The sequence below is a fragment of the Rutilus rutilus genome, assembly GCF_951802725.1.
Source record: "Rutilus rutilus genome assembly, chromosome: 1".
Lineage (NCBI taxonomy): Eukaryota > Metazoa > Chordata > Actinopteri > Cypriniformes > Leuciscidae > Rutilus > Rutilus rutilus.
In genome coordinates, this window is record NC_140209.1 from 79,168,253 (window position 1) to 79,240,341 (window position 72,089).

The window sequence follows — 72,089 nt, forward strand, 5'->3', positions numbered from 1 at the left end:
CTCTCTACACACACGAACTCCTCATCTCATACGGACACACACACTCTCTCTACACACACGAACTCCTCATCTCATACGGACACACACTCTCTACACACACGAACTCCTCATCTCATACGGACACACACTCTCTCTACACACACGAACTCCTCATCTCATACGGACACACACACTCTCTCTACACACACGAACTCCTCATCTCATACGGACACATACACTCTCTCTACACACACGAACTCCTCATCTCATACGGACACACACACTCTCTCTACACACACGAACTCCTCATCTCATACGGACACACACACTCTCTACACACACGAACTCCTCATCTCATACGCACACACACTCTCTACACACACGAACTCCTCATCTCATACGGACACACACTCTACACACACGAACTCCTCATCTCATACGGACACACACACACTCTCTACACACACGAACTCCTCATCTCATACGGACACACACACTCTACACACACGAACTCCTCATCTCATACGGACACACTCTCTCTACACACACGAACTCCTCATCTCATACGGACACACACACTCTCTACACACACGAACTCCTCATCTCATACGGACACACTCTCTCTACACACACGAACTCCTCATCTCATACGGACACACTCTCTCTACACACACGAACTCCTCATCTCATACGGACACACTCTCTCTACACACACGAACTCCTCATCTCATACGGACACACTCTCTCTACACACACGAACTCCTCATCTCATACGGACACACTCTCTCTACACACACGAACTCCTCATCTCATACGGACACACACTCTCTCTACACACACAAACTCCTCATCTCATACGGACACACACACTCTCTCTACACACACGAACTCCTCATCTCATACGGACACACACTCTCTCTACACACACGAACTCCTCATCTCATACGGACACACACACTCTCTCTACACACACGAACTCCTCATCTCATACGGACACATACACTCTCTCTACACACACGAACTCCTCATCTCATACGGACACACACACTCTCTCTACACACACGAACTCCTCATCTCATACGGACACACACACTCTCTACACACACGAACTCCTCATCTCATACGCACACACACTCTCTACACACACGAACTCCTCATCTCATACGGACACACACTCTACACACACGAACTCCTCATCTCATACGGACACACACACACTCTCTACACACACGAACTCCTCATCTCATACGGACACACACACTCTACACACACGAACTCCTCATCTCATACGGACACACTCTCTCTACACACACGAACTCCTCATCTCATACGGACACACACACTCTCTACACACACGAACTCCTCATCTCATACGGACACACACACTCTCTACACACACGAACTCCTCATCTCATACGGACACACTCTCTCTACACACACGAACTCCTCATCTCATACGGACACACTCTCTCTACACACACGAACTCCTCATCTCATACGCACACACACTCTCTACACACACGAACTCCTCATCTCATACGGACACACACTCTCTACACACACGAACTCCTCATCTCATACGGACACACTCTCTCTACACACACGAACTCCTCATCTCATACGGACACACACTCTCTACACACACGAACTCCTCATCTCATACGGACACATACACTCTCTCTACACACACGAACTCCTCATCTCATACGGACACACACTCTCTACACACACGAACTCCTCATCTCATACGGACACATACACTCTCTCTACACACACGAACTCCTCATCTCATACGCACACACACTCTCTACACACACGAACTCCTCATCTCATACGGACACACACTCTACACACACGAACTCCTCATCTCATACGGACACACTCTCTCTACACACACGAACTCCTCATCTCATACGGACACACACACTCTCTCTACACACACGAACTCCTCATCTCATACGGACACACACACTCTCTACACACACGAACTCCTCATCTCATACGCACACACACTCTCTACACACACGAACTCCTCATCTCATACGGACACACACTCTACACACACGAACTCCTCATCTCATACGGACACACACACACTCTCTACACACACGAACTCCTCATCTCATACGGACACACTCTCTCTACACACACGAACTCCTCATCTCATACGCACACACACTCTCTACACACACGAACTCCTCATCTCATACGGACACACACTCTCTACACACACGAACTCCTCATCTCATACGCACACACACTCTCTACACACACGAACTCCTCATCTCATACGGACACACACTCTCTACACACACGAACTCCTCATCTCATACGGACACACACTCTACACACACGAACTCCTCATCTCATACGGACACACACACTCTACACACACGAACTCCTCATCTCATACGGACACACTCTCTACACACACGAACTCCTCATCTCATACGCACACACACTCTCTACACACACGAACTCCTCATCTCATACGGACACACACTCTCTACACACACGAACTCCTCATCTCATACGGACACACACTCTACACACACGAACTCCTCATCTCATACGCACACACACTCTCTACACACACGAACTCCTCATCTCATACGGACACACACACTCTCTCTACACACACGAACTCCTCATCTCATACGGACACACACACACTCTCTACACACACGAACTCCTCATCTCATACGGACACACTCTCTACACACACGAACTCCTCATCTCATACGCACACACACTCTCTACACACACGAACTCCTCATCTCATACGCACACACACTCTCTACACACACGAACTCCTCATCTCATACGGACACACACTCTCTACACACACGAACTCCTCATCTCATACGCACACACACTCTCTACACACACGAACTCCTCATCTCATACGGACACACACTCTCTACACACACGAACTCCTCATCTCATACGGACACACACTCTCTACACACACGAACTCCTCATCTCATACGCACACACACTCTCTACACACACGAACTCCTCATCTCATACGCACACACACTCTCTACACACACGAACTCCTCATCTCATACGGACACACACTCTCTACACACACGAACTCCTCATCTCATACGCACACACACTCTCTACACACACGAACTCCTCATCTCATACGGACACACACTCTCTACACACACGAACTCCTCATCTCATACGCACACACACTCTCTACACACACGAACTCCTCATCTCATACGGACACACACTCTCTACACACACGAACTCCTCATCTCATACGCACACACACTCTCTACACACACGAACTCCTCATCTCATACGGACACACACACACTCTCTACACACACGAACTCCTCATCTCATACGGACACACTCTCTACACACACGAACTCCTCATCTCATACGCACACACACTCTCTACACACACGAACTCCTCATCTCATACGCACACACACTCTCTACACACACGAACTCCTCATCTCATACGGACACACACTCTCTACACACACGAACTCCTCATCTCATACGCACACACACTCTCTACACACACGAACTCCTCATCTCATACGCACACACACTCTCTACACACACGAACTCCTCATCTCATACGCACACACACTCTCTACACACACGAACTCCTCATCTCATACGGACACACACTCTCTACACACACGAACTCCTCATCTCATACGCACACACACTCTCTACACACACGAACTCCTCATCTCATACGCACACACACTCTCTACACACACGAACTCCTCATCTCATACGGACACACACTCTCTACACACACGAACTCCTCATCTCATACGCACACACACTCTCTACACACACGAACTCCTCATCTCATACGCACACACACTCTCTACACACACGAACTCCTCATCTCATACGGACACACACTCTCTACACACACGAACTCCTCATCTCATACGCACACACTCTCTCTACACACACGAACTCCTCATCTCATACGGACACACTCTCTCTACACACACGAACTCCTCATCTCATACGGACACACTCTCTACACACACGAACTCCTCATCTCATACGGACACACACTCTCTACACACACGAACTCCTCATCTCATACGGACACACTCTCTCTACACACACGAACTCCTCATCTCATATGGACACACTCTCTCTACACACACGAACTCCTCATCTCATACGCACACACACTCTCTACACACACGAACTCCTCATCTCATACGGACACACACTCTCTACACACACGAACTCCTCATCTCATACGGACACACACTCTACACACACGAACTCCTCATCTCATACGGACACACACACTCTACACACACGAACTCCTCATCTCATACGGACACACACACTCTCTACACACACGAACTCCTCATCTCATACGGACACACACTCTCTACACACACGAACTCCTCATCTCATACGGACACACACTCTACACACACGAACTCCTCATCTCATACGGACACACACACTCTACACACACGAACTCCTCATCTCATACGGACACACACACTCTCTACACACACGAACTCCTCATCTCATACGGACACACACACTCTCTACACACACGAACTCCTCATCTCATACGGACACACTCTCTACACACACGAACTCCTCATCTCATACGCACACACACTCTCTACACACACGAACTCCTCATCTCATACGGACACACACTCTCTACACACACGAACTCCTCATCTCATACGGACACACACTCTACACACACGAACTCCTCATCTCATACGGACACACACACTCTACACACACGAACTCCTCATCTCATACGGACACACACACTCTCTACACACACGAACTCCTCATCTCATACGGACACACACTCTCTACACACACGAACTCCTCATCTCATACGGACACACACTCTACACACACGAACTCCTCATCTCATACGGACACACACACTCTACACACACGAACTCCTCATCTCATACGGACACACACACTCTCTACACACACGAACTCCTCATCTCATACGGACACACACACTCTCTACACACACGAACTCCTCATCTCATACGGACACACTCTCTACACACACGAACTCCTCATCTCATACGCACACACACTCTCTACACACACGAACTCCTCATCTCATACGGACACACACACTCTCTACACACACGAACTCCTCATCTCATACGGACACACACACTCTCTACACACACGAACTCCTCATCTCATACGGACACACACTCTACACACACGAACTCCTCATCTCATACGCACACACACTCTCTACACACACGAACTCCTCATCTCATACGGACACACACTCTCTACACACACGAACTCCTCATCTCATACGGACACACACTCTACACACACGAACTCCTCATCTCATACGGACACACACACTCTACACACACGAACTCCTCATCTCATACGGACACACACACTCTCTACACACACGAACTCCTCATCTCATACGGACACACACTCTCTACACACACGAACTCCTCATCTCATACGGACACACACTCTACACACACGAACTCCTCATCTCATACGGACACACACACTCTACACACACGAACTCCTCATCTCATACGGACACACACACTCTCTACACACACGAACTCCTCATCTCATACGGACACACACACTCTCTACACACACGAACTCCTCATCTCATACGGACACACTCTCTACACACACGAACTCCTCATCTCATACGCACACACACTCTCTACACACACGAACTCCTCATCTCATACGGACACACACTCTCTACACACACGAACTCCTCATCTCATACGGACACACACTCTACACACACGAACTCCTCATCTCATACGGACACACACACTCTACACACACGAACTCCTCATCTCATACGGACACACACACTCTCTACACACACGAACTCCTCATCTCATACGGACACACACACTCTCTACACACACGAACTCCTCATCTCATACGGACACACACTCTACACACACGAACTCCTCATCTCATACGCACACACACTCTCTACACACACGAACTCCTCATCTCATACGGACACACACTCTCTACACACACGAACTCCTCATCTCATACGGACACACACACTCTCTCTACACACACGAACTCCTCATCTCATACGGACACACACACTCTCTCTACACACACGAACTCCTCATCTCATACGGACACACTCTCTCTACACACACGAACTCCTCATCTCATACGCACACACACTCTCTCTACACACACGAACTCCTCATCTCATACGGACACACACTCTCTACACACACGAACTCCTCATCTCATACGGACACACACACTCTACACACACGAACTCCTCATCTCATACGGACACACACTCTACACACACGAACTCCTCATCTCATACGCACACACACTCTCTCTACACACACGAACTCCTCATCTCATACGGACACACACTCTCTACACACACGAACTCCTCATCTCATACGGACACACACACTCTACACACACGAACTCCTCATCTCATACGGACACACTCTCTACACACACGAACTCCTCATCTCATATGGACACACACTCTCTACACACACGAACACACACGAACTCCTCATCTCATACGGACACACACTCTCTACACACACGAACTCCTCATCTCATACGGACACACACTCTCTACACACACGAACTCCTCATCTCATACGGACACACACTCTCTACACACACGAACTCCTCATCTCATACGGACACACACTCTCTACACACACGAACTCCTCATCTCATACGGACACACACTCTCTACACACACGAACTCCTCATCTCATACGGACACACACTCTCTACACACACGAACTCCTCATCTCATACGGACACACACTCTCTACACACACGAACTCCTCATCTCATACGGACACACACTCTCTACACACACGAACTCCTCATCTCATACGGACACACACTCTCTACACACACGAACTCCTCATCTCATACGCACACACACTCTCTCTACACACACGAACTCCTCATCTCATACGGACACACACTCTCTACACACACGAACTCCTCATCTCATACGGACACACACACTCTACACACACGAACTCCTCATCTCATACGGACACACTCTCTACACACACGAACTCCTCATCTCATATGGACACACACTCTCTACACACACGAACACACACGAACTCCTCATCTCATACGGACACACACTCTCTACACACACGAACTCCTCATCTCATACGGACACACACTCTCTACACACACGAACACACACGAACTCCTCATCTCATACGGACACACACTCTCTACACACACGAACTCCTCATCTCATACGGACACACACACTCTCTACACACACGAACTCCTCATCTCATACGGACACACACTCTCTCTACACACACGAACTCCTCATCTCATACGGACACACACTCTCTCTACACACACGGACACACACGCTCTACACACACGGACACACACGCTCTACACACACTCTCTACACACACGAACTCCTCATCTCATACGGACACACACTCTCTACACACACAAACTCCTCATCTCATACGGACACACTCTCTACACACACGAACTCCTCATCTCATACGGACACACACTCTACACACACGAACTCCTCATCTCATACGGACACACACTCTCTCTACACACACGAACTCCTCATCTCATACGGACACACACACTCTCTCTACACACACGAACTCCTCATCTCATACGGACACACACTCTCTCTACACACACGAACTCCTCATCTCATACGGACACACACTCTCTACACACACAAACTCCTCATCTCATACGGACACACTCTCTCTACACACACAAACTCCTCATCTCATACGGACACACTCTCTCTACACACACGAACTCCTCATCTCATACGGACACACACTCTCTACACACACGAACTCCTCATCTCATACGGACACACACTCTCTCTACACACACGAACTCCTCATCTCATACGGACACACACACTCTCTCTACACACACGAACTCCTCATCTCATACGGACACACTCTCTCTACACACACGAACTCCTCATCTCATACGGACACACACTCTCTACACACACAAACTCCTCATCTCATACGGACACACACTCTCTACACACACAAACTCCTCATCTCATACGGACACACTCTCTCTACACACACGAACTCCTCATCTCATACGGACACACACTCTCTACACACACAAACTCCTCATCTCATACGGACACACACACTCTACACACACGAACTCCTCATCTCATACGGACACACACTCTCTCTACACACACGAACTCCTCATCTCATACGGACACACACACTCTCTACACACACGAACTCCTCATCTCATACGGACACACACACTCTCTCTACACACACGAACTCCTCATCTCCTTTCTTCCTCACACTGCCGTAACTCCTCCAAGTGCCGATGTGTATGCGTAATACACACACTCTCTATATGCATTACACACATCATGCAACAGTAGTTAAAACATGTCTCAAACTATTTTTAAAAACATGAATACAACTCTTGCTTTACAAAAACTGCTATTACACTAAAACAAGACACAAAAAATGTATATTTCATTTACCCCTACAGTTTTTCCCAGTTGGGCATATAGTTATTTCTTTTTTATTCTCTATTTACAGACCTAAAATCATGATGCTTCAAAGTATGGATTAGAAGTAAATTACCAAAGACACACACGATTTTGAACATTAATACATTAGTGTGTTGCAAAAGCAGAAGTCTTTCTTCTTTAAATGAAGATTCACCTTTATTCATGCTTTAGTTTCTTTAAAACAGGCTGATGACCAGCATTATTTCTGTGGGTAATTGATTAGTGATGTTGCGAGAGGTTTCCTCACACGAGTAAAGACGCTTTAGATGTGTTTGTGATAAAACATTGTATTCACTTTGACCGATTCTTTTTTCTTTTGACCAACTTACATTTCATATGAATTACCATATCTAATATTGGTGTAATCTGCGCGAGCTCTCACCCACAAACGCTACACTGGTGTTGGGATGATCCAGATAATGAATATCATGGTGCCATGTTGCTTTAAAGTTTGTTTGTTATTAACTAATACCTTTTTTAACTAACACTTCAACATCCTGCATACATTAAAGAGACGTATGAGCTAAGGATGTTCTCTGACCCACATAAACAGATAAGTGTTCACAACCTATACAGTTAGATATTCTCCTGCTTAGTGTGTGTGTGTGTGTGTGTGTGTGTGTGTGTGTGTGTGTGTGTGTGTGTGTGTGTGTGTGTGTGTGTGTGAATAGTTGTGCTTAAATCTGTGGGTGTATTTCTACACGACAGCATGTTTTGTCACACGGTAGCGATGCACAGCTCCACACTCTTGTAAAGCCTATGGACTAACTTTAAACATCATCTTTATAAGGGAATCACACGTGTCCAAAACATACGTGTAAGATTCAAAAGACCACATCACTAAGAAAAGAGGGTTGAAAAGCGCTAAAAACTTTAAACTTTAACTGGTTAAAAAGTAATTACAACATGAGCTAATACAGAAAGCCACTTGTGAGCAGTTTTGAATGTTTGTAATTGACATTTTACTCACTAGCCGATTACGCCATTTACATCGTTTCTTTTTGTTTTTGTACAGTTTGCAATAACGATATAGTCTCCGAGCGTGGTCTAACATGCTCTTATGGGAATTTATGATTAACACTAACAAATATTGCATAAAGAGAATTAAATGACAGTCCTTCTACATGAGAGTGTTTAAGACTAAACTAATCATATTTCTGCTATGTCTACGAAACATCGACATGAAAGATGAGTATTGCTGTTTTTCTGTTAACTATTAAACTATTACACTTCAAACTCATCTAACGATCACACTTAAAGATGTGCATTTCACAGCAGTCACAGATACACAGTTACTGTGTGTGTCATTTACACTGTTTAGGACGTCATGACGGCTACACCCCTACACACCCCCTCCAGCGGGCTGTGTGTCCAGCCTGATAATCTCACAGAGATACACAGCTGACCTCTGACCTCTGACCTCAGCGGCCGGCGTGGACACCTGTGCTACTGCAGCATCTCCTCCATCACAGGCTGAAGGATCATGGTCTGGCTGACATGGATCACCTTCAGCATTCCTGTGTGCCTGAGCATGACACACACTTTTTACAATACCCAGTTCTGATGCTCTGACCACCACATTTGTTTAAACCCAATCTTTGATTGAACACCTAAATTATAAAGGGGAAAAACATATGCATGTGTGAATTGTTCATAATAGATCCATTACACTCATTTAGAAAGTAGATAGGAAGGAATTTCTTGTTGTGCAGACTTTAAGTTAACTTTTACCAAAGATTAAAATGCTGAAGTTCAGTCCCTGAAGCGTTTATTAAATTGTCTTGAGTAAAATTGAAACGCAATGTACCTATTGTATATAGGCCTGACCCTAAACATCCACTTTTAAACAGTAATCTACATTATGAATTACCATAACGCCCGGTTTCGTGAGGTTGTGTGCAAATCCGGCAGGAAGAGGGATCCGCCATTTCATGGGATTTGCCATAGGAATACATCATTTTGGCACCTTTTTAACAGTTATAGCGCCACCAAGTGGCCAGTCGCCGCATCATTTTTCACGTGCATCATGGGAAATGAGCAATAACACTAGTTTCAGCACTGAGTGCCTGAACCCCTAAATATCAGAACGTGTGCAGAATCAGAGCCTGTTAAAGCTCGCGCAGGAGGAGACAGCTCCACACGACTGCAGATTCAGGAGGTCAGATGGACAGATATAGAGCGTGTAACTGTTGACTTTAACAATTAATTATTTCAACAATTAATTATATCAAATAGATTTATTTAAGACAATAATGTAAGTTGTACCCTGATAGGACAGTCTCTGACAGGGGAATCTGTTTTCTGAGGAACGTTTTACTTCAATAATGTATTAACATTTCAAAAAGAAAACAATAACAAAACAACAACAAAAAAACTAAAACAAAAACATTTCCAAGTAAAAAATAAAATAAGCACCTGGACTGTTAGAGGCCTTTTCTCCACTGCTTGACAGGATAGTTCTCTCTCTTTATAGGTAAATATTAATGTCACAAGAAATGTTATCAATGAATATGAATTAATTTTATCAATCTTATGTATTTATTTATTTAAAGTCAGTGATAACATTTATTGTGAAGTAAAAAATTTACCTAAAAAATGAACTGTCCTGTCAGGCACTGAGAACAAGTCCTCTTGGGGGGGGATCCTGTCAGATGACTTTTTCTCAGTAGCTGGCACAACAGTTCTCTTACGAGAGATTCTCTCGTATTGCACAAGTAAGCTTATGCTATGGGTAAAGTAATCTTTTCTCGAGATATGAAGCCAAAAAATTATCCTTAATTTTGTATTTATTGTCAATGCAGTGCAGCAGCTAGCAGAGCTAGAGCGGGCTATCTTGCGCGCTCATTGGTTGCTGCACGGCAACTGCTTTAGCCTACCAGTGAGCCAGGCGTGATGTCACGCGTCACAGCCCGCCCCAATGGGAGGTGTCAGAGCGTATATAAGGAGGGCTCGGAGGCTAAATCTCTGATTTCCGTCTCTTCAGAGAAGCTCTTCGCATCGCTGCACTCTGAGAGAAGCTACCGCCGTTGAATCCAGCGCCAGCAAGCTTAGGACAGCCTGAGGAAGCCGGACGTCAGCCTGCCATGCCTGCTTCGCTATCCGGCGACCATATCCTTTCATTGCTTCTTTGTGTGTTTGTGTGTGTTCGCTTCACGACACTTACTAAAAGAGCAGAGGCGTTTGTTGCAAAATGCCTCGTGTTTCCTGCGGCTCATGCCACTCTCATCTCAGCGACAGGGACCGCCACGTGATCTGCGCTCTCTGCCTGGGACGTGACCATGCAGCCACTGCCTTGTCTTCGGGCGGCTGCGAATTCTGCGAGGAACTGCCGATGTCGACCCTGCGGGCTCGACTCGCCTTGTTCAACATAGACACCACTCCTTCTGTCTCTGGGCCGCGAAAGAAGAAACGCCGCTCGCAGAAACCACCGGAGCCCGAGACACAAGCCAGGTTTTCGCCGGAGCCTCTCCCACGAACCTCGCTCTCTCCCTCTCCGTCACCGCTTCCCGACGCGATGCTGTCGCCTCAGGGGATGAAGCAGATGAGGACGCCATCCTCATGGGCAGGACCCACGCCAGTGTGGACGGCGAGCTTCTCCGCCTCCTCACCATGGCTGTCGAACACCTGGGCCTCGAATGATGCCCGCACCGAATAGGCTCGACAGGTTTTTTCTGCCCAGCCGCCGTCAAACGCCAGCGTCCAGGTTCGTTTATGGTGTGAACATGAACCGACCCAATTGCAGAAAACAGCACCTTTTTATTTGACTGCTCTTATGAGGATACTGAACAAAACGGACATTTTGGCATAATGGTGTCAGTGCGGGCGGGCTTTTATCTATACCATAGTTTTTTTCATATTGCGTTTGTAGAGAATAACACCAAATCAGTAAAATAACAAATATTACATTACGAAATATCTCCATGCTGAGCCTGTTTGTGCTTCTCCCTGCTTGAGAATTCCTGTCCAATGAATGGACGACCTTAGCACACGCGTGTGAAAGCGAACCGGACCAAACAAAAAAAAATCAACATTCTATTTGGTCCGGACCAAAGCAAGTGAACTATCGGACTTTCCTGGTGTGAATACACCCTTAAAGATGGCATTACGAAGCTCAAATGGGGCCAGAGTAGTTGGAAATGTTGCAGAATATACTGACTTCATTTTCAGATTCAGAAGTCAGGTCTTTGTTGTATTTTCTGATCAGTCTTTGACTTGCTTCAGTTATCTGAGCTTCACTCATACTGTCAGCTTCAGAATGGGAGCAAACGCTTCACATATTTCTGCTGTGATCTGAAACCTCAGTTCACTAATGATGCGGTCAAGTGCAACGAAGAAAACTGTACTCTGTACTCTGAAAACTGTAGTCTCTGCACTGTCTTCGCTTGCATCATCTGCCATGTGTTTTCTTCTTCTTTCACGTCTGTCTGCCTTGTGGAACTGAACGGTAATCTCCAATGCTTGTGCAACCAGGGAGGCTTCAGCCAGCAAGCAGTGCTTTGACATTCGCTGCCTCGATATCGAGAGTAATATCTCCTGCTTGAAGGATGATGTTTCTTTGCTCAATGCACTGTAGTATCTTCACCCACACACTGAGAAGGACAACAGAATCAAACGTTTTGAAGTACTTCTTGAGCCCATTTGCTTCAGACCTGGCTTCACTGGTTAAATTACATGTGGTCAAGGCAGACGTTACTGCCTCAATGACAGAGGGCAAGTGGGATGCCACCACACGAACTCCATCGAGTGTCATGGTGCGTTCAAGTCATCTCGTATAGATCGTATTTACGAGTTGAACACACTTGAACGCACCACAATGTCGTAAATACCAGTGGGGAGCTCGGGATTTTCTCTAAGCTCCGATCTTTACGAGTTGGGGGCGTGTCAGTGATTAACATGGCGGAATCAAGCGGCAACATTCTGATCTGTAAAATGAAGCCTACCCGGAAGTGCGAAAAACTGCAATACATCGATAATCCGCTAGGGGAAGGTCCCAAAAGGGAGCAAATGTCCATAGACCATCATGTTAAAATGTCCGTTTTCACAGCATAAATTCATGCTTTTACAGGTTGGTCCCATGGACTTTTATTGTATTTTTCGATAGCTTCCGAGTGCCTGACAACGGTGAGGGGGGTGAATTTTTTTCTGACTCGTTAGTTTAGATCATATTTAGATATAAAATGTATGACAATAAGGGCGTGGTTAACTTTGATTGACAGCTTGATTGACAGCTGACAAGGCAGCGCCACGGAGAATGACAACATAAGAAGCACCATTTTTAATATACAGTTGAAATATAATACTACTGTTTCTGTATCATGAAATGTAGTTTTAAGAGTTTTTCAGGCGAGAATGTAGTTGTTTAAAGCTCAAATCTGTGGTTTATTTATAAAGATTTATGAAAACTGTATCCAGGTTGTGAGATCCAGCGATGATGACCGGGCGCTCGGCGCTCATGTACCCCGCCTGGAACAGCCTTTCCTCGGCTAGTCGTTCTGACGTTTGCCGCGGACTCTGGCGTCTCTGTAGTGGTTAAACATGAGATATAATTCTTCTTGTCTATATCTAACGGGCGATTTTTGGTCTCGTGAATCTATAATTTGTTCCCTGGGCAATCGGTTTGGCTGAGGGGAAGTTTCATAACTTTATAAGCTATTTAACTTTACCGTTGTATGGTATAGACTAGAGCGCTGATGTTTGACTGAATTGTTTGCTTTATTTGTATAGCTTCTTGTAACTTTACCTTTTACTTTTATAATGGCTAATATTGATAAAACTGAAATTTAACAAAAAGAGACTGGGTTGAGTTTTGTCATTTTAAATTTTAATACAACGAATATGATCTGTAATGTTGTTTACTGCAACATCTGTTGTTTAGTACAAATGCACATATTGCCTGGACCATATTAAAATGTTTAATATTTTTATATTATATTTAAAACGAAAAGAGGCAGGTTTGTGTTTTATATATATATATATTTTATATATTTAGCAAATCGCCAACACAGAATATGATAGTATTATAATATAACAATGCAACACGTAACGATGTGTTGGCAGTGGCTTCATAAATTAATTAAAAACATAAAAATAAAAAGTACAGAGCTAATCTCATCTACGGTTGCCCAGTGCTTTTATGCAGTTATATACAGTATGTATAAAATGAGTATGTCATTGTTGAACAGTATATTAAGCTCTTTTGCTTTCCCTTATAAAAGCTGATGCTAGGATGGACAGTCCTGGATTCTGAGCACAGTATTGCACATATTCAACAATGGAAAATGAAACTAAACATATAATCAGTATGGTCAACATCGACAAGAGGGAGACACCGAGTCCTATTGTAATGGAGAAAGAGGGCTTTCAACAGACCTTCGAGGCACTCCGTCAAGAAATAAACTTGACTGAAATTTGTACCGATGCTCATTCCCAAATATCAGCTCTCTTCAGTAATTATCTTTACTATAGTCTTTATGGTTTTTGTAAAGCACTCAACATTTCTGCACTCATTACAGACAAAATACATCACTCTGATTATGACATGATATTGTTTTGGGTTATTTTGGGTAAGTATGCATTAAATTCCTAGCTTTTGTCCTCCAGACAAAGGGAAATACAGAGACAGCGGAGTCCATCACACTCTGGACGTCTGGCACGGGTCCATAAACTTGAGCAAAAAAAAATGCATGCAGTAAGTATAATAAATCCCCATCAGTAATCACATTTCATCTGATCACAATAAAAACTTGCATAACAGCACTCTTCCATACCTTTTTATTTATTCTTTAAATATATAATTGTATTTTTAATCCTGTTGACATAATCATAGTTTACCTAACACAAAAGAATAATTGTTTATACATCCAGGCAGGGCTGTGCCATTCTCCAGATGTGGAATAAAGACATCTGCAACCACTTCTGCTACTGCTGTAAGACGGCAGATACCTATGAAGAGTTTATTGTGAGTATTTTCTTTTTTGATATATTTTTTTCAGTTTCAATATTTAGAAACAGCATCTCTTTACATAAACTAAACTAACTTATGTAATCACCCGTTTTGGTTTATAGGTTTAAAAATGAAATAACTGATATACTGGGTGTTTATTGTACAAATGCTGTGACATATTATGTGTATTTGTTATAACTTTTGGCATTAAATTACATATATAATGCTTTAGTCCATCACTTTTTAAATCTAAAAATAAAAAAATGTTATGTTGTTTGTGTAAAATCGTGTTGTGACTTGTTTATGCAATTAGAATTTGAAATCAGTTTGTAAATGTTTTACCACAGGACATGTGGGTGGGAATCCTGCACCGTCACAGGAGAACACACGTGGGCTCTTGGTGAGTGTAAACATGGCCCCTTGCTGGACAACAGAGATAAAGAATTGATTGAGAGTGGTTCAGTGGCACATGAGTGTCACAGTGTCTGGTTTGTGTTTCCCTGGGTGTCCACTAGAGGTCTCTCTGCCTTACTGTCACATTCGTCCTGGAACTACATTTCCCACAATCCTTTGTCTGTTCTCATCACTCATCATTGCACGCAGCTGTTTCCCATTACATTGTTTAGTTTCTGTGTATAAATACCCTGTCTGTTTTAGTCCTTGTCACGGAGTCATTGTTAATTGTCACTACACTTCTGGTCTGCGTTCTTGCCTGTTTCTTGTTTTGTTTATTTGTATTTGTATTTGTATTTGTATTTGTATTTGTATTTTGGATTGCTAACATGGACTTTGAACCTTGCCTGGATGACTACGAGATGGATTACACTTTAATAAACACCTACTGTCATACTGCATTTGGATCTACCTATTTCCCTGTGTGTCCCCCGTGACAATGAGGGGCTGGCTGAAATTATTCTCGATGAACGCTGGCTGAAGGTCGTCCCCAAGTATCTGAATTTCAGGTACATAAGCTACTTTATATAGTTCTATATTGTAAATGGTCAAATCAACTATGTGAAAGACATTTTACTGTAATTGCCGTTGATCTTACATGAACAACATTATTATAAAGAAAATATCTTGTATGTATTTTTATCTAATGTGCACTCAGGTCAACTGCAGATTTGGAGTCGTTTCACAACCACATACTGATGTATGCCAGCAAGCGCTTCAGCTTTTCCCCACCAGTGTATGCTGGCCGGCCTAGATTACAACCATCATCTCCATAGACCAGCCAGGAGAAAAGCTGATGGCACAGTTCAGTAAGTTTTGAATTATTTTTAAAAGTGAATATTAAATTGTAAACTTTTCACTAAGCTGATACACCTTTCTATATTGTCAGGTATGGCAAGGTGTACAACAAAAAGTCCAGGAAGTGGAGGTTGTACTCATTAAAGGTGGAGAAGGACTACAGCTACATCTCTGACCTACAGCGTGCCATCCTCCTTCGACGGATATCAGCTAATAAGGGGATGCCTAGAAGCAGAACCAGGAGACCTGATGATCCCTGTCAACGTGGCGTACTGTCTGGTGCACCTGCTCCATCAACACAGGAGCTATTGCAGATTCAAGTCAGCAGAGGGTTAGGTGAGTTCTTTAAACACTGGTACCTCTAGTAGTACCAGCTATTTGATGAGCTATATGGATTTATTGAGAAAAAATTCTAATGTGAATTTAAATTTCAACAATACATATAACACAATTTTAACTGTACCATATCAAACTCAGAAACCGTTATTAGAATCTAAAGTTATATAAAAGTCATGATACAATCCAAATATCCTGTGGGTGACTTTATCATCCAAGACAAACGTAGTAGTAAATATGATTTCGGCAAACTAAGAAAAAAATAATTGTGTATAATAACGATCATTTCTGGCCAAGATAAACACACAATCAAATAAAACTCTTCTCCCATAATAGATTAGATATATAACGTTATAATATTTATATATATATATAATGTTTGTTTTTGAAATGTGGTAATCATGTCAGAGAGATAATTATTATATTCTTTGTATAGGTCGATCGCTGCCGAAACCATGAATAATCTCCACAGGACCACAGCTGATGTCATGCTATGTCCCAAGTCTGACCAGTCTACCAGTCAAGATACCTCTGGAAACACAATGTCTTTATTCATTTATATTGTTGTTTTTGATTGTGCTAGTGTTTTTTATATTTGTGATATAGTTTCTAGCTTTAGTAATACAGAAATAAAAAAGTGACATTCTACATTTGGTTGTCGTTATTGCAGAAATAATACGTAAATTTAGTTTTGTAATCAAATGTGGTTTCTATTGCAAGTGTAAAGAATTCATTTATCATTTTCAGTAAAAAAAAAATATTTAAAAATAAAGGAAAATAGTGTACCAAACAAAAATTTTTTTTTTTTTATATTGTAGAATGTAAAACACAGAAACTATGTACATGTATTAATCCACACAATAGATGGACACTCTAGACTCTTAGACTCTACTAGGGATAAAACCTCTGTACTGTTGCAGTGGATCAGGATAACGGTCGCGTATCTTCCAGACACAGCAGCTCGGTATCACGACTCTGTGACCCTGTCCCAATGCTCCATACTGCCACACTACAAATTGCCTGTATGCTGCATGACGAAACTGTCTATTACTCTGTCCTGGTTCTGGATTATCAGTCAATGCACGAATGTCATTCCAGATGCGTCTGGCAAGGCGCAGAACACCCTCTTCCAAAATGTAGGCTTCCATGTGTGGCAGTATGGAAATACAATAATCGGGATGTTGTCCACAGAACTTTTGTTCTACAAATGTGGCTATTCCTCTGCACCGCTGGCAGACACACCAAGGGGGTTGCCCTGACACAAGAGGGCCTGGTGGAGGACATCCTTTCCAGAACATCAAACATCAGACTTGGGTCACGCGTCAGGCAGAGCTCCAGGGCTTGATGTGCTTGTTCCAGGCTCAGTCCTCGAATTCTGGCCTGCAATGGAATATATAATCACAAAATATATCAAAAAATGTAAATGTTGGTGTAATTACACAGAACATTTGTCAACATGATTCAATTATTATTTTATTTTTTTATATAGCTTTATTGTTCTCTGAGATGACTTGTGTGCACATTACACTCCAGATCATATATACCTGTTCACATGCCCTTGTTTGAGCTTGAAGATGCAAAACTCGACGCAGGTCCTCTTGTCCAAGACTAAGGCCCCGTTCACACTGCAGGCAAAAGTGGCCCAAATCTGATTTTTTTGGGGTCAAGTGACCAGGTCAGACTTCTTCATAGGTAGTGTGAACACTCAAATCTAGCCCAGATCTGATTTTTTCAAATCAGATTTAGACCACATACATATGTGGTACTGAATCAGAACCATATCTGATTTTTTTCAATGCGACTGCAGTGTGAACAACCAAGGCGGATTTGATGCGACTTTTACGTCAATCTACGTCGACATTTGTCACAATTATGCGCCTGCGAAGCCTTAGACACAACAGACACTAATATGGAGAACAACGATGGAGCGAGTCAATGGAGGGAGAGTGAGGTGTTAGACCTAATAAGTATATGGGGAGATACTTCAATTCAAGCTAAACTAGAAGGATCCTACCGTAACAGCCATAAACCCGCAAAAGGCAAAAATTGCCAATTTTGCTCTCTTTCTCTTTCTTCTCCTCCTCAGCACCTGCTCATTAATGTTACGGCTTCCATTACACAAACATTTTGAAATAAATGCGAATATGCTTACTTCCTCCATAATCTCCCGAACTTTAGTGCAACCGCGTGCTGCGTCTGACGTCATTGTTATTGTTCTTTTGCGCATGCGTGTTAGTTTGAAACCTCAAACAGTTCACACTGCAATCAGATATAGGTCACATTGTAAAAGGTAATGTGAACAGCCAATCAAAAAATCGGATCTGAGCAAAAAATCAGAATTAAGCATCAAGACTTGCGGTGTGAACGGGGCCTTAGTGCTCCTTGCCCTGCACTTCGACCACCCCGTCCTCGGCCTCTACTTCCTCGGACCCTAGTTACACGACCTCCTCTGCTTCGCCCTCGACCCCGGACCTGTCCTCGAGCTGACGATGCGGTACTTGTCTCTGGAGTGTAGTCCTCATCAGAGTCAACAGTGCTTTCATCATGGAAACTCTTACATGCAGAACACCATATGTGTTATGAATCTTACACGAAATTCATTCTGCTTAGTGTTATTACTACCTACTGTAGTTTATTCTTTCATTTGATTAAATGCTTAAACACTGAATATAGTAATTTCTTTCATGCATTATCATAATAAAAAACTTTTACAATACAAGTTGCAGTGTTTTTCTTATACAACACTCTCTCTTACAAGGTTACAATTGTGGTTAATATCATATTAGCTTATATATATGAGGCATTATAAGAGAATAAATGGCATGTTTACTTAACAATATATATATATATTATTATAATAATAATTATTGACAGAACAAAACATGCAACAGTATACGGAGAAGTACAGAAAGAAGACATACAGAACATCCAAAAAGTGTATGGGTGATTCTTAGACTATGGGCACTTTTATGTACTTTGGTCATATTTTTTAAAATACATATAATTTTGGACAAATTCCTCTTTCTTTTTCAAACTAACAATAAAACCTCCTTAAAACCTTTATATTACCTTTCTATTATGATTTTTCCATACTTTTAAACCTCCTAATAGGTGTCAAAATCACTGTTTTCTCTTTGTCGCACACCCAGGCTTTTTAACTTCAACAATGAAAATACAGTTTAAAAGTATGACTTATCTGGTAACTATTAATATACTTAAATTAAGCACTAGTAAAATAATTAAAATACATTATAGTATTTAATGTGAGACCACCATCAATATTACTTTTTATACAAAATATAGCTGTCGCACAGTATTGGTGTTATTTCTCCTTTGTTATTATTATGTTTTTTATTCAAATTGAGCTTAATTTATCAAATGAAAGTTTAGGCTACTACGTAGTTTGTTTTAAATGTGTAGGCTATTGCATTATCTAGGCCTATATTGCAGATGATAATCTGAGCATTTTATCTTTCTCTGAAGAAGAAAGTGAACCAAGGACAGGTGAGCAGTGTTTCTGTTTGTTTAAAACATTTTTAAAGCAACTAATTGAGGACTGTAACTTGTTAGTTTGCTGTTCTTAGCTTGGTCTTCCCACTTTTGACCAGTTTAGGATTCTGTCATTTCGTACTTGTCCAAACAAAGAAAGTTATAGAGATTGTATTAATTGTTGGGTGAAGTATTCCTTTAAGACCAGCAAACCACCTGGTTAAAGTTTTTCTGTCTCTCGGTCTCTCTCAGCTGAACAGACAACATGTCCCAAACTTGTTTCCTTTTAATTGCAAAGATAAATATAACAATAACAAAGCAATTTCTGTGGAGAATTTACACATTTTTTTAAAGAACCATAAAATAAGATAACTACAAAAAAATGTTGACTTCATGTAATAGAAGTGTTAAAATGAATAGATCTGGGTACAAAGACAGAACAATTACAAAAGAAACAGAACCTGCTCAAAAAATCATGGAACTGTTAAAACAGAAATAAAGTGAATAATTTAGATTAACTACAATAGAACAACAATATAGACTGTTCTCTTATTGATTATGAAAATTAACTAATTTCTGCAGAGACCAGTCCAAGAAATTCATTAATCAAAGGTTTTAGTCCTCCTTTGTGAACAACATGACATGGTTTTTGCTGAGACTGTTGTGACATGCTCACACAGGTCATCATATTTTTCCCAGGCAAAAGAGTTTCTTCTGCAGTAAGCCACGTAATGTCCAAGAGATTCCCTTGTTGGTCCTGGAATGAATGCAACAACCCCTCGCAAAGTGAACAGCTGATTGTCCAGCTCCATGTGGACAGGGATTTCAGACAGTGGATGGTTAGTATCCACACTTGTTTCAATACACAGTAGTTGTCCAGGTATGCATCTGTGTGTGACAGAGCCATTGCAGAGGAATTTCATTGATGGATCATCCTTAATTTTCCAGTTATCTGGACACTCTTGGGGTGATTTCAGTGGCTTCAGACACTTGGACCTGTTGAGGTGTAGCCCATCTTCCAGTGCTGCTTGGAGGCTTTTCAGTCCACCAGTTTGTAGAATATCTACGTTGACTGGTAGGAGATAGATGGTCCTTGAAGATTTTGTATTTCGGCTGCAGTATGGAGAAGAGCACTCAGCTGTAAGTGTTGCACTTGGCATTTGTTTCATTGTTGATGTGATAATGTTAGCAACATTGCAATCCGCATTGACCTGCCTCACACCTGATTTTAGGTGAACACACTGAAATGTATCCAACAGCATTTTTGCCCTCTTTGCATAAGCATCTTTTCCAACTCCTTTTGTGACTATGGTCTTCACCAAATCAAACATTTTAGTTTTTGTGTGCTCTTTGTTGAGATAATGACAGAATGATCCACTGTCACAGAATGCAGAGCAAAGGCACTGGCAAAAGGAATCAAAGGCACAGGTATTACTTACACTTACAAGCATTTTGTCAACCGCAATGGGCTTTTTAGCCTGGTAGTTGCCATTTTTCAAGACATTAATTTTTGTCTTTTTTCTTTTCAGGTTTATGTCTGCATGCAACCACTCAGAGCAATTTGACGTCCTCTCTACGCATTTCCCCCGGTCGCCTTGTTACCACAGGTTATCAAGCGAATCAGGGAGTGCAAATGCTCAAAAATACTGATAGCCCAGCTCTGGGAGAATCAAGTGTGGTTCCCAGAGCTGATGGAGCTGGAGAGCACAGCTCCATGGCCGATTCCGCTGAGGAAGGACCTACTGTCCCAGGCCGGGGGCACAGTTTGGCACCCTTACCCCGAAATGTGGGCCCTACATGTGTGGGCGATCAATTATTGCCATTTCACCTCCCGGAGGGAGTTATGAACACAATCACACAGGCTAAAGCTCCATCTACTAGACGGCTCTACGCGTCTAAATGGTCAGTGTTTGCTGAGTGGTGTTCAGCTCATGAATTGGACCCGCTAAAGTGTGAGGTAACGGAGGTGCTTTCTTTCTTGCAAGAGCTGTTGGACCGCGGGAGAACCCCATTCATGCTCAAGGTGTATGTGGCGGCCATAGCGACATTTACAAAGCCTGTAAATGGCCAGTCACTGGGAAAGAATGACCTCATAATCCGTTTCTTCAGGCGAGCTAGGAGGATGAATCCTCCTCGGCCCCCTTCGGTTCCAGTTTGGGACCTTTCTACGGTCTTAGAGACCATGAAAGGCGGCCCATTTGTACCATTACATGCGGTGGAGCTGAAATACCTTTCCTTCAAAAGCACTTTTCTGCTGCCATTAGCCTCAGTAAAACGGGTGGGCGACCTTCACGCGCTCTCAGTGAGCGCTACGTGTCTGGAATTTGGGCCTAATGACTCTAAAGTCATCCTCAAACCAAGACATGGATACGTCCCGAAGGTGCTTGTGACTCCGTTTAGAGTGCAAGTCATTTCCCTGTCAGCCCTCCCTGTGTCTGACAGCGAGGTTGGGGTTAATTTTCTCTTCCCAGTAAGGGATTTGAGGATTTATGTGGAACGTTCTGCTGCCTTCTGCAGCTTTTTGTTTCCTTTGGTGGCTGCGTTAAAGGGCTAGCCATCTTGAAGCAGACCCTGTCCAGATGGAAAGTTGATGCTATTGCGTTGGCTAATGCATCCAACGGCTTGGATTGCCCTTTGGGTGTTAGCGCCCACTCAACTAGAGACATGGCCTCGTCGTGGGCTTGGACAAGTGGGGTCTCACTTCAAGATATTTGTATGGTGGCAGGCTGGGCCTCCCCATCTACATTTGTAAGGTTCTATAACTTAGAAGTGCCTGCCCTACAGGCTAGGCTGTTCTCAGTCTAATTATGCTACATTAACACGCCTGACCAACCTAGTTTGTTCAGACCGTTGATATGTTGCAGCGTCCTGTGGGCCTATGCAGTTTCAAGGTTTATATATTGCCTTAACTGTATATAAGTGTAAAGCACCTATCTTTATATACCGTCCCTCCCCGTTCTGCCGCTTACGCGTCTATTCCACTTATACATGAGCCCCGGGTATACTGCCCTTGGGACATTAGTATTGGAATTTCACACACACAGCGTTTTACATGGGTTCCCGTAGCGTAAGCTAAACTTACGCAACACGAGAGTACTCTCGTAAGAGAACGACACTCAGTTACTAACGTAACCTCGGTTCTCTCTAGAGAGGGAACGAGTGTTGCGTAACCTGCCGTGCTTGTGCTGCATTATGGTTTCCCTTCCAGTCGACTGAAATCATAGTGCAACCTGGGCAATGGGTATTTATAGGCTTAGGCCACACCCATTCTGGCAGGTCATGACGTAGCGCAGGGAATGCTTCCCATTGGCGCTGGAGTCATGCCAGATGCACTGATAGGTTGCAGCAGTTGCTGCAGAGCAGCCAATGGTCACGCGAGCTGCCTCGCCTATGTCTGTCTGCTGTAGAAAATGCGTTTTAATGGCACAATATGTATCTTTTTTGCTTTAAAAATAGCATGTTATATATTTTTTTAAATTGTGTACTTACATTATCCCGACTGTTTCCAACAACTTTCAAACCAGAATAATGTTTATGCATGGTTATTGAAAAAACTAAAAATTAAAGTTTCTGAAATAAGGCCACAAAACACATACTAAATATGTGTCAATAAGACTTTTGACTAATGGATGTCCTCGCCTAGATTTTTTTCTTCAAAATGATGTGAAAATCATCCTGCCTAATCATTCACATAAAACGATACATTGATTTAAGTTTTGTGAAACACTTCTAGTTTGGAAAGCCAATATGCGGATGGGGCGTAAACGATCATGCATATTTAGTAGTTCACACCTGATGTGCTGAAGGGCCGCTGTGCCTTGGTGAAACAGTGTTTGTACGTGAAGAGCTCTTTTCCAAAACGCCATAAACCTATAAAGCTGCCTCAAAGATCCACCAAAAGTAATGATTATGAATATGTAAAATATTGCAATAAAATTAACTTCTGGCAAAGATGAAGTTGACGATAGGCTATTGACTCGCGATCTTCGCAGTAGGCTAGTGAACGCACCGGAGAAATGCACATTTATTAGGCTACATAGTTTTTTGTTTTGGATGGTTTTGTTTAGAACCAGCTTTCTGTAAATATATTTCACATTTTTAGACATGTGAGGCGAGTAGGCTACGGGTTAATGATGATCTCCAGTTCAAGCACCTTATGTTGTGATTGCTAGCCTATATTTACTTTAAATCCAGGAAATTTGTTAATGAAATAATTATTAAAATTAAGATACAATTGATATAAAACGAAATTAGTTTCAAAGAAAGGATTAGTACTTTCTGTTTTGAGGTCTCTGTGAATGTTTGAAAGTCTTTTAGTGCCGCTTTCAGAGCGCTCGCGTCCATAATGGAGAACTGTCACGTAATATTGTTTTTTCCTCATAAATGCGAACACGAAAAATAAAAGACAAAAGACTTTTATGTAAAACTTACTCCGAAATTGTGTCCTCGGCGGAATTCGCTCTTCAATATGCTGCCGTTCGTCGTCTGAGTTACAGTCTTCCTCTGAGGAAAAGGTGCATTCTTCCTCACTGTCCAGAATCATCTGAAGGGCGTCTTTATTACCGGAGAAGCGTGCCATACTCAAAACGCGATGAACTATCAGTAATTCTGATAGAAACTGTATTTTTATGGCATTGATCGGGGGGCGTATGTGATGCATACTAGATCACCTAAACTATTTACATGTGAATCGCGCCGGGGGCGGGGCGCCCGCAGCTGATTATAGAGATAATGAAGGGAGAAGGAAAAACGGTACCTCTCCTTGCTTTCCAACGGATTACATGAGTTGAAAACATTTGTTTTTATATAAATTACTTCATTTAAAAGAAGAGATTTCAAGCTTCATAAAGACATATATCACGTGTCTGTGTGAGAAGTATTCGCTGAGTTATGATTCATTTTCGGACGCGTTTCAGAATGGACTACACGGACAGAGAGAAGGCAGAACTCGCTTCGTGTTTATTTTTCTTTATTTGGCAAAAAGCACAACACTTTGTTTTTATTGTGAGTATACACAAAAATAATACACATTTAACAGAATCGATTGATGTATGAAACTCCTATGGAAAATCAAAGTCAACAGAGTATTTATGAGTTTCTTTTACACTGATAAAACACGGCGATACCGCCGACCTCTGGGGGTTAAATGATAAAAAATTATTATTTTTTGCTTCGGTATTCTCGAGAAAAGGAGTTTTCCCGTAGCGTAAGCTAAACTTACGCAACACTCGTTCCCGCTCTAGAGAGAACCGAGGTGACGTTAGTAACCGAGTGTCGATTCATAATTCCTGATTGTGATGTGTTTTATCTCCATCAGATTCCCGTCAGCTCACTCCGGATCCGAACACAGTGAATAAACGCCTCCTTCTATCTGAGGGGAACAGAGTGATTACTAACACTGACACAGAGCTTCAGCCCTATCCTGATCATCCAGACAGATTTGATGATGTGTCTCAGGTGTTGTGTAGAGAGAGTGTGACAGGACGCTCATACTGGGAGATTGAGTGGAGGAGTGGTGAATATGGTGTGTTAATAGGAGTGTCATATAAGAGCATCAGCAGGAAGGGATCGGGTTATGTCTGTATGTTTGGAGGTAATGATCAGTCCTGGAGTTTGGAGGTTTCTTACTCCAATTACTCATTCTGGCACAATAAGACAGAGACTCAGGTCCCTTTAGTGTCCAGTCGTAGAGTAGGAGTGTATGTGGATCACAGTGCAGGAACTCTGTCCTTCTACAGCGTCAGCGGAGACACTATGAGCCTCCTCCACACAGTCCAGACCACATTCACTGAACCGCTCTATCCGGGGTTTTTGGTTTATTCTGAATCATCAATGAAACTGTTGATGAATGAGAATAGACAGTAGAGAGATTCTACCCATAATGCTTTGAGATTCATGATAAATCAGTAACAGTGAGATGATGCTCTAGAGTCTCTTATTTCCTCTTCATCACATTAATAACAGCTGAACTTCTGTTACTGAAATATGTCAGAATAACTGTGTAATAAATCCTCATATAGACATCAGTGTGTGTGACGGTGTGTGTCTTCCTCATATAGACATCAGTGTGTGTGACGGTGTGTGTCTTCCTCATATAGTCATCAGTGTGTGTGACGGTGTGTGTCTTCCTCATATAGACATCAGTGTGTGTGACGGTGTGTGTCTTCCTCATATAGTCATCAGTGTGTGTGACGGTGTGTGTCTTCCTCATATAGACATCAGTGTGTGTGACGGTGTGTCTCTTCCTCATATAGTCATCAGTGTGTGTGACGGTGTGTGTCTTCCTCATATAGACATCAGTGTGTGTGACGGTGTGTGTCTTCCTCATATAGACATCAGTGTGTGTGACGGTGTGTATCTTCCTCATATAGACATCAGTGTGTGTGACGGTGTGTATCTTCCTCATATAGTCATCAGTGTGTGTGACGGTGTGTATCTTCCTCATATAGACATCAGTGTGTGTGACGGTGTGTGTCTTCCTCATATAGACATCTGTGTGTGTGTGTGTGTGTGTGTGTGTGTGTGTGTTAGGGGTGTAAGAAAAAATCGATACACATGAGTATCGCGATATTTTATTTTGCAATACTGTATCGATTTTCAAAAACGCAATATCGATTTTTTTTTATTTTATTTTTTTACGTCCAAAAATATTCATGGTAAGACGGTGGTTCACGTTTATGTTGTTTAAAAGGCTCGCCGAACGGTGCGTGTCCACTGGCACAGAGCGAGCGGAGCAAGCGTTTCCAATTCATTCCATGGAAGTCGAGCTTCACGCTCAGCAGTGCATTTTGGGATTGACAGCGGACCGGAGAAAGCGTTGAGAGCGACTGAGAGCGTCAAAAGGTTGGGCAGTTCTCGACTTTATACAAATATCAAGCGAAAAACGCGGTCGGCAGTTTATGATGGATTTAGTGCGTAAATCATTTTGTTTACAAATTAGACGCTTTGCAGTTGTTTATATATGTTAAAGATTTTATTTTGGATGTGTTTATTGTTATTATATTGGCTGGGTTTATAAAATTGAAAGGATCTTTGCTTGGTGCATTTGGAAACAAAGCTTGTCTATTTCTAAATGTAATCGCGTGCATGATGATTATACTGTCCGTGTGTTGAAAAAAACAAACACACTCGTAACAGACACACCCCAAAGCGGAGACGTCACCGAGCGTAGTTTTGCCGCTGTAGTGGACGCGCACCGTGAAGCTGCGTTCACACCAAACGCGAATAGAGTGTCTGGCGCGAGTGATTTCAATGTTAAGTTAATGCAAAGACGCGTTTATGCGCGTCTGGAGGTCCTGTCGCGCGAATGAGGCGTTTAGCGCGGCAGACGTTAATTTGCCTCATTCGCGCGTCCAGTTCTTTTAAAATCTTTTATCACATAAAAACTTGATTTCAATAGGCCTATATGACACATTCATTTTGTTCACTTTCATTCATTTTCGTCCAGTTCACGTTGTTGTTTTGTATTGTGACAGGGGCTATGTATTTTCTTTTATTATGGCCTACTTGAGAAATATAAAAATTTGTTCACTAAGAACCTGTGAACCACAATACCAAACTGGCAGTCTGATTTTCTGTGAACTGAATTGTTAACCTAAAGTAAACTTCTTTGACTTTTATGCACATCATGTCTTTTTTTAAATATTATTTTTTCTAAAATTATAGTCCTACTTTAAAAAAATCCCAATATATCGCCTTATGCACAGTATCGAAATATATTGCCATATATTGAATCGTGACCCATGTATCGTGATGCGTATCGTATCGCCAGATTCTTGCCAATACACAGCCCTAGTGTGTGTGTGTGTGCATATATTTGCAGTGTTTTATCAGTTATTATTTTCCTGCTCTAAACATGTCTGGGCGTCAGAGACTGTAAGTTATAAAGATCTCAAGCTTGGAAATAAAAGAAACTTCTCGACCGTTTGATCCAATTCACTCGAAACTCATGACAAAACGTCATCAAAAAACCCGACACATCAAAACACTGAAGATATTAAATGATAATTTGTATGTGTTGATCTGCATCTGCTGAACGTCACGAATCTCACGATCAAACCCAACGAATCCTGATGTTCATCTTCTCTGGGTCACATGATAACACACTCTTTAAATATCACTCACACAATTCAACAAACATGGTCGTCAGCAGCCAATCAAATCACAGCAGCTAATAAGGTCAATTCATAATGTCTGACTCTTATGATAATTAACGTATGTGTCAAAATGAGGCTGTGTATCAAATCTTGTGAGATTCAGCCACATGGTGACGCTATAATAAGCAACATTACGTTTTTGCTAATAACTGTTATAGAAGATATCCACAGCGCATTCATTTTAAAAGAGGAACAAAGAGCCGCGACATTTTGTTGGTTGAAAATATGAATGAAGAACATGCGTCATTTACTCCGTTGCTCTGATTGGTTGTAGGTCTATCCAATTAAGTGCAGAGTTTTTTTTTCCTGGTTCGGTTAAGACACACCCCATAATTAAAGCCCTATGGAGCAGGACCAGACTCACATTCTGACTAGAATATGAGTATGACAAAGTCAGGCTAGATTTTCCCAGTTAAGGGTTAAAAACCACAGAAGATCCTGATGATGCTCCTTTGGACGAGATGAGAGGCGTCATGATGTCACACACACACACACTCGCACACTCACGCACACTCACTCACACACACACACACACACACATTTTTTTAGTGGATATGGACAATTCTATTGGATTGAAAACTGATATTATATTCAATTTTTAATAATTTTGACATGTTATTCTAATGAAAATAATAAGAGTAAAGAAGTTCCATACACAAGAAGAAATGGTCAGGGTCTGAGCTATATACATATCACACCACACACAAATTAAATACAGTATTTACAATAGCATACTCACACACACACATATATGTGAGTGTGAGTATGCTATTGTAAATACTGTATTTAATTTCATTAATTCTACAGCACGTGTTTGGAGAACATTGTCAATAAAAAAGCAAAACAGACTTTTTAATTAATATACGAGCATTTCTTCAACTAGGGGCACTTTTAGGCTTGTGAAGTTGAATAAAAAAAACTTTTTCAAAAGTCACGTAACACAGTCTCATAAGTTTAAATAATTTGTCTAGTTTTAAGGTCTGTAAGAGGACAAACTTAGATTACAAGAGAAATTGTTAATATTTTACATTTTTTCAGACCTGCAATGAACAAATGTAATTTCCACCACATCTCAATATAAATGGATCTAGAATTGTGTCTTTATTACATGCGAGAAAATAAATGATCTGAGAGAAAAAAAAGTTTGAGAGAAAAAGTTTTCATACCAATAGCAAAAAATAATAATATTTGAGACTAAAAAAAGTTTTGAGAGAAAGTATTTTCTCATAGAACATAAAAAAATATAAATTAGATTTTTTTTTTCTGAGAAAAAAATCTATCTCAAAATATTTTGAAAAAAACTCTCAAATATATATTTTTTGCTATCAGTGTGAAAACATTTTCTCAAAAAAAAAGTTTCTCTCAAAACGCTTTTCTTTGCTCTCGTGTCAGGATTTTGCTTTTGCTGTGAAAATGGTGTCATGGGCGGGGCCACGTTCCTATTGGCCAGTCGGGTGAGCATCATCTTGTCTTGGGAGTCGAACTGAATCATTACACCATTGTTCGGTTCACCGGTATAGATGCCGCCTCTGCCTTAGTTGAGCATATAATACACAATATAATACACATTCATTCATGAATATGAGTGCTATTTTTCTTCAGTGATGCTGAACTTGCTCAGCCAGCTACCCATCGAGTTGTGTGTGTCATCATCTTACCCATAGCCTACGCGTGTTTCAGTCCGTTGCGGATACTCCATCTTCGTTCTGGTGAAATCACAAAACGTAATGCGGGACACATTTTTAAAGGTCGTTGCGGGAGCGGGCGGGACGATGAAGGTGCACTTGCGGGTGCGGGCGGGGGGGGGGGGGGGATACGCTGCACTCCCGCAAATTAAATATGAGTGTAAAGTAAAATATATAAATGATTAAAGTAGCGTACATAATTTGTAGTTGTGAGGGAGATTCTGTTTGGCAGCAATAAAAATGTTTTAAGCAGCCTAAACTTGTGGATGTTGTCGTTTGGGGTAGGGCGGGGCCTAATCTCACGCACACTTGTTAAGTGTACTTGCTGAAAGCAGCACACTTATTGTTCTTCTTAAGTTTTCTTCTTATTATTATTATTATTAGGACGTGCATGATCCTTGGACCAAGCCTCACAAAAGTTACTAGAAGGATTTTTGATTTTCGGAAGCGTTTGCCCGTCACAGCCAAACGAAAACGGCTGCGTAGTCGCCAAAACAGGAAGTAGTTCAGGAACGCTGTCACGTATCAACACCAAACTTTGTACATTAACTCGAGACTCCAATGTGAGGATGTACAAGATATATAAAAAAAAACATTCCAGAATTTTACATAATTTGGCAAAACTAAAATTGTATTTTATTTTTTATTTCAGGCTAAATGACAAACCCATTTACCTATGTCTATGCAAAAGACCTCAGACTTTTAATGTTAATGCATTTAGACAGTAGGTGGCACTGTTGTATTACATTTCACAGAGCTGCCAAGTCAGTGTATATACTGCATTCGTTTTTACTAGGTTTGTCTTAATAAATGCAGGCATGAATGTAGTTTTTTGCATCGGTCTAATTTAATCATCTTCATTTATACAGATTTGTATGCATGAATTGTGCATTTCCAGTTCTCAAAACAGTTAATAAAAAATAATAAAAAAGCTTTATACAAAATACATCATGCTCTTCTTCGCTAACCGAACAAACAATTCATTGTCTGTGGTTGTGTTTGTGCGCACGGGAAATATGCTGCGCGAAACAATATGCTGGGCGAACTTCCGGCGCGACACTGTGGCGACGAGTGCCTACAGCACGTCTGAAATGTTAGTTTGTTTTATGGTTTATATGTAAGCGTTTTTCATCACATAAACCTCGAACTACACGCTTTGAAAGTTTGGTTGCTAAGTCAGAAGCGAGCCAACAAAGTCAAGATGCGTTTTGTTACGCAGTTTTTGTCTATCGTCCTGGCGATTCACCTGTTGCTGTTAACAGTCCTTTCACCGAGTCGGGGAAGCTATGCATCGGCCGCCGCCACAACATATGGGATTTTACATTATATCCGGGATCAACTCTGGCAACTAAGGGATCTGCATAGCGGAAACTTTCCTGTCGATCTGCCAGATGAGTGTACAGGCTTAAAATGAAAGTAATTCAGAAGGAGATTAGACAGATAACAAATGACTGTAAACAGAAATATAAACGGCAGATTGAGGTGAAAATGAGGGGGAATAACCTGAAACATGCATGGCAAGGGATGTATACAATGATAGGGAAGGAAGAGAAGAAAAGGCACATAGATACAAATGGAGATGATCAAGCATTTGCAAATGAACTGAATGGTTTTTATGCACGGTTCGAAACATCAGACTTTCTCCTGGAGCGTGATGCCATTAGACAGCAGATACAGTATGGAACTCCTCCAACTATTACAGCAGATGATGGACGTAGAGTTTTTAATAAAATTGATTCTAAAAAAGCACCAGGCCCAGATCAAATAAGTGGTAGGGTTTTGCAAATGTGTAGTGAACAACTTAGCCTCATTTTCTGCCAGCTTTTTCAAAAGTCATTAGATACACATTACATTCCTAAAGCCTGGAAGTCCTCGCTCATAGTACCAGTACCTAAGGTAGCAAGACCAGCTGATTTAAATGATTATCGTCCAGTCGCCCTAACATCAATCGTGGTGAAGAGCCTAGAGAGAATTGTTCTGAGACATATTCTAAGTGATGTGCAATGTAATATCGACCCTTTACAGTTTGCCTATAGAAACAAGCGGAGCACAGATGCTCCATAATATCTATTGCCATCTGGAGAAGCCCAAACGATATGTCCGGGTTCTCTTTATAGATTTTTCCTCCGCCTTCAACATCGTTAGGCCCCACATTATGATGGAGAGGCTGGGGCAGTTAGGGGTAAATCCTAACATAATAAGGTGGGTTGAGTCCTTTCTGACGGAGAGAACACAGTGTGTTAGGGTAAATAACAGTGTCATCTCACCAGTATTGTTCACTCTTTACACTAATGAGTGTAGAAGTAATACACCTGAGCATCTTACAATAAAATTTGCAGATGATACAGCAATAGTGGGGTTAATACAGAATAGTGATGAGACCAACTACAGGGCCTGGGTGGATCAATTCGCAGACTGGTGTAGGTCCAGCTATCTTCATCTAAATATAAAGAAAACAAAGGACATAATAATAGATTACAGAATTGGGAGCCAGCCCCATAAGTGTTTGGTTATAAATGAAGAGGATGTTGCGATTGTAGCCGAGTACAAGTACTTAGGCACAATAATAGATAATAAGTTGCAATGGAACAGTAATACTGACACGTCTATAAAAAGGGTCTGCAGAGGCTGCATTTTATGCGGAGACCAAGGCAATTTAGAGTGGATAGTGATATGATGTTACTTTTTTTATCACTCATTTGTGGAGAACATTTTACTTTTTTGTTGTGTTGCCTGGTATTTCTCTTTGTCAGTGACCAATAAAAACAGACTGAGCAAGATAGTTAACTTGGCTAGCAAGGTTGCGGGGAAAAAACTAGACAGTATGACTATTACCTGTGAAAGAAGGGTGTTGAAGAAAGGTCAAGCAATGAATATGTCACACCCCCTACACCAGGCATATGAGGTGTTGCCATCAGGGAGGAGGTTTAGGCTACCCTCTTTCAAAACTAATCGAGCCAGTAAGTCATTCATTCCAACTAGCATTACATTTATGAATAAGAACTTACCTGCAGGACAGCACTTTAAATAGCATCATGCACTTTCTTTCAAGCTTGACTGTTACAGTATGCACAACTGCACTTTATTATCCTAGTTATGTGTAGTGGGGTTTGAGTCTTCTGTCCTGATGTTGTGTATGTGTGGGGGTGTTTGGGGAGAGGGACATTTTTCAACTGTCTTGTTGTCTTATGTATAAATGTATCAGACGTACTGTATGGTGTAGAACAAATTTCCGAAAGGATAAATAAATCTCTCTCTCAATAGAAAACAAGGAGAAATGCGCAGTCACATGCTCAAACAATCAACAACGTCGCTCTAGAGGTGCGTTGTGGACTGCGAAGTGGACTTCACAGGGTTTTCCGCCATCTTAAGTGAGATTCCAATCCGAAGGGAGCGAACATGTTCAGTTCGAAGGGCACTGCACACGGCATAGGGAATAAGGGAACATCAATACATCACTTCACAGGAAGGGGAGATGATCACCCAACTGTCATTTCGCGCACCACGTCATCACCAGTCAGAACGGTCATAACTAACGATGGAGGAGTTTATGTATGTGTGTAAGTATTCATACATTTCGCCATTGTTATACAAATGACAGTATTTTAACGGTTATTGTTGTGAATATTACATATACTACTTTTGATGATTATAATTTACCTCAGTGAATGCAGCCAGCTTAGCTAGTTTGTGAGGTAAAGTGATTTTATTTTAGGTAGATGAAAATAGTGCAATATAATTGTAAATATATAATATAATAATAAAAATTTAAATATGAATGTAGTCCTATATATATTTATGTTATATAATAATCTGCGCGACCCCGTCGTTGACTTTCTTTGATGACGTTTGCAGGGTATTGTCAGTGAAGTCCACTTCAGCTGTTATCCCGTGCTCAGGGGAGTAGGGGAGCAGTGAACACTGCGTATGGACCCTGTCGAATGGAACGCACATTAGATGTGTAAAAACAAGTGGAAAGCGCGAGCGCGCCGCTGTCTCCTTTCCACAAGCGCTTGCACAAAAAAAAGTACTATTGTTGAAATTCTCAGATCAAGCAAACTTCAACACACCCTTATCCACTATCTGCTAACGTTAGTGAACCGCACCCGAGCAAGCAGTTCCCCTGGAAATGCATTTTTCTAGTTTAGAGACAATTCCTAACCACTGCTCCGTGTTCCAATTCGAAAGCTTCAAGTTCAAAATAGACAGCATGGACGAGGAACAGAGCACCTCTAGTGCTTCAGATATAGGCCTAAGCGCTTCAGATGTAAGTACTTCTCTAAAGAAAAGCACATTTACTACAAAATAATCACAAATCCTCAAATCAGACATTTGGCAGTCTTTTTCGGTTGTGCATGATGGAGAGGGGAATCAACTACCTTTTTTGCCTGCTGCGATAAATGCCAAAAGGTGTTAACATACAACGGACACAAAGCGCATTTTTTTCCCCAAGACCTTTCGTGAGACAAAAAGTGAACATCCATCCTGCCTGCCATCTTGCGGGCATTTGCGGGCGGGGAGCGGGACATAATATCACAGATGCTTCTTTTGCAGCGATTTTTGTGTGAGCATATCAGTGAACACCCCTGACCACTCGGTGAGTTTCACGTCTTTGTAATCGAAAGTTTAATGCGTTTTTTGAAGGATTGTTCCAGTGCACATAGGCTGCCATTGTGTAGGTGGGGGGGGGGGGAGCGAAATAAACCTAAAATTCTCGGGACAGCAGCATGTGTCCACATTTTAATCTTAACCGTTCTATTTCTTCAGAAACGATCTGACCCTACCAATAGCCTGAGGGCGCTACATGCACAATAATAGTCCATATATGGAACATGAAGAAGAGCCATGACCATGTGACATTCCAGGACGTCACTGATACCTGACTGATACACACAAAGCTAACAACAGATCGCGCTGTAACATGCAGATACAGATGTTTTGAAGACAATAAACATGATTGCACTGATATTTGAGTTACCTGTGTTTTTCAAGCCATGCCAGGTATTTTCATAATAATAGATAATATTTATAATGTAATGCTAATCTATATAGACTATCATTGTGCAGAACACTATCCAATAGTATATTTTCTGTCTGATTTTTTTATCTGAAGCCAAATTAGATCACAGAAGATTATTTAAAACACTTGTCTTGCGTTATGAAGTAAGTTTGGAGCACAAACATGGTTTTAATCTCATAAATTGTCGTGTATTGATGGTGTGCTAGGCTAACATGCTAGCTAGCCCTAGGTGCACCTGCCACGTCTAGCAGTTATACTTTTATGATTTTTTGAATGCTACCTGAATTGTTTCTCTATTCAAGAAATGCATTTGATACAGTTTAAAATGTGAGGTGAACTTTGAGAAAAGAAATTAGGGACTGAAACCCAATGAATAGCCTGTAAATAGCCAGTCGTTAGTAGCTATAATGCAGACAAAAGAAATGCATATTTCGAGCCATAACCAGGCTGGAGAGGTGTGAATGTGTGCAGGGGGAGACTGAGACTGAATGGGGATCGTCTGCACCACAAAACAATAGAGACAATATACTGGATAGATGGTTAGAAGATGACAATAAACATCAGTAGCATTTTAGCGTCAAATCAAAATAAAGTCATTTGACATGGTCTTGAAAAACATTTAACTAAATACAGAGTTTTGGACTTATTATCTTCAGATTTTAAACATAAAATGTTTAGACATGTGGCTTTAGCTGTAGTGCATTTCTAGATTGCTCCAGTGCCAACTTCAATTTTATTTTCATGAGGATGTTTCATACAAAATAATTTCTAATAACTTTACAAAACTTTGAAGCTATTTATAACAATTTTTGTCATTACGACAATAATTAATTTTACATTTACAATAAACTGCCAGGTGTCAGCTTTCAAACGAGATCATACTTGTGCTTTTAGTGCAAAGGGTTCATGAACTGTATCTGTTTCAGTTTGGGTATGTCATTTCTGGGGATTTTTCAAAAGTGGGGTTGCAGCTTAACAGGTTAAGATTGGTCTGATTTTTTCAAGCGTTCGCTGTTTTTTTTACTATGCGTATCTTCAAGCGTTTACTATGGTAACGGTTAGCGCGCATAGTCTTTTGCATCACAAACAGAAGGCATTCAAACAAGAATGCGATTTAAATTATTTTATTTTTAAGTCTTTAATGCTGACAGAATCATCCGGCGCTGCCGTCTCCCAACGGTAAACTCCTCCTCTGTTGGTAACCACTCCTCTAGCCCGAGCTGGCCCGCTTTGGCCCAAGGTATTCGACGGGCCAGAAATCCTGGCCGTTGACCCCGAGTAAGCCCCGATCAAGCCCCGGAAGTGACAGTGGAAACGCGACTGGCCCTGGCACGCACTAGCACGGCCCAGCCCTGGCCCGACAGTGGAAACGCGGCTAATGGGGCTGTAATCGTTAGGCGATAGGGCTAAGTAGAGCTGTGTGTCGTCTGCATAGCTGTGGTAAGCAATTTGGTTCTTTCTCATTATTTGGCTCATTGGGAGCATATACAGGTTGAACAGGAGTGGCGCAAGAATTGAGCCTTGAGGGACTCCGCATGTCATGGATGTCCACTCAGACTTATGGTCTCCTATACTCACATAATAACCTCTCCCATCTAAGTATGACCTGAACCATTTTAGGACTATCCCAGAAAGCCCCACCCAGTTTTCCAGCCTGTCAAGAAGTATGTTATGATCGACAGTGTCAAATGCAGCACTGAGGTCGAGTAGTACCAGCACCGATAATTTGCCTGAATCAGTATTTAAGCGAATATCGTTTATTATCTTTATGAGCGCTGTCTCTGTGCTGTGGTGCGGTCGGAAACCAGATTGAAAATGGTCAAAGGATCCATTCGAGCATAAGAATTTGTTCAGCTGATTGAAGACAACTTTTTCAATGATCTTGCCTATGAAAGGAAGATTTGAGATCGGTCTATAGTTGCTTAATATGGTCTTATCCAGATTGCTCTTTTTCAGGAGGGGCTTGACAACTGCAGTTTTTAGGGAGTTTGGAAAGCTCCCAGAGAGAAGTGAGGCATTTACCACTTCTAGAAGATCTGCTTCTAGACTGTTTAACACACTTTTGAAAAAAGATGTGGGAAGTGTGTCAAGAGCGCAGGTGTATGTTTTAAGGTGCTGTACGGTTTCTTCCAAAATTTTGCCATCAATTTCTTTGAAATCAGACAAAGTTTCTACTTTCTCAGGTGGTCTGATCTGTCTGACCCCAGTGCAACTCAAGGATGTGCTGATCACCTTTCTGATATTATTGATTTTCTCAGAGAAGAAAGAAGCAAACTCACTGCACTTGCTGTCTGAGAGCATTTCACTGGGAATCTGGCTTGGGGGGTTTGTCAGTCTCTCTACAGTAGCAAAAAGAGTGCGTGTGTTGTTTAAATTACTGTTTATAATATTTGAGAAGAAAGTCTGTCTAGCTTTGCCCAGTTCCATATTGAAAGCATGAAGGCTGTCTTTGTAGATGTTATAATGGACTACAAGTTTTGTCTTCCGCCACATGCGCTCTGCTTTTCTGCATTGTCTTTTCATATTTTGCACTGCTGTTGAGTTTCTCCAAGGTGCCTTTTGTCTGCCACTCTTCTTCCTGACTTTCACAGGAGCAATATCATCAAATACACTTTTAACTTTTGAGTTAAAAGAATCAAGGAGAAAATCAACAGAGTCAGCAGATATGCTTGGTGTTAAGGATATAGCCTTCATAAATAGTACACTAGTGTTCTCATTTAAGCATCTCTTCTTGACAGACACAGATCTAGCTTCAATGGCAGGAGAGATCAATATATCAAAGAAAATACAGAAATGATCAGACAGTGCTACATCCTTAATAACAATCGATGAAATGTTTAGACCCTTACTGATAAGTAAATCTAAAGTGTGTCCACGATTGTGTGTGGGTCCATGTACATGCTGAGTCAGATCAAAAGTTTTTAAAACAGTTTTGATTTCTTTTGCCATATTGTTTTCTGCATTATCTATATGGATGTTAAAATCTCCAGCAATGGCAAAACAGTCAAACTCTGAGGTAATTGTTGATAACAGTTCTGTAAAGTCCTCAGCGAAGGCTGGAGAGTATTTTGGAGGCCTGTAAATAATGAAAAGTAAAATGCGTGGAGCACCTTTTAACACAATACCCAGATATTCGAAAGAAGGGTAATTCCCAAATGATATTTGCTTGCATTGATAGATATCTTTAAAAAGAGCAGCTAGACCTCCACCTCTCTTAACAGCTCTGCAGACACTCATAAAAGTAAAGTTAGGAGGGGCTGCTTCATTGAGGATTGTTGCACTGCAGCTGTCTTCTAGCCAGGTTTCATTTAGAAGCATAAAATTCAGGTTGTTTGTGGTTATTAAGTCGTTGACTAGGAGTGATTTATTTTTAAGTGAGCGGATGTTAAAGAGTGCTAACTTAACAGACTTACTTTTCCCCACAGCAATATTAGTTTCACATGTAATAGGCACCAGATTAGTTAGGTTTGCTGTACGGCTATTGAAGGCCTTAGACTTTCTATCTTGTATTAGAACAGCAATAGAGGAAGATACAGGCACACTGGGTTCCCGCTTGTTCTGTAAACATTTGAGAAAGTTACTGTTATCAAAACGGGGACCCGACACATATCACTGAGAGCTGGTATCAGTTGTTTTCGGTTCACCTCGAGCAGATGGAGGAGGGTGTGGGCCCTGGCGTTGTGTTAGAGACCGAAGAGCTCTCACAGGAGGGGGAGGGCGAGCTGGGCCCGCAGGCTTTGGTGGTAATGGTGCCTGTCTTTTTTTGGTTGTTATCTGGGGGCTTGCAGCAAAAGAGTGGGATAGGTTGGTTCCAGCATACACCAGTTCTTCCATTTTCTGTGAGAAGCACAGATGTGGCGATGCTGGAGAGAGAGATAGCGTGTCTGGTGAAAGGGGCTGTTGCTCTGGTGTCTTCGGAGGCTGTGATATGCTGTCCTGGCTTCCCTGGCTGTTTTCCAGGAAGTCGTCCTTGGGTGCTGAATCTTGGAGCAGTTCTAATATGTCACAGTCTGTCTGTGGTGAGCTCTGTGGGCACGGTTCAGCTGAGATTGAGTCCGTGAGCAGAGGTTGTTGTGGCGGAGTGGTGTTATCATTGTCCATTTTGCTGTAGTGAAGTCCCGTGGTCATTCATACTGTGTCCAGGTGTGTGTGTGCCGTTCAGATTGAGTGGATTGGCACAAACTGCAGAAGGATGATTGAGGGAGAAGTAGAAATTGTCCTTTAACACTCTTGAACCAAGTTTGTTTGGGTGATGGCCATCCCGATGAAAAAGTTGTCTCTGACTCCAGAAAAGATTGAAATTGTCAATGAAGTTTACTCCTTTTATATTGCAGGTTTTTTGCAGCCATGTATTTAGCCCAAGCAACCGTGAAAACCTGTTTGTTCCTCTTACTGGGAGTGGTCCACTGATGAATGTTTGAACTTTCAGTCTTTTAAGTGTTTCAAAAAGTTCATTGAAATCCTTCTTAAGGAGTTCTGACTGCTCTTTATGAATATCATTCTTCCCCACATGAATGATGAGTCGATTAGCAGTCTTATGTTTCATCAGAATGTTCTGAAGTTCCCTGTTTATATCAGAAGTTGTTGCTTGTGGAAGGCAGCACGTAGTTGTATCCCTGCCGCTAATGTTTCTGATTATGGAGTCCCCCACTATCAGAGTCCTGGGCTCGGCTGTACATTGTACATTTATTTGAATTCATATTTTTAATTACATTCATTTAACTGGTTGTATAAGTCACAATTGAAACGGTTGATGATTGTTAAAATATATTTACATATTGTAAATGTTAAAAGGTAGTGTTAATTCAATGAAATAACTAAATACAATTATCAATAAAAAAAATGGCAACAAGATCATTCTTTGTGTGATATATATGTAATGAAATGCCCTTTGAGGTCTGTATCTGACAGCAGGCCACAACTGTAATTTTCATATTGTTTAATTTCCTCTTATTTAAGTGATCATTTTTATGGTGTAAACGTATATCATGCTAACAATGAGTAGTGTGATGGCCATGGTTGCCAACCTTGATTACCTGGTTGAAGTTTGACTTTCTTGATGGCTGAATATATCACACACGTTTGCTAGTATTCTCTTTAAATTGTAACAGCTCAACCTAATCAGAGCCTAACATGCAAAAGAATCATCAGGAATAAACAAATATTCTCCGAAAACATTGGACACCACAATATTTTAAGTATTATATACAGTACTTTAATGTAGGCCTACAATTTCACCTGAATAGACTGAATCGATCTCTTGTGCTCCTAAAAGCTTCTGTCGACTAAGTAGTAGCAGCAGGTAAATACATATACAATTAAAAAACAAACATAACTTAAAGGGACTGTGTGTAGCTTTTTAGGTATTTTATTATCTAAAATCAATATTTTTATTAATAAATATGCCCTCAATGATGTACAAATACCTATGCCAATGATCAGACTAATCCTCGTAAACGAAGAATTTATTATCTTTATATACATGGGACGGGTGGGTCCACGGAGGCTTCCATGTAGTTCCACCATCTTGAAAAACTATAATAGCAGAGAGGGACAAAAAGTACTAGGCCAACGCGTTTCCACAACGCGTTTTCGTTCAGAGCCAGCGTCATGTGACTGAAGTCAGCAGAAGCGGAGAAGCAGAGCAGAGAGAGGCGCTTGTCACGGCCGCGGCAAGTTTAAAAGGCTGCACTGCACGGTTATTTATACACCGTTCATTCATACATACATATGAGTAACAGGATAAGGAGTCCTCGTCGTCGAAAAAGTCCAAAATAGACCGTAAAAGGAAACGTGACCGGAGATTACAAAAACAAGGGTTAATGTCGGGATAGCTAATGCAGGAGAAATCTTTCAAAAGAGATGCTGAAGTTGCCTGCTTTCTTCTCGACAGGTAAGTCAATGTTACGGTCTTAATTACAAGCTTATTTTCCATTGCTTGGTTGTGTACTTTATTATATAGACAGAAGAACATTTATAGTAAAAGTTAAACAGGCTCTTTGATGAATAGCAGCTATTGAGTAAAGTAACATTAGAGAAGTTTTTTATTATATCGACAGAAAAATAATAATATAATATTTATATAATAAAAAACTATATAAGTTTTTTATTATATAGAGAAGTACTTTATTATATAGACAGAAGAACATTTATAGTAAAAGTTAAACAGGCTCTTTGATGATGAATAGCAGCTATTGAGTAAAGTAACATTAGAGAAGGCTCTGATGATGATGATGATATCTAACAATGCACGTAGCCTAATTCAAAAAATATAACGAGTAAAGAAGGATTTATTACTACCTTAGTTAATGTTTTTCACAGTCAGTAATTCATACTGTAACATTTTTTTTTCCGTTGTTTCAAGTTTCAGTTTGTTTTAAATAACAAACCTGTTCACCCGAAGAAAAACTCGAAGTGCTATTATAAGGCATCCTGTCATAGGTTTTTGGTACATAAGGGCTACCGTAGATGCAACGCGCATTTGAAAAAGTGAGGCGCTGGAGAGCATTATTCGTTTTAATGCAAAATACAATTTCACCACTAGATGGGAGAAATTCCTACACACAGTCCCTTTAATATCACTAAAATGAAATAGAAAGCTGCGATTACAGACGCTCACATAAACACACCACTGACGTCTTCACTTCAAGGTGAAGAAGCTGTCAATCAAAACCTCAGTAGCCAATGAGAACACACCGCCCCCATGAGAGAAATGTGTCAGAACGGCGAATGAAAACTCAGGCAGCGTAAACGAAAATTCAAGAAGCGTAACAAAACCTCCAGAAGCGTAAATGAAAACTCTGGAAGTGCATTTGTAAGTTCAGATCAGCGATTGAAATATGAGAAATAGTTAGCAAAACATGCAGTGAATTAAAAACAAAGTAAAAAAACTTTTTCAGTTTCAAAGATATTTTATTTAGTTTCAATTTATATTTTCATTAGTTTCTTGAAAAGTTACGTTCATTATTATTGGCACAAGAATAATTCCATAGTGTCCAGTACAAATATCTAAAAATTCTTGAATCCAGAATCATTTACTTAAAACAGTAAAATGCCATTAGATATTATGTCTTGTTTTGTGGGGGAAAAAATCTAGATGAAGTGAGTTTTTGCTTAAAACAAGAAAAATTATCTGCCAATGGGGTAAGAAAGAAAAAATCTTGTTTCCGTTTGAATTAAGATATTTTTTCTCAGCCAATTGGCAGATAATTTTGCTTTTTTAAAAGCAACAACTCACTTAATTTTGATTTATTTCCCCAGAGAACAAGACATAATATCTTATGCGCTTTTACTACTTTAGTTAATGTATTTCGTCTGTATTTATAATTAACTTTTGTCATGTCTTTAGTTATGTCCATAATCATGAGTCAGAGTTAATGCAATTTGAAAAAAACAAAATCAGTTTTTGGGAAAAAGGCAAGTACCGTACATAACATATAATAATAAGAATTAGAAAATTAATATGAAACCTAGCAGGCAGTGGTGATTAAAAAAAATTGGGCTGATATAATTGTATGTCTTAGTTTTATTAAGCACTCTAGCTGCTTTTTAAAAAATTACCAATTTACTTTCAATATTATTTTAGTTCTACGCTTAATCTGACTCCAATTTATAAATATTAATTATATTAATAAATATTAAATATAAATATTAATAAATAAAAAAATAAATATTGATTATGATTTAAAGTCCTCGTGAACCGGAAGTTGCAAACGACTTTTCTCCAGTGCTGTGACGTATTTCCCAGTGAAAAGGAATATTGAACAGAGGGCAGGGTTTTACTCTAGTGCTCCTCCTCTCCATCTCTCGCTCATTACAGACTAACGGTTTGAGGGGAGTGGTTAAGCGTTTCTCAACCCAAGCCGTCAAACCTACGTCATCAGGGAAGGTCATCCGGGAAGGTCCTCCAAGGCAGAGAGGAGGGGCATTTTCAGATTTTGATTAAAGATTACGAAGCCAAAACTTTTTTTTCCGTGTTTTAACTTGCACGGATTAATTGTTCACCACAAGACTAGTAATATGTGACCAGTCACGGAAAGTAGGGACACAAGTCGGTTCTGGGGCATTTTGAGTTATTCACAGATTCTGAAAGTGTAGTCTCCAAGCTTTCCAACGATGTGTAACACATGGAAATCTGATAATATTTGGAGAAGTTATGGTCATTTAAAGGTAGGCACTCACAAACGCACAAAGGGGAGAAAACAGCGTCTAAAGATTCTCACCTCTCTCCTGCTGGGAGTGACAATAGGGCTCATTTACATCTCATTTAGATAAGCCATACCCCCCTGTAAAGCTGTAAGCACGGGGTGAGCAGAAAGGCCAGGAAAATGTGCCATCAAATAAAAAATAAAGTTTGCAGGTAATATATAAATAAATGTCTCTTAGCATCTACCGATAAAACTGTATAGGCAACTCTTGTGTACACTGAATAAAAAATAAGATAAACTCTAGACAATGTTCAAAAACAGTATGTGATATACATATATAGTATGAGTAGGCTATTATTAGGCTATAGAATTCATTTCGTTCGTTTTTTAAATAAGATACTAGCTGAAATGTGTTTTTTTTTTAAATCAAGTGATCAAAGTGCTCGTTGCCGCGGCGATCAGTGGCGCAGATGCAGTGTTTTCTCGTGTGGCTCGCGCACACACCCCATTGTCTTCACTCGACGCGCGCTTCAATCCGTTGCGGTTCTGTTTAATATCACAAAGCATAATGCAAACGTTTGTGTGTCCCTGCTTGATATACAACCACTGCTGAACATAATCGTTTTGATGAGAGAAAAAAACTATACAAAAAAAAAAAAAAAAAATCTATACGTGGGCGGGTTCGAACTCAGACCCTCTGATACGGCTGGCGAAAGCTCTACCACTGGACTATGACGATACATGTTAGATAACTTGGCGGATCTATATATTGGCACTGACAACATGCATTAGGCTACATCTCACTAAACGACAAATTAAACCCCATGTAACCTACTATTTAAATCGATTGCTGGACATTGTAATGTTATTGGCTTCTTCGTGATCTCAACTAACAGATTCTGCAAAAAAACGAAAATCACAAATTTTGAAAAAAAAAGCTTCTTTCTCACTTTGCTCGAAAGTTGTGCTGCCGACTTGTGTCCCTGGTTTCCGTGACGGGTCACATATGCGCTAACATAGTAAATAGGGTCCATTTTGATTTCAGTTGGACTTTAATTCATATTTTGGATTCTGGGTATCAAGTATTTTAAATGATTCATTCATTAAGGACCCGGTATTGCTTTGAAAAGTCACGTCGTGAATGTGCGCTCACGATCACAACCGTAGCCAGTTCTGAAATGGTCCGAGGATGCAGTGCAAACTATTTTACCCTTAAAGGACAATTCCAGTGAAAAATGAACCTAGAGGTAATTAACACATGGTTACCGAGTCAATCGTTCTCTGGTATGCGTTTTCATGATAATCGAATGTAAAGAGTTTTATCTCTAAAAACAGATTAGGTTATAACGCTAGTATATGGGGCATAGAGTAAGTTAAAGTAAATTGCTAGTTTATATCACTAACAAGGCTCAAAATAGCCTCACTAACTGTTGTGTTCACGTAATACATAAAGTATACACATAGCTATACAGTTCTAGTTCTGTAATTCAAGATGCCTGTTTTACGTTGCACATTCTGACACTGTGAGGCCACCGTAGGTGTGCGCTGTTGTTTTGGTTCCGGAAAATAACCGAGTGAGTTTGATGCATTGAAAGTGAAACTAGTCGTTATTTTTAGCAACATAACACTAACACGGTAACATAATGAGGGTCCCTACATGCAAACCGAAGCACTGAGAACTTTGTAAGTGTACAGACCGTTTAATAAGAAGATACTTTATAAAGAAAGTACAATACACATATACAGACAGGAGCCATCTTGGAAAACAGTCTTGACTAATCCAGTCACGAACGCCGTGCTAAGTGAGCTGGTCTATAGGGATTACGTTTGTGAAATCTAATTACAATGACTGTAATGCAATTAAGACCGTTTTACCAATCACACTGAGACATTTAAAATGATACCAAACATGAGATAAGTTTGGACAAGACAATGTCCTGTGCTCTTTCTTTGTGATCTTCTGTCCAGGGTGCACTTTATTGCTTTATTGCAGGGTGATTTTTATCTCTGCTTTTGTCTTAGCAGGAAAATCAGTTCTTACAAAGTCATTGTTTCATCAAAGTTAAACGAGTCACCAGAAGGACATTTCAAAACCTGTCCCTTATCTAGACCTTGCCTTTCATCTGTATTTATAATTAACTTTTGTAATAACATAGTTATGTTCATAATCATGTGTCAGAGTTAATGTAATTAAAAAAAAAAAAAACTTAACATAACATCAATCATATAATAATAAGAATTTGAAAATATAAAATTTTTAAATGAAACCTGACAGGCAGCCATTGAAGTGGTGATTAAAAAAATGGGCTGATATAATTGTATGTCTTAGTTTTAGTAAGCATTTTGAACTAACTTGAGTTTATTATTGAGCCTGTATTAGGAAAATACAGTTGCCAAATCTTGAGGACTAGTCTGGAAAAAGTCTGTTCTGCAAACACTGGAAATATATTAGTCAAACGGATCAGACCCAACACATCGCTTTACTCTATTTGCACTTGTATTTACTAGTCCTTTTAGCAATGATGCAATAAAGGCTTCTTATTTTTACTTTATCTTAAATGCTTTGATTATAAATCTTGAATCATGAAATCAGTTATTTCTTATCCAAAGATCCCCAGGAGATATAGACTTCATGAGCTAAGGGCAAAAACATGAAAAAGATACTAGCATCAGTTAAATTAACTGTTGTACATGTCAATCATTAGCTGATTTTTATGTTTACTCCTCCTTTAACTAGCTAAATAAATGTTGGGCAGACTCAGTCTCATGTAAACCTTTTCAACAAGACAAGACTCTACATGAGTATCCAGGTAAGTCAGAATATTTCACCTGCTTTTTTTTTTGTACACTATAAAAAAAAATACAGTGCTATGCATAAGTTTAGACACCCATGCTAAAGTTGACTAAAAAGAGGAATAAAAAATCAGGAAAAAATTAGGAAAAATCCAACCTTTAAGGACACCAATTTTCTTTGTGAATGAATAATGTATTGTAAATAAATAAATGTTCTTCCTAAAAATACAGGGTGCATAAGTTTGGACACCCCTATGTTAAATTCCCATAGAGGCAGGCAGATTTTTATTTTTAAAGGCCAGTTACTTCATGGATCCAGGATACTATGCATCCTGATATAGTTCCCTTGGCCTTTGGAATTAAAATAGCCCCACATCATCACATAGCCTTCACCTAGAGATTGGCATGGTTTTATTTCAGTTAGCCTAATAGCTAGTTTGATTTGCATTGAGAGATGATCTTATGGAAAGTACCCCATGCCAATCTCTAGGTATGGTGAAGGCTATGTGATGATGTGGGGCTATTTTAATTCCAAAGGCCAAGGGAACTATATCAGGATGCATAGTATCCTGGATCCATGAAGTAACTGGCCTTTAAAAATAAAAATCTGCCTGCCTCTATGGGAATTTAACATAGGGGTGTCCAGACTTATGCACCCTGTATTTTAAGGAAGAACATTTATTTATTTATGATACATTATTCATTCACAAAGAAAATTGGTGTCCTTAAAGGTTGGATTTTTCCTACTTTTTTTTAATTAAGGCATTAAGTTCAATTTCCAAAAGATGATTTTTTATTCCTCTTTTTAGTCAACTTTAGCATGGGTGTCTAAACTTATGCATAGCACTGTATATTCTTCCTCAGTATTTTGTGGTCTTGTTTTCCAGTACAAATATACATAAAAAATCTTAAATTAAGATACATTTACTTGAGAAGCAATATTACTTTTAAGAAGTAATGTTTTCTGAAAAAATTACTTAAATTATTTTAAAACAAGTGTGTGTTTTAAAACAAGATAAAATGTATCTGTCAATGGGGTCATAAAAATAACTTAATTCAAAGGGAAAATAAGAATATTTTTCTGGCGACAATGGCAGAAAATTTCTGATCTTATAGGTGCAGTATGTAATATTTAGCAGCATCTAGTGGTGAGGTTATGAATTGCAATCAACAGAAGTTAGGAAGTGATGCCGTCGTCTGACGTAGAGAGTAGCCAGTTAAGCAATGAGGTTTCTGTACAAAGATAAATTAAGAAATTAGGTTTACTTAATTATTCAGTAAAACAATATGTTATTGCAAATATTATTGTTACTTGTTCATTCATCATTGTGTCAGTGTTTTATTCGCTGACTTTAGCTCGCTTCTTTGCACAGAGAACAACAGTGAGGAAACGTGTTTGTCCGTTCAGGGCCACCGTAGAAACATGTCGATGTAAGCGGACCCGCGGTGTGTGTGTAGAGAGAAATTACTTATTATAAGGTAATAAAAACATAACGGTTCATTAAGTAAGGACTTTATACACCACTGAAAACATATTTATGTTTATGATATTGCATTTCTGTCAACAGATCCTCCTAAATATTACACAATGCACCTTTAAGACTACGTTCACACTATCAGTCCAAATCCGTTTATTTGTGTGTCCGACTGGAATCTGATTTAAAATGATTGATGTCCACACTGTGTGTCGGAACTGTTCAGATGTCGTGAGAAAGTCACATAAACCACACAGTCAGACTGAAATGGGTTTCCAGAAATGCAATTTGAATGGGATTTAAAGATTAGATATTTGTTCTGGAAAACAACACAACAATACTGAAGAAGAAAATATTTTTTGTAGCAGTCCACACATTCTTTTTTCTCCTTTATTGACAAAGAGTGACGGGTCTCCAGCTCTCCCTGCTACGGAGACTCATCTAGAGAACTCTGTCCACCTGGTCTTCCTTTTCTAAAAAGAGTTGCTTTGTTAGTGTTGCTGGAGAGAGAGCTAGATAGGTTCTTTGTTTGAGATTTGGTTTATATTGTTTTCTATGCTTTAAAGGTGCTGTATGTAGTTTTTAGTGGCCTCTAGCGGTGATGTTTCAGATTGCAACCAATAAGTTTACAAGCGCGTGCTCGAATTTATGAGCGAGCACTGTGGGTACCGGCCAGACTGAGACGCAACCTATGGACGCAACACACAAAGCATCCAGGGTTGCCAACCGTTCCGTATAATACGGAATCGTTCCGTATTTGACACATAAAAGTCTTGTTCCGTATTGAACTGATACGGAACGCACTTGTTCCGTATTTTTGAGAATCAATTCAGTGCAGTGAAAAAAAACCCCGACGGTGCGGTAGATAGGCTACTAATTTCTCCCCCGGATTGTCTATGATCAGCGTAGCGTTTTTAACATCTTGGAACATCATCAGAGAATGCCCTTTTAATTGGTCGTTTCAGTCATTGTGAGTCACGTATCGTAGCAACGATGACGACAAGTGACAACAGCGGGAAATGTAAAAATTACTTCCTCCGAGCAGCCGGCGAAAAAGAAAAGAGCACAAAAATATAGAATTGAATGGGAAAATGACTACCCGTGGCTGGAATGCGTGAGGGACAATGAATACACGGCCGAGCGATGTCACGGTTCCTTGTCCGTCAGACGTCTCCAGCTGATATGGTAGGCTATGTAATTTTAAGACTCAAATTAGTTCATAAGAAAGTGATTATATTAAAAGAGATATTACAAGTTTAGCCTAACATTGTAAAGAAATCAAAAAAGTACACATGGAAAAAATAGCTGCACAATGTGCTTAGTCTGGAGGTTTATTTATTTCTGTGAGATTGTCCATGTGCATACATACAGGTGTTGTATTGCTTGAATGCAGTATTTGAGTGCAATATTTTAGATTTTCTTTATTAGCTTTTTTTATTTATGTTTTTATATTATTGTTTTGCACTGGAAAGAAAGTTAACTATAATGGAAGTATAATTATATAAATATATTTGCACTACACCTCCTTAAAATGTTGTCTAATTAAATTAAAAATATATTTTTTTGCACTGGAAAGAACATTCTAGAAGTCTAATTCTATTGAATAAGTTTGCACAAGGCTACAGAAGTTTTGAATGTTAGATGTTGTATTTGTTTAAGTTAAAAATAAAATGTAATATAAACTAAATAAATCCATGGTTCATTGTTGGCAAAATGATCATGATAGGCTTTATATTTCACATCTAACTTATGTGGTTCAGTCTTGTATATTGATTAGGCCTACTTTGCTATTCTATAGGCCTATAAGTTGTATTATAATATGCTACAATGTATTAAATATATTTATCTAAATATATCAATTAGTTTCCACAATATTCACCAGAAGTCATCATTTCAGGAGTTATTTTTTTTTAAATTATTCCTTGGGGGGCGTGTCTGGGGGCGTGTCACGTGGGCGTGTCATGGGGGGCGTGTCACCCCGTTCCTTATTTTCATTTCAGAGAGTTGGCAACCCTAAAAGCATCCCACAACATGCTGGAAACTCAGGTAAACTCCCACTGCAACGTTACAATAATAGGCTACTTTTATCAGCTTGACGTTGAACTAATGCTCCATGCTCGTACCATGATAAGTATGGAACCCTATCAACCGTGCCGAATTTTGCCTCTGCAAGCACCACTTCACATTTTCTTCAGGAAATGTACATTCTATGTTTGTAGATGAGGTTTCTCCATGATTCAAATGCCCTGCCGATGTTGAGCCGTGTTTTTTACCCGAAGGTCATCCGATTCACGTCTGGCCTTACGAGCTTCAGCAGAATTTTTTATTTTTTTATTTTTTAATCAATATGTGGAGTTTGTGTTGGAGTCTGTGTTGTGCTGGGCGCAGGTCGTTTCTTAGTGTTATCAGACATGTCATAAGTTGCATAAGTCATAAGTCCATGTCATAAGTTGCAGTGTCGTCGCTGTTGAGTGCAAAGTCAGTAGGCTAGACGAGGCGAGAGGCTCGGGAGCGCGCATGCAGGTCACGTCACTGGCGGTAAATCCGACCCGGCACCTTCACATAAAAATAAGAATACTTGCTTTCAGAGGTAATAGCAAAACCGGCAAAGTGGATAATTTTAATGTGAGATTACAACCCCTTCACACACAGGCAATAAAAAAAGGATTCGTTTTGGTAGAAAATCTACATACAGCACCTTTAAACACCATCACTCAAGCCTCTTACCCAGATAACCTTTGTTGTTTTACAGATTTTTTCTATTTATGTTAATCAATAAATATTTTTAATTCATGCAACCGCACTGACTTCACTATGTCCTCTATTTGTCAGTCGTAACAAAAGTCAATGTGTGAACAAACATTGTAAAATGTAAATACGACAACATCTCTAATGCAAACCCCTCCATGTTGCGGTTGTTGCTGTTTTTGGTGTATTCCTACCAACACAACCACATTGCCATAGAAACCAATGCAGATATTCCAGAAAATGAAACACACACAAATTGGATCTGAACAGTTCCGATACACAGTGTGGACATAAATCAATTTAGATCAGATTTCTTTTTACTTATTTACTGTTGGTTATTGTTATTTTATTGGTTTATGCAGTAGTTATTTGTGCAATAATAGTGCCTTTATAGCTGTGCAATAAGACATCTGATATATCTGTCTACATGTGCAGATCCCTTGTATGGACTGTTTATGTGAGAGAGGTATTTATTTATTATGTGATTCGAGAACGCAGCATACATTAAAGGTACCGAATCTCTGTTTGGTACCTAATGAATGAACTAGGCTAAGCTAAGTGCTAACAAAGTGTCACCGCGCGCTAGAGCGGCTCCAAAAACGTGAAAAATGTAATGGTAGACTCACACACAGGGGGAACGTTTCACACGTAGGCTCTTCGTCAGACAATTAAAAGTTAAACACACCACGCCTTTATTCTCACAGGTGATTTTTTCGTGTTCACATTGAGGCAAAAGAGAGAATGTTATGGACATGACAGTTTGTCTTTATATTTAATTTTGATTAATTGATTAAAGGCGCCGGCGCGTGAACTGGAGCTTGTCTCATAAATGAACCGAAACTCAGCATATAAGGTAGCCTACTTACCTCCCAGACCTGAGACATATATCTATAGAAAGCTTGAAATGTCTACTTTTAGACCAAACTATTCAAAACGAAAGAAAACAGACTGTTCTCTGCTTATGTAATCCATATGAAATGTGCATTTCTCTCTTCATCTTTGCAGCCGACACTGACACAGAAAACACTTGTTTAATTAATAAACAATTAAAATGTCTCCTTGCTATATTTGACATATTCATAATCATTACTTTTGCCGGTTCTTTGTGACACCCTTACATGCTTAATTGGCAGCGCCACCCTTACATGTTACACCACCGCATCAAACCGAAAACATGGAGATTTTTTTTCTTTTTGGGCGCATTTTGTTTGTGTTCAGGCTTTCTCAGTTGTCTTTAGGTTAATGTTTCAGTAAACAGTTTTTCAGATATTTTCAGTTAATTTTTTCAGGGGTAGTGGTTAACAGTTTAGGACCCAAGGACCAGATGTTTGAAAGAAGACCCGGAGTCAGAATTATAAAAAATTGAAGAAAGGTTTTACTGAAGATAGTTTGCAGCTTCATCAGCAGAAGTTCAGCTTCAAGACTCACACAGGAGTTCGTAGGCCGCCCCGCTTACAGTTACAAAGATCACAGCAGTTATACCATTTCCAAGGTCTAAGCTACGTCATTGCTTACAGGTTGAATGATTCTCATTGGCTAAGAAACAGATAAACATAGTCATTTTCCACACATATACAGATAGACTGAAGCATATCTCCATAGATTATGCTGCTGACACTCGGACCCTGAAGTCAGGCACGTCGTGACCTTCCAGGTCGCAGATTTGGGTTGCTGGGTGCCAGCATGTCTCGAACAACAACTCAGTCAATCTACAACAATGCCAGTGATTCCTTAACCTGTAAGCAAGAAGACTAACACACACACCGACACACAGCTTTTCCAAGGTTGGATTTGGCCAGGCTCCAACTATAAACAGGAGTCTTATCTCAAAACATCAAGATAATGCGTTCTTTCTCAAGAAGAGCTACATTATAGTTTAACGGGAAAGTAAGGCTTTAACTGAGAAATGGTCCTTTAAACTATTGGCTTCAATGACCCCTATGTGTTTTAAAATGTTGAAGACCTTTCTCAAACACAAAACATTTCCCTTTTTAATTTCTGGAAGCTGGGATGTATAGGCAAGCAATGTTACTGCATTCAGATATCAAATACTGACATTAAAGAATACATGAAAAGAATATTTCAGTAATCACACTGGTAACTTCTATAACAAAGTAAAATCTCCGGAGAAGTTATTCAACTCGTTTGATATTTAGAAGGAAAATTATTGATTAATACCTTGATTATAATCCCTCATCACATATACACTGAAGCAGCAGTGGATTCCAATCCACTTTAGTCCCCCGTTTTAGACCAATGTGGGGTCCAATACACCCACATCTGGTCTTTCCATAAAGGCTGCTTCAAAATGTTTGGTTTCTGACCCATGCTCCTCTATCAGGTTAAATGTTTTATAAAACAGACTTAACATGAACATAAGAAGATAGTTTATCCATTATTTTCACTACCCCCATTATATACCCTTTAGGTTCAAAACACAATGGTTGTCAAACTGAAAATAAACAACAACAACAACAACATAAAATAAATAATAATAATAATAATAATAATTAAGACCCATAATAATCCATCTAAGTACTTTAAGTCTCTACTGAATTCATCCTTCAGTTTACAGTCAAATAGCATGTACCATCTTAATTGTATAACATCTCATACCTTTAAAAAAATATATATATTCACATCATCATTTCAATCATTATTTTACCACTAAAATATAGAATTGTTCCCCATTCTGCTTAACAAAACTTGGGTTCATTCCTTATCTTTACATCATGCCTTTACGTTACACCCTGTTAATCATACTGTGGCGAGGGGGGCGTGGTTTTGCGAAGTCTGTAGCAGGAGAGAAAGGAGGGGGCCGATCGGTGAGTAAGTAGGTCAAGTGCAAAATGATGAACACCTGTGTCTGATAGCAGTGATTGGTGTGGAGAGACCGGATATAAGCCAGCATGCGGGAGGAGATGAGAGAGAGAGTTGGACTGGAACCTCACCTGTACGCTGTGTTTGAATGGAAGCTGTCCTTGTTATTTGTCCTGTTTTATATTGCTGTGCATGGCACGGTGAATGCGCTACGTGCGCCCTTTTTGTTTGTTTATTTCTTTTGTAAATAAAAGTGAGTGTTTCAGTCACGCCGACCCCTGTCTTATTCCTTCCTTGCAATACAACGTTGAACCTTGTTACACTGGTGCCGAAACCCGGGAAGGAATAAGATCGCCGCTGCTATGCAGACTCCGCCAGGTACGCCATTTGCGGACATCATCCAATCGCTCGCTGGTCTTCACCAGGAACAACATCAGCATCTGCTGGCCATAAAGGAGGAACAGGACAAATAACAAGGACAGCTTCCATTCAAACACAGCGTACAGGTGAGGTTCCAGTCCAACTCTCTCTCTCATCTCCTCCCGCATGCTGGCTTATATCCGGTCTCTCCACACCAATCACTGCAATCAGACACAGGTGTTCATCATTTTGCACTTGACCTACTTACTCACCGATCGGCCCCCTCCTTTCTCTCCTGCTACAGACTTCGCAAAACCACGCCCCCCTCGCCACACATACTCAATGACTTTTTTATCTAAAACTCACTTTTCATATCATTTCAACTTAATTTGACTTAACAGGCGCTCATTTTATTTTCATAACACATTTTTCTACTATATTTCTTCTCATCTTTCTCTACATGCCAGTTCCTTTTACATCCTTTTCCTTTCTTTTCGCTCTGCCTCTTCTAACCAGTACTTTATTGTTTACAATCCCCACACACACACACACACACCTCATACAACAACCTTTTTGTTTTTCACTTCCCTCTTCCACTGAGTCTCTCACCACTGTCAGCCTAGTGAAAGTATTTTATTAATTCTTCTATACCCTTGTTTTCATAACATTCATTTTAACTTCATTTTTCATTATAACTACTTCTCACAGTATTCCTCTATCAAATGGTTAGTCTGAAAATCCCAAAAATATTATCAGTATTGTCTCAGTCCCACTTATCTTTACTGTTTTTCACAAACCAAAATATTATGTTACTCGAATTTAATGGACTGAGAAATAAAACTTTAGAAGTTATATCCACTCCTCCTTTGTTCGCCCACCGGCCTTTCATGAAAATGAGGGCGCCCTCTCTGGATAATTTGGATAGTGACTTTGCCAATGTGTCACTTTGTCTCTCTGCCATCAAGTCTATTATTTTTACGTTTACCATTATTATCCTAGTTATCTATTTAAATTTAGACCCTCAGTTGAATTTAGACAAGAGTTTTTTACCCCATAATGGATGACAATCTTCAACTTCACAATTCCAATTTACATTAATACTAATCCAGAGAGTAATTCAGATCAACATCTTAAATGACAAAAGTAGTCATAATTACCAATGGCAGACAGAGCTGGAAAACCAATCCAATTAAAGCTCGTCCCATGTTCTGTGTCGTCTTTTCATCGGATTGACTCAGAATTATCAGCTTCTTTAAAGTTTGTCGTTTCACTTAACCCATCTGTAATGATAAAACACTTTTTCCAGAGGTTAATGACACAATATCCACAAAATTAGGAAATAATAGTACCACAAACTAACACGTACAAGACATGAAGTGCTGTCACCATCACACACACATGTTAAATGCTCATTTTCAATGTTTGCTTTTTGATATTAACGCTAAAAATATTTACTTCACATTTTTCTTTCTGTTTTACCTAAATTTACATAGTCACTTAACCAGTTTCAAAGCATGTCTGTTTATTATTCATTTGATTTTAGAAAAGTCAGCCGGGTTGTTTTGGTTTATTATCTTTATTTTGCTTCAGCTTGCTTTAGCAGGCCGATAACAGAATGACAGACAGTGTACCATCCCTTCCTCCCTCCTCTTTTCAACAGCCTCCTAAGACTGTAACTTAGACAAAATGTAATAATACATTTATTACAATAACCTTTATTCAGACTTTTCTTGAATCTACAAAAGCTGTCTTCATCTTTAGCCGCCAACATGTCTAACGACCTAAAACTTATAGACATAATAGTTCAAAATCACCACTTCTACAGATTTGTTTCTCTTGCCCATAAGGCACCTGTCAGGGTGTGGTGTAGGTTGAAGAGGCAAAAAGGCTCCAATATGAACTTTTACTCACAATGTCACACAAAAGGTACAGACGGGCAGAAGGGTAATACACACCAGCAAACAACGTGAACTGATAAAAGCCGTTTCTCAATATGCGTTCTTGTCCGTACTTGTGTTCTTGTGGACTTGTGAAACGTCATCAGTCGCTGCCCAAGTACTGTTCCAATTCAAAGTTCACATCTAGCCAAGTCCAGTTCAAATCCCCGGATGTGTTCTTGCTCCGCCCCTTTTACCGAGGATGCATCGAGAGGTGACTTGTGCGGACTTGAGACAGCCAGGTATCCCAGAATGCATCTCACACCAACCAGCAAGCGTCAATAGCAGAGGAGAAACCCTGCGTAATTTAAAAATATTGCTGTAATTGTGTCACGAAATGTAGTTTTAAGAGTATTTCAGGCGAGAATGTAGTTGTTTAAAGCTGAAATCTTTGGTTTATTTATAAAGATAGCGCCTATTTGAAAATTTGATCTGACGTTTTCGGAGTTGTGAGAACCAGGCAATCAGACGCTCTGCGCTCATGTACCCCGCCGAGAACAGCCTTTCCTCGGCTACTGCTGCTGACGTTTGAACATTTAGAACATATAAAATATTTTATTATACATGTTGCCTACATTCTCTTCACTGAATGTACATATATGATAAAATAAAATGACACAACTCTGTCTCTTTTTTGCTAAATGTTTGTTTTAATGATCAATATTATAATTTTTTTTATGTATCATATTTTTAAAATGAAAACAAAAAGAGTCAGGGTTGTGCTTTATATTTCGAGTTGATATATGCAGTGAAAGATAATCAATTGCGTTGCCTGAACCACATTTGTGTGGCCATTATGTTTAAGATTTTTTGTAAATGAAAATGAAAAGAGGCAGAGTGATGGTTTATAACATATTTAGTTTTATTTGTAGCCTATAAAGAGATAACCGGAGTAGCCAGAGCGAGCTGAGTGACGCTATCAAGTACGCCGCTGTTCCATTTCAGAATTATCGGACTTGCGTCCTCCCGTCCTCGGGTCCTCCCGTCCTCGGGTCCTCCCGTCCCTCGGGTCCTCCCGTCCTCGGGTCCTCCCGTCCTCGGGTCCTCCCGTCCTCCCGTCCTCGGGTCCTCCCGTCCTCGGGTCCTCCCGTCCTCCCGTCCTCGGGTCCTCCCGTCCTCGGGGGTTCCCGTCCTCGGGTCCTCCCGTCCTCGGGTCCTCCCGTCCTCGGGTCCTCCCGTCCTCGGGTCCTCCCGTCCTCCTCGGGTCCTCCCGTCCTCGGGGGTTCGTTCTCCTGAGTCGAACTCGTCAAGTCCGAACTACCAAGGACTCAAGTCCGAAGTTTGCGTACTTGGTATTGAGAAACGCCGAAAGACTGACTGAACTCAAGAAACTAAATACTAACACTGATGGACTGAACACAGGTGATAGATGATAATTAAATGAACACAGGTGGAAGATGGTAAATTAATTAAGGATAATGAGAACATGTGCAAACATGACAGAACAGAATGTGACAGCACCCAGCCTGATATAAATTAAGAAGTTTTGTTACGGTCTCTACAACAAATCATATTAACTTTAACTCGGGTCGTTAAATGCATAATTTTCCTGCAGTTTGAGACAGAAATGACAGTAGCTTTACCAGGATATTGCTAATTCTGATTAGATGATATCAAAATTGGCAGATTGTCCTGCTCAGCAACCCTAGATTAAAAAATAAATAAATAAAAACCTGAAACTCAGCTGGTTTTGATTGACCAAAAAAATTAAGTGCCAGGACAAAAAGGGAGACGTCACCCCAGAGGAAAAACCAACAACAACATTATAGTGTTTCAATTCATAATGATAGCATTTGACACAATAAGAATTAATGGACTTTATCATTCTTTCACCACTGTTGCTGTTGCTATAGATTTACTGTTGGAGCCATATTCTTTACATAATCAATACTCCATACTCAAGTAACACCCAATAACACCCTCTTTGCAGGTTGCTGGTTATTTTTCAGTAATACCATGAGCTGTCCTTAACAATTAATGGCTCATTTTAATAAAACATTCAGGACTAACAATTGACTGGCCGACTGAAGAAACACAGGGGCTGAATCCGAAATCTCCCCCTAAACCCTCATTCACTATTCCCTAGGTTAGCCCACCAATACTGTTCACTTGAAGGAGTCAATGAAAAGGAGTGAGTGAATTCAGACAGGCGTTGAGCGTACATCAGTTGGACACTCATTATTGCAGTGCAATGTTGGATTAAATAATTGCACTCAATAATGTCCACTGTGGTTTCGACACCACTACAAATGGCTGTTCCCTCAAATAACGCCCTATTTTGAGGGTTAAAGGGCGCTTTTGGATTCAGCCAGGGGTTTAAATAGACAGACTAACAAGGTAATTAGTGGATAAGAAACCAGGCAGTGATTAGGAAAGATCTCTTTGTGAGCTTTGGTTAGAGGCGGCTGAAATGCAACTTTACGCACAACTGCTAGCCTGCGTAAAGAGGTTTTTGAGGCCTAGTCCACATGGACACGGGTATTTTTATAACCGGAGTTTTTCCTCCTGCGTTTTAATGTGTGGCATCCCGTCCACACATGCTCGGTTTAAAAGAAATCTCCGCCTACATGAAAACGCAAAAACACGCTATCAATCGCTGTCAAGAGCATGCCACACCAACAGGCGGTGATATAAGCCTTATCGTAAAGCCATGCTGGCCAATCAGAAGCCTGGATCAGAAGCAAAAACCTGCCTGTTTTCACAGGCTTACAATTGTCCTTGATTTTAATGTTGAATTGTCAAATTGTTGGATAAACTCCCTTTATCATTTGTTTTGCGGTCGATCTTGTTTTTAAGATATTTATCCTGTTGTACAGCACAATGGCCAACTACTGTTGCTTTTATTGTGCTATATAGATAAAAGTTGATTGATTGATTGATATTCACATAGAATTTTAAAATCAGTCATTTTAAATTGTCATAATATTTCACAATATTACAGTTTTTTTTATTATTGTTTTTTTATCAAATAAATGCAGCCTTGGTGAGCAGAAGATATTTCTTTTAAAAACATAAAAAAATCTTACTGAACCCAAACTTTTGAACGGTAGTGTATGTACATTATGTTCCAAAGGTCAAATGGAAACCCTGCCTAAAGACGTTGTTCAACATTATCAGGCAAGTCACAGTTTGTGCAGTATAGGGAGGAAGAAAGATCTTTCTGAAGATGAAAAGCATGAAGTGGTGCAATATTATGCAAAAGTAACACAAAACTATTAATTGTGTGAAAACTATATAGAGATTATTGAATTCATAAGATTTGTGGATAATTAACAGCACTGGAGAACTCTGTCAGATAAAGGCTTATTAGGGAAAGCTTTTATCAAAAAAAAATTTTGTCAAAAAAAAAATATATATAATAGGACAGCTATAAAAAAAGCCACTTTTGAGCAACAAACAGGTATTTGAAGCTGCTGGTGTCTCTGGAGTCTCAGGCCTTGTCCACACGGAAACGCAGTATCAGGTCACTGAAACCGAACATTATTGAAAACCCCTGCCAGATTGTTATGTAGACAGTAAAACTGGGGTTTTTTTAACTTAGATTTAAAAACAGACTCAGTGGATATTAGTCTTAAAGATACAGGAAGACAGTTCACAGTTTTGGACCAACAACAGAAAATGCACAGTCACCTCTATATAATATACAGTAAAGTGTAATTTATTCCTGTGATCAAAGCTGAATGTTCAGCATCATTACTCCAGTCTTCAGTGTCACATGATCCTTCAGAAATCACTCTAATATGAGGATTTGATGCTCAAGAAACATTCATTATTATTATCAATGTTGTCATGTACAATTTTTCCCCCAAAAAATAAAATAAAAATTCTTACTGACCCCAAACTTTTGAACGGTAGTGTATGTAGATGGTCAAACATTCTTTTGTATGCAATTTGCATTTTGTTTATTGAAAACTGAAAACTGAAAACTATTCATGTCATTATAAATGTGAAAAAAGTCAAACTCAGTGAGTGAATAGCTGGTCACACACAGTGCAGTGAACTTTGTTAAAAAGAGTTCAAAAGTTGAGCTGTGGTCAGATAAGACTTCCTCTTTTTTACAACTGCCTAACCCAACCTGTACAGTCATCAGAAGTAGTAGTAGTTACGCAAACATAGACATGATGATGTTAGTGGCTTGGTGTAGAAATGTTGTGTTGCATGTTGTGTCCGTGTATAAGATGTCTGCTTTCCCTGCCATCTGTGTCCGTCCTAAATGTTATGAGTGCCTAATAAACGGTAAAATGCCAAAGATCAGTGGTGTCTACTATTGAATCGTTAACGGTGTGTTAATCCAATGCTTTGCAGGACAGTTGGCTAGTACCAGCTATAGCTGTAGCCATCCCTCAGTCTATCAATCAATCAATCAATCAATCAATCAGTTTATTTATAAAGCACAAATAAACACAACTTCCGTTGACCAAAGTGCTGTACAGAGGAGAAAAAAGACATGACGCAATACACTACAAAGACAACAACAAGACAGTTGCTTCAACATTCAATTTGCATACGACAGATCAAATAAAAATGTCTTTAACCTCACTTTAAAAATGGCCAAATTTGGCGCAGCTCTGATTTCAGGAGGGAGGCTGTTCCAGAGTCTAGGAGCGGCACTAGAAAAAGCCCTGTCTCCTCTAGTCTTAAGTTTTATTCTTGGAACCACCAGAAGGCCTAGGTTCGCAGACCTAAGAGCTCTTGATGGTTGATGAACAGTCAATAAGTCTGTGAGGTATGATGTCCCATGTAATGACTTAAAAACTAATAATTAAGGACAGGAGTTAGATGATCTCGTTTTCGAGTTCCTGTCAGAACTCTAGCAGCGGCAGTCTGGACTATTTGAAGGCGGTTAATGGATGATTCACTGATCCCCACATAAAGCGAATTACAATAGTCCAGCCTTGTAGAGATGAAAGCATGTATGACTTTTTCAAAGTTAGAGAATGAGAGTATAGACTTTATTTTTACCAGAGTTCGTAACTGGTAGAAGCTTGATTTTACAACTTGATTGACCTGTCTATCAAGCTTTAGGGCACTGTCCAGTACCACTCCCAAGTTCTTAACATATGGCTTCACATATGGTGTCAAGGTACCAAGATTTATATTTGTTGTATCATGTAAACTGGAAGGTGTAAACACTATAACCTCTGTCTTTTCCTCATTCAAAAATTTGCGACATCCATGCTTTCACATCCTCAAGGCAATCAGCCATCTCTTCTAGATTATTTCCATGGTTAAGAGGAAAATACATTTGTGTGTCGTCTGCATAACAATGATAACTCAAGTCATATTTTCTAAAAATAGTACTCAAAGGAAGCATATATAAAGAATACAGCATCAGAGCCAGTGTGGAGCCTTGAGGAATTCCACGTTAACTTTACTGATGTAGATCGGTAGTTACCAATGTTGACTGAAAAACTCCTGTTTGTAAGATACGACTGAAACCAATGTAAGACTGGGCCTCTAATATGTGTTCTAACCGAGATAGCAGGACATTGTGGTCTACCGTGTCAAATGCAGCACTTAAATCCAGGAGTGCCAATGCTACCGAATCTCCAGAGTCAGTGGCTAAAAAAATGTCATTGAGCACTTTAACAAGCGCCGTTTCCGTAGAGTGAAATTTTTTAAAACCAGATTGAAATATATACAAAATTTTGTTTTCGTTCAAAAAAGTTTCAAGCTGACATAGAACTACTTTATCTACAATTTTTGTTAGAAATGGGAGATGTGAAATAGGTCTAAAATTTGATAAATTAGATGAGTCTAAATTTGGCCTCTTCAGTATGGGTTGCACTGTCGCATGTTTTAAACACTCAGGGACAACTCCCAACTCAAGGCATCTATTTACAAAGTGTAGGAGTGTCGTACTCACTACATTGAACACTTTTTTAAATAGTCGTGCTGGGATAGTGTCTAGTGGTGATCCTGTAGGTTTTAGCTGCTTCACCGTGTCATTTAAAAAAGTCATAGTGATTGGTGTAAACTTACTGAGTCTGCCGGTGTAATTTAACTGACCTGCAGGATTACCAGTGATCAATTGCATGTTATTTCTAATTCCAGCTATCTTGTCTATGGAAAAACTTGCAGAACCGCTCACACATAGCCACTGACTCACTCGGGTAGATGGACACAACTGGATTTGTAACAGTATTAATAATATTAAAAAGAACTCTGGGATTATTGTGGTTTTTATCTATAAGGGTAGAGAAATAGTTTGATCTGGCCACTCTCAACTCATTTTGATATTTAAAGAGAGAGTCTTTAAGCATCTCATAAGAGATCTGTAGTTTGTCTTTTTTCCATTTCCTCTCGGCCCTTCTGCATATGTGTCTCAGGGTTCGAGTAGTATTATTCACCCAGGGCTCAGAGATGGATTTTTGGTGTTTTATTCTCAATGGCGCTATATCATCTAAAATAGTACTGCAGATAGAATCAAAATGATAAAGTAGTTCATCCGGGTTCAGTTCAGGTGAAGCAAATTCAGGATAGTTAAAGAGCTCCTCAAAAGCTTCAGCAAAGGCAGTAGAGGTAGCATCAGTGATTCTCCGTGTCTTCACGCCAGTTTTACAAAGATTTATAGTGTTGAGTGCTAGAGGCATACTGAATGTGATAGGATTATGATCAGAGAAACTATGATCGCATTTCTCAATTTCACTCAGCAGTATCCCATGGGACAGAATAAGATCAAGAGTGTGCCCCTTTATATGTGTAGGTCTTGTAACCAGCTGCACTAAGTCAAAATCTTCTATTGAATTTATAAAGTCTTTGACAAATGAATTTTGGGGGCAACATAAATGAATGTTAAAATCTCCCAGAATTATAAATCTCTCAAAATTTGACATAATACCTCCTAAAAAGTCAGCAAAATCACTCAGAAAGTCTTTATGTGGCTTTGGGGGCCTATAGACCACAGCAACAGCAATATGAGAATTAGAGTCCAGCATAAGCAGCTGTAGTTCAAAGCTGTTGTAAGCAGTTCCCTTTCGTGGTCACTCCGAGTTACGTCGGATGACGACGATTGGGGTTTCGCTTAGAAGCCTATCACCTTCGAGTATATAAAACGAGCCAATGGCAATGAAATGCCATGGGTCTGCGGAATTTGCATAGCGTAACTCCGCCCGCCGCAGGGGGTATATAAGGAAGTACGCTGCACAATGCAGACATGCTTTCGCTTCGGAGCCGAGAACTTCTCCACTCCTGCAAGCCAAAGATTCTGAGTTAGTCTTCTCTTACCTTCGAGACGAGCGAGCTCTCCGGTGTTGGTGTGACGGCGATTTCAGCGAGTGCACACTTCCCTGCTGATCTTGTCAGTGATCTGACAGTTAGTGTGATTTCTCCCTGTTCGCTTCAACATCCGCGGAGTTTTCCTCTCACAAAAAGAGCATTGCATGTGGCACGTCTTTTTAAAGATGTCTCGCCCGTGCACTTCTGGTTGTGGTCGCGATGTATTTTCTCCTGATGGGCACAATCTCTGCTTAGCGTGTTTGGGCGTTGATCACGCTGAAGCAGCGTTTGTGGATGATTCATGTTCTCATTGCGGGAACATGACCATCTCCATGCTGCGGTCGAGACTCAATGAGCTCATCAGAGCGAGAGTCCCCTCATCCACACCCCGATCTACGGTCTCCCCGAGAGGCTGTACTTCGGCTGGTGGCCAGGGTGACCTGAGGGTATCTGTGTGGGACAAACCGCCGATACGTCCACGGTCCACACACCCCTCTTCAGCATTGGTACCCGCGAGCGTGCAAACCGAAACCGCCGGTCCCTCTACGGAGGCCCCGCGCGTTTCGTTTGGCGTTCCACAGGAGGATGCAATGTCGATCACTGCATCACAAGGTGGGCATGAGTCCTCGGGAAGTGAGGATTCGGCTGTGTTGCCGCCCTCGGGCGTGCCAGCATTGCCCGAGTCTGATCCCGAGCTGACTGCCATGCTTTCCCGGGCAGCCGCGGCCATTGGGCTCGAGTGGTCCCCGCCGCCCGATCCAGTGCGCTCGCGGCTGGATGATTGGTTTTTGGGAGCGGCCGCTGACATTCGTTGCCGCCCAACCCCAATACCATTCTTCCCGGAAGTGCATGAGGAAGTCACGCGGTCCTGGAAGGCTCCCATGTCTTCCCGCGATCGTTCGTCGGCTTTCTCCGCCTTTCCTCCCCTCGATAGAGCTGATGCTTGTGGGTACACTGGTATTCCCACGGTTGAACGTTCTGTCGCGATGCAGCTGTGTCCGGCAGGCGCTTCATCACGTGGTGATCCTAAGCACCCGTCCAAAGCCTGTGGATTCTCGTCCACTCTCGTGGCGAAGTCTTACAGTGCGGCGGGACAGGCAGCTGCCTCTTTGCATGCCATGGCCATTCTGCAGGTCTACCAGGCCCAGATGCTTCGTGACATGCACGAGGGCAGGACAGACCCAGGGCTCGTTGATGAGCTGCGCGCCGCCACCGACCTCGCTCTCCGAGCGACGAAGGTGACCGCGCGCTCCCTGGGTTTGGTGATGTCCACAGCTGTGGTCCAGGAGAGACATCTCTGGCTGAACCTGGCTGATATGTGTGAGCCCGAGCGGACTCGTCTGCTTGATGCTCCCATATCCCAGGCCGGCCTTTTCGGCGGTGCGGTCGAGGATTTTGCCCAACAGTTCTCGACTGCCCAGAAGCAGACTGAGGCTATCAAGCACATTCTGCCCCGACGCTCCGCTGCTCAGCCGTCGGCACAGAATCCTCAGCCTGCTCGCCGCCGAGGGCGCCCTCCCGCGGCCGCCCCTCCCGCACGGCCCCAGCAGCAACCTTCACCCGGGCCGCGTTGTGGAGGGAGCCGCAGGCAGGCGCCACAGCCCTCTCCAGCCCCGCCGCCCGCTAAACGCCAGGCCGAGCGGCGCTCCTGAGACGGGCTGCTCAGGGTTGGCTTCAATTCTGTCCCAGGAGCTGGTAGCAGGGCCACTCCTTCCCCCGGTGGAGGGCCGGGGGAGAATCTTTTGTTCTCCACTCCCCGCTGCTCGTCCAACGACGAGCAGTACTTTGATGTGGTTGAAGACAGAATTGAATTCCCCAATCCTGAGCCGACAGAGTCTGAGGGCCGCAGTGTGCGCCACCCTCGGGTCCCGCCACTGCCGCCCTTCTCTGTCCCAGAGGGGGATGACAGCACGCGCCGCCCACGGGCCACGCTCCTCTCATCCCCCTCTGTCGCCAGACCCCTGCCAGAGCACGCCCCCGTGGGACGCGCGCCCTCCCCTGGCCTCCTCTGGCAGGACGCGGTTAATGACCGTGCCCCCGCACAGGGCCGCTATGCCACCCTCGCCGGTGCCGGTCATTCCGCCTCGCTGCCCCACCGACGGTACGTCTGTGGTTCGTATGACCCCGCTGGTGCACTTTCTGGAGGCCTGGCTAGAGCTTCCCAGACTGTCCCGCTGGGTCGCGAGAACCATCAGGCTCGGCTACGCGATTCAGTTCGCGAGATCTCCTCCCCGCTTCAGGGGAGTCCGCTTCACTATGATCGGTGGCAATGCCCCTGTCATGAGAGCGGAGGTCGCCACCCTACTGGCGAAGGGTGCGATCGAGATTGTCCCTCCAGCCGAAATGAAGTCCGGCTTCTACAGCCCTTACTTCATTGTACCCAAGAAGTCCGGTGGGTTACGGCCAATCCTCGACCTGCGCGTCTTGAACCGCTCCCTTCACAGGCTGCCGTTCAAGATGCTAACGGCCAAACACATCCTCCAGTGTGTGCGGCCGCAGGATTGGTTTGCAGCGATCGACCTGAAGGACGCCTACTTCCATGTCTCCATTTTACCTCGACACAGACCGTTTCTACGGTTTGCTTTCGAGGGGCAGGCATACCAGTACGCGGTTCTCCCTTTCGGGCTAGCCCTGTCTCCTCGCGTCTTTACGAAGGTCGTCGAGGCAGCCCTTGTTCCCCTCCGGGAACACGGGGTTCGCATCCTGAACTATCTCGACGACTGGCTGATCCTAGCTCACTCTCGAGACCAGGTTTGCGAACACAGGGACCTAGTGCTCCGGCACCTAGCTCGTCTGGGCCTTCGGGTCAACTGGGAGAAGAGCAAACTCTGCCCCGTGCAGAGGATCTCTTTTCTCGGTATGGAGATCGACTCGGTCGCCATGTGCGCGCAGCTTACGAGCGAGCGCGCGCAGTCACTGCTGACTTGTCTTCGTCAGTTCGAGGGCAAGAGTGCGGTTCCACTGAAACTTTTTCAGAGGCTCCTGGGGCATATGGCATCCGCAGCCGCAGTAACGCCGCTGGGATTGCTTCATATGAGACCGCTTTGGCTTCGCGATCGAGTCCCGAGGTGGGCATGGCAACACGGCACGCTCCAAGTCCCAGTGACTCCAGCCTGCCGTCAGACCTTCACCCCGTGGGCGAACCTCAGTTTTCTACGGGCCGGAGTGCCCTTAGAACGAGTTTCCCGGCATGTTGTTGTATCAACAGATGCCTCCAACACGGGCTGGGGCGCCATGTGCAATGGTCATGCTGCCGCGGGCTCCTGGACAGGACCCCAGCGCCTTTGGCATGTCAATTGCCTCGAGTTGCTGGCTGTACGTCTCGCCCTGCACCGCTTCCATGCGCTGCTCAGGGGTCAGCACGTACTAGTCCGATCAGACAATACCGCAACAGTAGCATACATCAACCATCAAGGTGGTCTACGCTCCCGCCGTATGTCGCAACTCGCTCGCCACCTCCTCATATGGAGTCAGAAGCATCTGAGGTCGCTTCGAGCCATTTATATCCCGGGACACCTGAACCAGGCGGCCGACGAGCTGTCTCGAGTTCGGCCTCTCGCTGGAGAATGGCGACTCCATCCCCGGACGGTTCAGCTGATTTGGGATCAGTTCGGCGACGCACAGGTAGACCTGTTTGCCTCCCTCGACTCGTCCCATTGCGACCTGTTTTATTCCCTGACCGAGGGCACGCTCGGCACGGATGCACTGGCGCACAGCTGGCCGCGGGGCCTACGCAAGTATGCGTTTCCCCCAGTGAGCCTTCTTGCGCAGGTCTTGCGCAAGATCAGGGAGGACGAGGAGCAGGTCATTTTGGTTGCCCCGTATTGGCCCAACCGGACCTGGTTCTCCGAACTAGTACTCCTCGCGACAGCACCTCCCTGGCCAATTCCTCTGAGGAAGGACCTCCTTTCTCAGGGACGGGGCACCTTATGGCACCCTCGTCCCGATCTTTGGAACCTCCACGTGTGGCTCCTGGACGGGACGAGGCAGGTTTGAGTACCCTACCACCTGCGGTGGTGGCTACCATCACTTCCGCTAGAGCATCGTCCACGAGACATGCCCATGCGTTGAAGTGGAACCTCTTCGTCAACTGGTGTTCTTCTAAACATCAAGAACCCACGAAATGCCCGATCAGTGTCGTGCTTTCCTTCCTGCAAGAAGGGTTGGAGCGAAGGCTGTCTCCCTCCACCCTGAAAGTGTATGTTGCCGCCATTGCCGCACATCACGAAGCAGTTGATGGTAAGTCTCTGGGAAAGCACGACCTGATCGTCAGGTTCCTGAGGGGAGCGAGGAGACTAAATCCTCCTCGTCCTCCCCTCGTTCCCTCTTGGGACCTCTCAGTGGTTCTAACTGCCCTGCAGAGTGCTCCATTTGAGCCTTTGCAATCAGTGGAGCTTAAGTTCCTGTCAATGAAGACAGCGCTCCTGGTTGCATTGGCCTCCATCAAGAGGGTAGGGGACCTGCAGGCATTTTCGGTTGACGAAGCGTGCCTGGAATTCGGGCCGGCTGACTCTCACGTGATCCTGAGACCCCGGCTTGGATATGTGCCCAAGGTTCCTACCACATCCTTTCGAGACCAGGTAGTGAACCTGCAAGCGCTGCCCTTGGAGGAGGCAGACCCAGCCTTGGCACTGCTCTGTCCAGTACGCGCCCTCCGTGCTTACGTAGACAGAACGCAGTGTTTCAGGACCTCAGACCAGCTCTTTGTCTGTCATGGTGGGAAGCTGAAGGGAAAGGCTCTCTCAAAGCAAAGGTTATCTCACTGGATAGTGGATACCATTGCTTTGGCATACCAGCAGCAAGGTCGTCCGTGCCCCCTTGGTGTGAAAGCCCACTCCACACGTAGTGTGGCTTCCTCTTGGGCTCTAGCGCATGGCGCCTCGCTAACAGACATTTGTAGAGCTGCAGGCTGGGCGACACCCAACACATTCGCGAGATTCTATAATCTCCGCGTAGAGCCAGTTTCTTCTCATGTACTCGCTTCAACCAGCCGGTGCTAGATTCTGCTCAGGTGTCTTCGCTTGCTCGCCATTCCTCTCCACGGACGGGATACGTGCGATATTCTCTCAGGTGAGTCTGATAAGCTCTGAGTTTCCTCCAGCACTGGTGACGTCAACGCCTGACTTATGCCAATCTGCCATAACGCAGCTTTTGCGCTTGACTAGGTGCCTCCATGTGCATGGTTCCCCCTCTGGGCGACCCCCACATGTGTATTCCACTGTAAGTCTCCTTGTGAGCGTGTGTCTTTCCCTTGGCAAGCCACCTTGCCAACCCTGGGGTTTAAAATTCCACCTGCGGCTGGACACCCCAGTGATTCTCCATATGCATCCCTCTGGGTCATATGTGTATTCTAAGTCCCCCCCATCATGGCTGGGCATGATTGCATATTTCTCTCTGGAGATATGCTTCCCAGTGTACCTTGGTATCCCTGTGTTAAGTAGGACTCCTTCGTTCGTGCTAGTCTCACAACAGGGAGCTCAGACTTACGCAGGGCACTGGAAGACAGCCGAGGTGGCGTGATTAGTCTGGAACCCCAATCGTCGTCATCCGACGTAACTCGGAGTGACCACGAAAGGGAACGTCTCGGTTACGGATGTAACCCTCGTTCCCTGAGTGGGAACGGAGACGTTACGTCTTCCTGCCACTTCCGCTGTACCGCTGAAAAACGCCTGGGGCCAGTCTCGGCTCCTCAGCGAAGGCATGTCTGCATTGTGCAGCGTACTTCCTTATATACCCCCTGCGGCGGGCGGAGTTACGCTATGCAAATTCCGCAGACCCATGGCATTTCATTGCCATTGGCTCGTTTTATATACTCGAAGGTGATAGGCTTCTAAGCGAAACCCCAATCGTCGTCATCCGACGTAACGTCTCCGTTCCCACTCAGGGAACGAGGGTTACATCCGTAACCGAGACGTTATTTGTATAGTCCGACATTGAAAACAGTCTTTAAAAATTGTAGCCAAGCCGCCCTCCCTCTTCACAGGGCGGGGTGAATTTCGGTATTTGCATTTGGGCGGTAGCAGCTCCGAAAACGGAGTTAAGTCTCCAATTGAAAGCCATGTTTCTCAGTGATGAATAGAAAGTCTAATGATCGCGCAGTGAAAAAATCTCTGATGATAAAAGTTTTATTTACCACCGACCTCGCGTTAATCAGGGCCATCCTTAGCTGCACAGGATCTTCCATCTGTCGCGATGCTCTACGCAGCGGTCGAAGCAGATGAGCCGAAACGCCGCGACGGCGAAGATGAGGCGAGCGGTGTCGGGGCCATTGATCTCCCATGCTGGGTAGAATAGGGATATTCCAAGCATAGGCGTCTAAGCTTGAGCGCCAAGCGTAGGAGCGGTTACTACCACCTTCCTTGCTGAGTCGATCGATCCTAATGTTCAGCTTGCTGCTTGCCTGCAGCAGGATCTTGAGCTTGACGGCCACACCGCCACGCTTACCCCGTCTCTTCCGACGTCTGTTCACCGGGGCATAATATGGTGGTAATCGATGTAGCCACACCGGTATCTCCGTCAGAAAAGGAGGAGGTGAGTATCGCGAAGGTGTTTGATCCTGTGGTGCTTCGGTGGATATACGCAAATTTAAAAGTATTTGCCGGTCGTATACTAACAGTGTTGATGCAATTTGTCCCCATAGCAGCAACCACATAGATATGAGCGTATTAAAATACACAGACGACAGCAGCAGACGGCGTGCCACACACAAAGGCACCATCATGACCATCATCTAGCTGTTTAGTCCTCTGGCTCACAAACTGGTCATGACTTGTGATAGCATAGTCAAGTCAAGTCACCTTTATTTATATAGTGCTTTTACAGATTGTTTCAAAGCAGCTTTCCAGAGATAACAGGAAAATAATGCAACAAAGTTAGTTTCTGCTGTACAGCAGATCTAGAAGAAAGAAAGATCTGTCAGTTACAATTGGTAATCATCCATCACCTTCAGTTCCTCTATTATGTGGGCTCCCACAAGGGTCCACGTTGAGTCTTTTTTTATTTTCCCTGTATGTGTTACCTTTGGGGTCTATCTTGTAGGAAATATGAGATCACACACCACTGTTATGCATGTGCATTATGCAGGGGCGCTAGGCACGTGGCGACCAGCAGCTGAAACAGGACCAAACTGACTTGTCTGTCGCACGCTTGCTGTTTAAAGTTTTGTTTGTCTGAGTTTGTTGGGACTTTGTGTTTCATAACGTCCAACGAGGACGAGTTTGTCAAATGGATGTGCTGTTTATTGTCCTACTGTGGGCTATATCCCTACTTCTCGCGTGTCTGGATGCATCTCCTGTTAAACAGCCGGTGAGGATCCAGTATGGCAGAGAGTTTCTTCTTCAGTGGCATCGGCCGCCTTACAATGTTCGTTATCCTGTGGACCAATCGGATCATAATACTGTCTTACTTGTCGCTGTATATAAAACTGTTTTAAGAAGAGTACGGCCACAGATTAAGAACATCAGCCTGTGATCTGAGGAGTCTACTGCATCTTTGCAGGGATGTCTGGAGTGTACGGACTGGGATGTTTTTTATGACTCTTGCTTGAGTATAGATGAACTTACACTAGTAACTATATCTCCTTTTGTGAAGAGATGCTTGTCCCCCGCAAGTCTGTTAAAATATTCCCAAACAATAAGCCATGGTTCACTAACTCCCCCAAAGCACTCATGAATGAGAGGTGCAGAGCATTTCATGAGGGTAATCTGGTCAAAAAACTTGAACTGCAAAAGGAAATAAAAACAGAAGTGAGGAAAGATAAGTTAAATTACAAAATAAAGCTTGAGAAAGAGTTGAGTATGAACAACTTGGGGTCTGTTTGGAAGGGGATGACGCTTATAACTGGAACTAAAGGGTATGAAGTCAAGAAAGTTCAATTACCTGAGTATGACTCTAGTAGTCAGCTGGCAGAGGACTTAAATAAGTTTTATTTACGTTTTGATGCACCTGATTTTGGTCCAGCGATAGAGTCTATGAAACCTAAAACGAGTTATGGTTGTGCTTATAACTTGTTTGATGAATTGTCTGTAATAAAAGTCTTCAGGGGTTGTAATGTGAGAAAAAGCCCTGGGGCCTCATGTATCAATCTTGCGTACGCACAAAAACTTTGCGTACGCCAGCTTTCACGTTCACGGTCGTATGTACTAACAGTGAAATTAACGCGAGGATGTGCGTTCCTCCACGCCAATTTAATGTCTGGCGTACGTACATTTCACATTGTTTTTGTCCGTTGGCGACTCTTACAGGCAATGAAGTGAAGTTGCAAACATTACACAACGAATTGTTCTACAAGTCTATCGCACCACCACCTGTGGGAAGCATTGCTATTAATTTGCAATTTATAAAATAAATGACATATATTGTCACACGAGCCTTATGGAAATATTCTATCAATTATGCAATTAAGTAAGAACATATAAAAGCATATGCAAATTGATACAACCCTTAGTCTATGGCAATGACAGCTTTGGTTTAATGTCCACCTTTATATCAGACCATTTCTTTTTAAGGTCATTTAGGGTAGACGGTGTACAGTTGAGACATGTGTACAGTTGAGACACCTTAAATAACTTGCATTCGCAGCAAGCACAAGTTGTGATTTTTGCTGTGCACGTGCGTATTAGTGTCCTCTTTGATTGTGGGAAATTTGAACAACGGACGCATCTCCGATCTGAAGAAATCGGATAAAGTTTTTTTTTTTCTAAGATATGACGATCACTTCACCATGCACTCTCCACAATGAATAGCTTATTTTCCTTATGTGACTGTTAAACGTAACTGGTATCACCACAAACGTTATTCTGTGCCCTAAAAACTGGCATATTTCATGGTATTGTGTCATGCAAGATCATTGCAAAATCTAGAGAAATGTGCGAGGTGGCCAGCGGGGGATAGTTGAGACACACGTGTATCTACTGTACCCCCGATAGAGCTCTATTAGGAAACACACTGTTTAGTTGTTCAGTGTTATGATAACAGGTTAAACGCTGTAATAAGCCAGCATAGGACGCAAATGAAAATAAAATTTGATATTTGTGATATTTAAACTGTGTATTATTAATAAATATTGTTACATATCTTGTTCCTGCTTTATACATTTTAACCAGTGCTAATTTAAATAAAATGAGAATAAAATAATCAAAAATAA

At 41.8% G+C, this 72,089-nt stretch overlaps 1 protein-coding gene across 1 annotated transcript; it reads left to right on the forward strand.

The window, feature by feature from the left end:
* The first annotated feature begins 16,407 nt into the window (after positions 1–16,407).
* On the forward strand, positions 16,408–17,638 carry LOC311305737 (uncharacterized protein). The gene is made up of 4 exons (XM_084433551.1): positions 16,408–16,471; positions 16,621–16,771; positions 16,852–17,096; positions 17,533–17,638. Exons 2-4 carry the CDS (start codon positions 16,665–16,667, stop codon positions 17,553–17,555), a joined length of 375 nt encoding a protein of 124 aa, XP_084289677.1. The 5' UTR covers positions 16,408–16,471; positions 16,621–16,664; the 3' UTR covers positions 17,556–17,638.
* Positions 17,639–72,089: the final 54,451 nt, after the last annotated feature.

Excerpts from the sequence above, each read along its gene's own strand:
- LOC311305737 (XM_084433551.1), top strand. The coding sequence starts at position 16,665 with ATGCCAGCAAGCGCTTCAGCTTTTCCCCACCAGTGTATGCTGGCCGGC. Across the intron at positions 16,772-16,851 it reads AAAGCTGATGGCACAGTTCA|GTATGGCAAGGTGTACAACA; the intron begins GTAAGTTTTGAA and ends CTATATTGTCAG. Across the intron at positions 17,097-17,532 it reads TCAAGTCAGCAGAGGGTTAG|GTCGATCGCTGCCGAAACCA; the intron begins GTGAGTTCTTTA and ends TTCTTTGTATAG.